Source organism: Magnolia sinica, chromosome 13 (genome assembly GCF_029962835.1).
Source record: "Magnolia sinica isolate HGM2019 chromosome 13, MsV1, whole genome shotgun sequence".
In the NCBI taxonomy this organism is placed as follows: Eukaryota; Viridiplantae; Streptophyta; class Magnoliopsida; order Magnoliales; family Magnoliaceae; genus Magnolia; species Magnolia sinica.
The window spans coordinates 112484-168420 of NC_080585.1; the positions used below are offsets into that span (position 1 = coordinate 112484).

The 55937-nt window shown below is 40.0% G+C and overlaps 2 protein-coding genes and 1 long non-coding RNA gene across 3 annotated transcripts; 1 reads left to right on the top strand and 2 right to left on the bottom strand.

Annotated features, from left to right (window-relative positions):
- Window positions 1–6445: 6445 nt before the first annotated feature.
- LOC131222285 (protein Iojap, chloroplastic) lies at window positions 6446–33406 on the bottom strand. The gene is made up of 5 exons (XM_058217300.1): window positions 33112–33406; window positions 26616–26742; window positions 21999–22137; window positions 21323–21411; window positions 6446–6899 (listed from the first exon to the last, which is right to left on the bottom strand). Exons 1-5 carry the CDS (start codon window positions 33292–33294, stop codon window positions 6778–6780), a joined length of 660 nt encoding a protein of 219 aa, XP_058073283.1. The 5' UTR covers window positions 33295–33406; the 3' UTR covers window positions 6446–6777.
- On the bottom strand, window positions 7735–21314 carry LOC131222286 (uncharacterized). Its single transcript, XR_009159983.1, has 2 exons — window positions 19605–21314; window positions 7735–9296 (listed from the first exon to the last, which is right to left on the bottom strand). It is a non-coding gene; the product is annotated as an uncharacterized LOC131222286 (long non-coding RNA).
- Window positions 33407–41741: 8335 nt separating the features above from the next.
- Window positions 41742–43206, top strand: LOC131222287 (probable galacturonosyltransferase-like 2). The gene has a single exon (XM_058217301.1). The coding sequence runs from the start codon at window positions 41758–41760 to the stop codon at window positions 43042–43044; it is 1287 nt and encodes a 428-aa protein (XP_058073284.1). The 5' UTR covers window positions 41742–41757; the 3' UTR covers window positions 43045–43206.
- Window positions 43207–55937: the final 12731 nt, after the last annotated feature.

Sequence of the window (55937 nt, forward strand, 5' to 3'; positions counted from 1 at the left end):
ACGTATGTTTTCGGTATACGATGCGGTTCATCCATTTTTTCATATCATTTTAGTACATTATCACGAAAATCAGATCCAATTACAGGTAAGTGTACTATACCAAGGGAAACATCGGTCTACCGTTAAAAAACTTCTCAAGGCACACCTTAATGTTTTGTAGTATTTATTTGCCATCTAATCTGTTGATAAGGTCACAGAAGCATATGGATGAAAGGAAAATAAAAAAAAAAAAAAAAAAACAAATATTAGCTTGATGCAAAACTTTTGTAGCTCATTTATGGTCAAACACCACTGTTTCCTATGGTATGGTTCACCTGATAATTGGATCTACTTCATTTTTGGGATATTCACCAAAATGATCTGAAAAAACAGATGAACAGCGTGGATACAGAATACATACATCGAGGTGGGCCCCACGGTAAGTGCCGCATCATATTAGGTGAGTCCGGGTCTCGCCTAATCCGCTCCCGCACACGGGGGCCCGCTTGTGGGGAGACATCCAGCTCGGAATGACCGTATCTGTAGCGTCAAGCAGAAAATCATCCCGGTGTGGATTGCGTTCCAGGCTGGAGGTGATCCGGACACTTCCTGCCGACACTTTGTTAATCTGTCCGTATAGAAGCTCCTGACGTGTGCAAATACCACGCTTTGTCAATTTGGGACGCGGATTGCGTACTACCCCCCGCCCGGACGGTAATCCGTCCGGGCAGGGCTCTGTGGGGCCCATCGTGATGTAAGTATTTTATCCACGCCGTTCAAACCTTTTTTCAGATAATTTTAATATGTGAACCAAAAACTGAGGCAGGTCCAAAGCTTAAGTGGACCACACCAAAGGAATCTACACTGATAATGACACCCACCGTTGAAACCTTTCTAAGGGCCAACGTGATGTTTTTTTACCATACAACCTATTCATAAGGTCATGTAGACGTAGATGAAGTGAAAACACAAATATCGGCTTCATCCGAAACTTCTCCGGCTCGAAAGAAGTTTTTAATGGTGGACATTCAATTCCCACTTTGTGGTCCACTTAAGCTTTGGACCTGGCTCATTTTCTAGTTCACAAATTAAATTTATCTGAAAAAAGTGTTGAACGGCGTGGATAAAACACTTACATCACGGTGGGCTCCACAGAGCCCTGCCCGGCGGGGGTAGGACGCAATCCGCGTCCGTCAATTTGATGGTTGCTCCATCACATTCGCCCTTACATCATACGTCCCTTGCATTAAGTCAGATTAAACACTCCAAATACGTCTTCATTCAATTATTGGTTTCTTTACATCTTAACCAGCTAAGTAATCAAATTAAGGTAAATTCTGGTTAATGATCTTTCTAATATGGGGATCAGCATATGGGGTGTTTAATTTCAGTTAATTGTGCCTGCGCGTCAAGCATTCCACTCTGACGTAACCCTTTTTTTTTTTTTTTTTTTTTACCGTAGAGATTATACGATAGATCATGGCAGTTCCACCTCTACAAAGTAGAGGAAGTAGGGTTCATCCATCTAGTCGGCCCAGGAATGGATGGCTGCTCTTTCGAACATTCAACTATTTACTAATCGCATATATATAATCCGTGGTTATCAAAGCGAAAGAAAAAAAAAAAAACAATTTCACGGTCAAATATTAAATGAATAAGATTAAAAGGTAAAAAAGAAATGATGGACAGTACTGGCTAATAAATTTTGCTTTCCAAATAAGAGCCATCTATGTGGATTGGCAGTATATGGATGGACCCGATTGATTGATTATCCTAACAGATGTACGGTGGAGAGGTACCTTAACATGTTTGCATATCTCAATAAAATAAAGGCAAAAATAAGGTAGGAATTTTTTATTTTACCGGTGGAAAGATAAACAACAATATTAAATTACCAGGAAAAGCGTATATGAGATGACCGGCTAGAAACTTCTTGAGGCCACCTTGGGCTTACACTGAACTTTGGATCTGCTTTATTTTATGGCGTGTATCCTAAAATGAACGGGAAAAACAGATGGATGGCAGCCCGGTCAACACCAAAATATAAAAACGTATTTGATGCATAACAGCAGGCATTTTAATGTCTAAATGTGATAACCATGGGCCGGTTTTGAGATATAGTTTTAAAGCACGAGGTTTTAGGTCCATAGGGGGAAATTCCTAGAATATAAAAAGTTGAAGGTACTTTTATATAAAACCAATAGTTGTGAGGAAATTTTGGGGGAAAATCTTTATAATAAAGTCGAAAATAGATTAGGATGATTTTACTTGGTGTTTTACCCGAATAATCCTCTCACTTGTCTGTTTTTTCAAAAGAATGCTTTCTGCTGGAAACGTGCTTCCAACCCTGCTAATGCTAACGAGGGTCAGATGACTTGTCTGCCCTTTTTTTGAGAAATGACATTGGAACAGAAAAACCATGTTTTAAAAATAATAATAATAATAATAATAATAATAACAACAACAACAACTAAGAGCTTAGCCAAGCACACATGGTTGTGCACTAAAGCTCGGGTATACACTTTACATGTGCTTGCATACATGTGTTGGCACATATGTGGCATGTACATGAACTCTATTGCACATGCATGCGTGTGACCTTACCAATGCTATAAAAAAAAAAAAAATTAAAAGGGGTTTTATGATACTCAGGATATGTACACGTGGCATATATTAATTTAAATAAATTTTGATTAATCTTTTGTTGCCAATTCACAATCCCAATGATAGATTGGTTGAACAATCGTAGCCTCTTATCTATGGATGTTTGCAATTTTTAAGTACCCGCATGTTAGCTGTCACACCTTTTCAAAATATCAAAGTTTCTCGCGTTAGACTAAGATGTGCCGATTGGATATCCTGTGATATGACATGGCCCAAGTTTCGTGGGGCCCATGTGATGTATGTGTTTTATCCGTATTGTTCATCCATTTCCCTGCTCATTTTAGGACATGATCCTAAAAATAATGCAGATCCAAAGCTCACATTATAGAAAACAGTGGGGATAGTATGCCTAGGTTGAAAACTTCATATGGCCCACCATGATATTTTATTTGCTATCCAACCTGTTCATAATGTCATGTAAACGAAGAGAAAACACAAATATAAGCTTGATTCAAAATGTCCATGCCTCCTAAATGTTTTCAATGGTCACAAAGACTTGGATAAAGTTTTTATCCAACCCATAACCCATTTATTGTGTACACGTGTCTAGCAGGCTCTTTATTTCTTCATCAGTCTCATTAATAGGTTGGGAGGAATGTTTTAATAAATATGAAAGCTAAATGGTTTTGAAAAACTGACATTAGTGAGAAATTTTCCAAGTAAAAATCTCATTTTACTTTACAAAGAAAAGATTAATAATAATAATAATAATAAAGGAAAAGTAGCCACGAGGTGATCATCACTTTCGGTAGCGTACAACAGTTACCTTTCTAACGAGTGCCGACAATCAAAGCCAAAAAGTGACCATCACCGCTGCTTTAACTCTCAACCCTGCGGATTACACTTTCTACTAGGATCCAAGCCGCTAGTCAGGTGGCCCTGTCATGTAGAATTGATGGGCAACACGTGTGCAAAAGAAATGCATGGTGAGACTTTGAGCAATTATGCACGTTCAATGTTCCCGTGGCTCACCACGCTACTACACCCACTTCATTTTTTATTCACAAGGAATCCACTCGGTAAGACCTACCCTACCTGATGATGAGGATTGAGGGGCTTCCAACTTGCAAGCGATTGCCCGTGGCATATTACATCCAAGTTTTCAAATTGGTGCTCCAGCCCCGAGAATCTTAGGTATGTCTCTGCTGTATGTAACGTCACTAAGGCAGGGATATTTTGGTGATTAAAAAATGTAACTATTGTTATTGGTGGAACAATTTAAATTTCACCTGTAACAGGCTGCTCTGATTTCACCGTAAGAAAGGGCCACTATGATGACCTTGTAAAATCTGATTCGAATATCTATTATGCCACCATGTTAGTACATTATAGTGAAAAAAAAAAACAACGAGAAGAGACAAACTTATAGCTTGAGCGGGCCACGAGGTGAAAATGGTCATCTACAATAAAATCATGAGCAACCCTCTCTCTCTCTCTCTCTCTCTCTCTCACCCTAACCTAAACTATAATTTCTCCCTTTTTTTCTTTTTTAATTGTCCTATCTTTTTCTTTCTCATTCTCTTTGTATACTTGCAAAGCAACACTTGCTCTAGTACTGTCTAAAACACAAGTAACGTTTAGCCAAATATACTCTAATAGTTAATTTACTCAAGGCAAAGAAGTTTTAATATTTAAAGTTCATACATAGACATTTTAAATAAAGGATAAGTATTTTAAAACTAAAAACTATAGCTGGCATTTTACTATACATTTCAAATTTCACCCACAAAAAGCCACCAAATAGTTCACATTTTTTTTTTATCATGAACAACATCTGACAAAATTTATCCACATAATAGGAACATGAAGATATATAAGATTTTATTTTTCCAAATGGCATTTTTGCCCTTCCAACTCTTTCATGCGAATCACACACCCTCTTTGCTCTTTTAGCATGTAGATTGCAACATGAAGTGTATTATTAGTAAGCTCTGTAATCCATCATTATGACCGGGTAGCATCCATTCTATGAATTTATCGCATCTGCTCATGTTAAGACGTTAGCCTAAAGAAAATTACATTAAAAATTCCAATGAGTCACGTGACAGAAAAGGGTGAGGATGTGTTGCTTATAACTGAAACCACTCTCTCTCTCTCTCTCTCTCTCTCTCTCTCTCTCTCTCTCTCATGTGTGTTTTGCTTGTGCCATACCCCCTAGTGTATATGATGACTCGAGCAGATCTTGAATACCAAGAAAATATTCAATTTAAAGGTTACATAGATGGCCTACAAAACAATGGTCAAAGAGACGTGCATGTTCAAAAGAAAAGGGTTAGATGATCAATGAGTTGAGATATTCCAATTTAATGGTCTGTTTAGATGCCACTTCAAAATGAGTTCATCTTATTTTAGTTAATCATATTAATTATTAGAGATCAACCGGCTATCACGATACATCTTTTATCCTTGCCAAAAAAGAAATCTACAATTAACTAAAATGAGTAAACCCATTTTTAAGTGGCACCCAAGTAGGCTGCAAAAGTTTTATCCCCGAGGCCCATAAATGGATGGATTGAATAATTTACCCAGATCGGATGACTATGGTTCCTGCAGAAATAAATACTAGCAGGCCTCTTTCTCATTTCATTGTAAAAGTAGTAAATGACGGGGTGAAAAGGGGCTCTAATGTATGGCACACATGACCCCCATGGTGCCGGCAGAGACCACTGCGAATGTGCCTAATACTTGTGCACATGAGCAAATGTGCACTGAGGTCCACGTCCATGTCACTCCAGCAGGTCCTTTACTCGTTCCTCCACGTAGATGATGACCGGCCACATGTCATGTGAAAAATGAGATTCACCCTGCTACTTACCAATGAATGTGCCCACACCTCACAACCACAGTGAAAATCTCAGAAAGGAAATTTCCTTGGAGATTTTCAAATTTTGAAGGTTTTTTTTTTTTTTTTTTGGGGGGTGGGGGGTGGGGGGGGTAGGTATTATTGGGAAAATCTTGTAAAAAATAAAATTATTAAAATTATTTTCTTCAAATTAATAAATACATTTAAATTGTATACATGTATTTGCATAACAAATTTCTTAGGTTTTTACTATTTTTCCGTTGATATAGCAAGAAAAACACCATATTTTAAATTCTGCAGATATTTTGAGGATGTGATAGGGAGATTTTCACAGCTAGGAATGTCCTCTCTTGGTTGGATTTGTTTTTGCAAAGTAAGGGCATTGATGGAGGAGGCATCATAGCCAAGAATGTTATATTGAGTGGTGCAAATCATCTAACCAAGTGCCCATTGTAGGTGCGCTAAGTGCAAGGGTGATGACTACCTGCCTCTGATATTCCATTCATGGTTGCCCACTAAAAATGATTTCATCTCATTTTAGTTACCAGTAATTATGTATGTATTAGAGATCATAGTTTTATGTAATTATGGGTTACCAAAAACTCTAATACAAACATTACTTTTAACTAAAATGAGGTGAACTCATTTTTAAGAGCACACCCAAACAGGGTCCTAAGGCTTGGTGGCAATCAACATATTGGCTCACCAAATCAACGGTCCTCACTGCCGAAATGCCAATAGCCAGAGATGCTACGGATCATGGCTTGTATATTTTCTCCTTTTTTTTTTGGAAACCCATTTTCTATTTTACAGAATATTATAGACAGAACCTTACCAGCACAACTTACTAGTGCAGACAGCAGTTTTTCACAACCTGAAATGTCATCTGAATGTTACAAAAGAAATGCTTCTCTGATTGGCTTTCCTTATAGCATTGATCTGAGAGAAAAAGCATCAGAAGACGATCAAAAGTGAGCAGAGAGGTTTTGCAACAGCATAAAAATGAAGAGTTCACCTTGCTTTTCTTCCTATTCACAACTGTCCAATGCAAGTAAATGGCCATTGGGAAAATTAACAAATAATAGGAAGCAAACTACATTCATTTGTGAGACCAAGAAGAATTACTCCCAATTAAAATTCCTCTCCTATCCTTGAAGTTTAGCTAAATCCATCTGCATAAGACCCATCAGGACTCCTCGGAAATGAGACTAAAGCAGTCTAGAGGAATGCAGCACAAATAAAGGAGGCTCAATGATGGAACTGCCCATTTTCAGTCAAGCGTCATCTGTATCTACCAGGAATTTCATGACTTGGAAGGCTGTGGACTCCTTTCAGCCGCGAAAGGATGATCGAGTGTCAAAGGGCAACTCGATGGGTGTTGCATTGCCATAGAATTCTTCCAAGTTATAGAATGCTCTTTGTTGGGGAAGAAATATGTGGACAACTACATCACCTGCAATGGCAGTCAAAAGGCTGTGCATTAGAACCAGGCAAATAATTTCCAAGCAAGAAACAGGGGCCAATTTAGGCAAGACTTGAAGTTGATTGGATATGACCAATGCATCAAGTAGCCAATGGAATCTCCATCCTTTGTAAAGGTCAACATGTTTGTACATATCAGAAAGAGAAATGTTCACAAACAATGATGTTAGTGAACTCAAACATGCAATGTTTTTATTTTCTATTAATGTTTCACTTCGGTGAAACATCTGAGCTGTGTGGTGGGACATTCCATGAAGATCACCAAGAGCAAAAATCCACTCATTAGGTGGGCCACACACCTATACCTACTCGACAATATCGGCCGATATATCCCACAATATATCTTGTATCCCACCTGTGCGATACAAAACACACAAGTAGTGGAATATATCCCACATGTTCGATTTGGTGAGCATTTTCAATTTTCGATCCTTTTTTTTCTTCTATAAATCATGTTAAATTAGTGTCAAATTGTTACAAATCTATGATTTTTCATGTTTTAGATTAGGAGCTTCAATTTCAAGATTTGGAGGAAATGAGCTGAGTTGCGGAAAATTGAAAAAAAAAAAATCAAAAGTTTCCAATTTCTTGTAAATTGATTGCAATCTTTGTATCCAAACATAAAATCAAACATGTATGTAACCTGATCTAGTAATTATTCATTTGCTTTCAAATGTATTGCTTGTGTTTCCACATGTCTTCTTACATTTATAAATTATATGAATAGACTTTGAATATACTTGCATCAATTCAGTTAGACAACGCATAGATTAGGATCCCATACAAAGAAAACCCATTATGTGCACTTGTTTTTTTGTAGTGTTTTGATTTACAAGTGTGTATTGATGTCTTTTTTAACAATCACTGAAGTTTCATTGAAAAATTTGACCAATTTCCCAATGTTTCCAACAACAACGATACATTACGCGATACAACCGATATATCCCATGCGATAATTGATACATGTTCATATCCAAGGGTGCGATACATAACGCAATACTGATATTTCGAACACTGGTTAGGACTTGAGGAGAATTTTTGCTTTTGTTACTTAAGGGTGTTTTTATCTTTTTCACTTACTTATTATTAATACAAATAAGAGGAGAGGGGATGTCTAGACATATAATCCTCTTTTCTTTTCTTTTCACAACTCTCTCTTCTCTCTTATCTTATTTCTTCTTCTTTCTTCTACTTCTAATTTACAAATCTACATGTTATCGGAGCAATTTTGTTTTCTATCTTTTCTATCTAATCCATCTTTCTCCCAAGTTGGAAGATGTTAACATTGGTCAGTGGTCAACAAATGTGGTTAAGAAAGCGATATAACAACAATCCAAAAACAACTAGATGTTGGATGATGAGGGATCCTTCCAGAATTACATGGTATCAAAGCGTGTTTATATATATATATATATATATATATATAGAGAGAGAGAGAGAGAGAGAGAGAGAATTACATGGTATCAAGCACCCACAAACTTCATGGCGTTAGAATTATTGGAGTCTGGTAATATTCATGGCGTTTTTTGATAAATCAAATGCCTTCGATTGTTTTAATGAGTAAATCACCTCATGAAGTTCTACTTCCAGATACCTCGTTGCTTTCTCTGTCTCCCAAAGTTTTTTAATGTATATGTTTTGTTCATTAATTGGGGTCGGGTCACGATAAATTCAGTCTTAGAGCCATTAAATGTATTTTCCTTGGGTATTCACGGGCACAGAGGTTATCGTTGTTACAGTTCTTTACTTTGAACACTGTGTCTGCAAATGTTACATTTTTTTTAGTCTACTCCGTTCTTCTCACAAGACAATAAATTTCTTAATGTGGAAGTTGTGCTTGTACCAATAATGGTTGAAGAAGACATAATCCAATCTCTTACCTTTGTGAACTCATCTATTCCCATTGCTTCTCATTAAAAGTTTACTCAGGACAAAAATAGACAAATAGTGTGATCTATTATGATGTGCCATCAACCATATTTTCTTCCGAGAGCCTAGTTGATGCAGGACATGAAATTAAATATGAAATGCAAGATTTCAAGCTTTAGATCATACCAATTTTAAACAATCACAAAATTCCACGTCCCACATACGATCAAACATTCAACAACGGGAATCTATAGGGGTCCAAGCCTACACACGTTAGGGCCGGATCAAATAAAAATTATAAACCAAACAATAACCAAAGGAGTGTAGATTCATCCATTCTTGCAAAGGATTGTTCCCCAATTCAAAAGATTCACCATGTTTCAATTTAAAGAAAGTCTAGGGTTTGCAAAAGTAGGAAAGAAGTTGGAATTTAGGATTATCTAGGGTTAGGGTTAGGGATGTAAGGCGAGAGAGGAGAGAATAGAGGAGAGAGAAGAACCTGAGATAGTTCACATGTGTGGACAGGCAAACAGCAGTCCGGCCCAAGCGCACGTGTGTGGGTTCCTATTCGCACGTGTGTGGAGCGCACGAAACTGGAAACGGCCACCTAGGGTGTGGTCGGCCAGGGGTAGCCCACTCACACTCCAAATCTTACGTCGATCTGTTGTCCGGTTTGTGCGTGGTGCTCCATCGAAGTTTCAGCTCCCCTGAAGGGTCAGAATCTGAAAATCTGTTGTAGAGGAGAACTTAGGTACAAAAAGGGGTGGATTTGAAGATGGGTTGGCTATGGGAGATGATGGACATGGAGTGTAGGAGGTGGGGACGATTTGGGATGGTTGTGACTTCGCACCACGGTAGTTAGCCCTTAGAAGAAGGGAGGGTTTCGCACCCAATTAGATTCTTCAACTCAGAGAACTAGGGAAGAAAAACGTAAAATTTTATTCATAAACTTCATTAAAAAAAACATATAGGGGGTTCCCTATTTATAAGAAAACCCTAAACCCCAAAAGTCACACCATGTGCGCACACTATTACTTGGAGACGAAGTAACAAAAATAACAACTAATCAACGCAATAAAAACCGTTCATGAAGTTTCTAATAACGATAATAACCAAAACTCAAAATCCTAGATCATCTAGGGTAGTGGGCCACGATCATGAGATCCAATAGTGGAATCTCTATGATGATCGGGTCCACTCCAATACTCCATAGCACAGCCCCCTAACTAAGAGGTCCTCCATGGAGGTCGTCGTCGATCCAGATCAATAGTGGGGCCTTCCTCCTCCTTGAATATGTGCGTAGAATGAGGGGCATGCGCGTGCGCATGATGTCCCCATCAAATCTCCCCGGCTACGAAGGTTTCACCACTAGCGAAATAAAACTTCTGAACTACTCCAATATGTCAGGATCAAGTCTCTGAAGCTCCTCAGTAAGCCACGTACTGTTTGAACCTGGGCGTGACTTCTACTTGACCAAGAACTTTTGAAATCCGTCGTCTGACGTCGATACTATCTGATGGTTCAGAATATCCTCTATCTCCTCTCTGGGTGTGGGAAGGGTAGGTATGGGAGGTAGAGGCTGGGAAGATAGGTCGGGAAGGGGCCATGAATCAAGGGAAAGGTCTAGGGAATCGGGATGGTTTGGTGAAAGGCTGGGCAATGTATCAGTGGTCCCCTGAAATGCGACTAGATCCTCCACATTGAATGTGAAACTAATTCCCAAGGAAGGTGGAAGATCTACCACATACGTATTGAGACCGTTTCGTTTTATTATTTTAAATGGTCCAGCACTACGCGCGTGTAATTTACGAACGACTCCCTGAGGGTACCACTCTAGCCTGACACGGACCATCACAAAGTCCCCTACATTGAATTCCTTGAATCGTTTATGTTGGTCTGCAGAAACTTTGTAATGTTCATTACTGGTATTAATCTTTCGCCTGATTTCTTGATGCAATGAATGAATGTGATGTGCAAAGGACTCTGCAGACTCTGATGGCCTATGGGACAGGGACATAGGGACAAGATCAATAGGCTTCCTAGGAACAACATCACGCCAAAGTGTGGCTTTGTATAATCCAAACTGAATAGGAACAACACAACGGTGTGAGACTGGAATGGAAGTTTCATCAACCCAAGACACTCTATAGGGTTGAGGATGGGCTTCAAGCTTCAAGCCCAAATGGCTCACAGTGCCAGTTGATGCCACGCTGGTATAACTACAACTATCCACGATCATCTTGCAGTTCTTATCACCACCTTTTGCGTGAGTATAGAAGATCATGTTGCGGCGCCAATCATCAGTATTCTTTGCTTGTGCAAAGGAGCAACGCACAACTGTAAGAGTCGCAGACTCTTACGATCCCTCTTCCTCATCACTAGGGGTTTCTGCTAGCTCATATTCTTCCTCCTCACCGTCACTTTTTAGGGGCATTACTTCTACATGCCCATCAATTGCCCTCTTTCGTGCTACACTGGTGAGCAAAGTAACCAGACCCCTGACATCTAAAACACCTATTCGCATTGCTTCTGCGCGAGCTAAACCCGACAACTTCTTTACCCTTATCATCCTTGGGCTTAGACTGAGAACTACTAAGAAGGTTGTACTGATATCCAGTGCTAGGTTTAGCCCCAGAAGGGTTGGCCTTAGCGCAAAATCACGAGACTCAAACCGCCTTCCCACAGATGCTTTAAGGTATTGTTCGACTTCCAACACTACTTGATACATCTGCTCAAGAGTGTCTATGTCCTTGGCGAGCAATTCTCTCCAAATGTCAGAACGGAGGCCCGTCTTGAATCGAGCAAGAGTGAGTACGGGATCCTCATCGACTTCACACTGGGTCAAATACTCTTCGAACTTCTCAATGTATTCAGCCACACTCATGGGACCTTGTCAAAGAAACTGTCATTCTTCAACCAACCTCAAGTAATAAGAGAAAGGAAGGTACTTTTCCTTAAGACTTTCTTTCATTTCTCCCTAATGGACTATTGGGGGCTCCCTCGATCTTTCTTTCTTTCGCTCAATAGTAGCCCAAAACCTCTTTGCTTGGCCCACAAGCTTCATTTTGCGAATTGGATCCAACGAGCATCCTACATGTCATACCACTCAAAATAGTGGTCCATATCCGCCAACCAGTGTAGAAAAGCTGGTCCAAGTGGTCATCAAACGTAGGGGCATTCTAACACCCTTGAGGAGTTGCACATCTGGGTCATAATGATCATGATGTCCCTCGCAGGGTGGGTGCACGGGTGCGCGCCCATGACCATTTCTTTGGCCACCTCCATTCCTTGCTCTATCCTCTTGACCACCTGCTTGCGATTGGGCATCTTCCTCAATGGTGGTCTCTAGTTGGGTAACACGTGTCAGATTTGCTCAATGACCCTCAATCAAGTGGTCTTTTTCTTATATAGAAATCATTTTCCCTAATTACAATATATCCCTTAATTACAGTATCCCCTAATTACAGCATAATATCTCCTAATTACTGCAGCATCTATATCCCCAAATTACAGCATATTATCTCCTAATTACAGCATCTATATCCCCTAATTACAGCAGCATCTATATCCCCTAATTACAGAATAATATCACCTAATTACAGCATCTATGTCCCCTAATTACAGCAACATCTATATCCCCTAATTATAGCATAATATCACCTAATTACAACATCTATATCCCCTAATTACAGCAGCATCTATATCGCCTAATTCAGGAAAGATATTTACAAATCTGTTTCCTAAATAACTGTACAATTTATTTATGGTAAATATGTTATCAATTCTACTAACATCCCCCCTCAAATTGAAGTTGGTCGATCAAGAAGCATCAATTTGCCAACAAGAAACTAATGACGTAGTCGTGTCATAGTTTTGGTGAAGACGTCCGCTATCTGAAGGTCGCTTGAGACATGTGGAAGAGAGATAACCTGAGTATCAACAGCTTCCCGAATAGAATGACAATCCACCTCGATATGTTTGGTACGCTCGTGATAGATGGGATTGGTAGCGATCTGAATAGCACTCGTATTATCAGCATGAAGAGGAGTGGGAGTACACTAAGGAAAACTTATTTTAGCAAGTAAGCCACGGAGCCACGTAATTTCCGAGCAGGCTGCCGACATGGCACGGTACTCGGACTCGGTCGAAGATTTGAAAACACGATCTTGTTTCTTACTCTTCCAAGAGATAAGTGAATTACCAAGAAACATACACCACCCGGTGACAGACCAGCGAGTATTAGGACATCCTGCCCAGTCAGCATCACTAAAAGCCACAAGGCGAAGAGGAGTACCAGTAGAGAAGAACAAGTCACGGTGAGAGGAACCCCGGAGATATCGAATAATCCGGCGGACCGCGGCAAGATGAAGGTGGCGAGGAGACTGCATAAATTGACTAACTTGCTGGACAGCAAAGGAGATGTCAGGCCGTGTAATAGTAAGATAATTGAGACTACCAACTAACTATCGAAACACCATGGAATCAGGAAGGAGATCCCCCTCCTCACATTGATACTTGACATTCACTTCCAAAGGGGTATCCACGAAAGAGGAGTCCTGCAAACCAGATAAAGAAATCAAGTCCTCTATGTATTTATGCTGATGCAGGAAACCCCAGAGGAATCGGACTGAACTTCCAAACCGATGAAATACCGGAGAGGACCAAGATCCTTCATATGGAATGAATCATGAACATGCTGCTTGAGTTGATCAATGAGGGCAGAATCAGTCCCAGTGATGACAATGTCATCAACATAAACCAGAAGAAGAACGATACCAACAGAAGTCGAACGAAGAAACAATGAAGAATCATATTGGCTTTGGATGAAAGAAAATCGAAGTAAGGTAGCCCGGAACTTATCAAACCAGGCCCGAGGAGCCTATTTCAAATCATACAGAGAGCGCTTCAGCTTATACACATTCGACGTCGACGACGAGCAAAGGCCAGGAGGTGTCATGTAAACATCTTCCTGTAAATCACCGTGAAGAAATGCGTTCTTCACATCCATCTGGCAAAGGGACCATCCCTGAGAGGTTGTAATGGCAATAATAGTACACACAGTTGTCATTTTAGCGACAGGAGCAAAGGTCTCCTCATATTCAACCCCATACTCCTGGCGGTTATCAAGGGCAACTAAACGAGCCTTATAACGGTCCACAGACCCATCGGGCCGAAGTTTCACAGAAAAAACTCACTTACACCCAATTAGCTTGACATGAGAAGGACAAGGGACCATGTCCCAAGTCTGATTTTCTTGAAGAGCTTGAAGTTCTTCCTGCATAGCATTTCTCCAACACTCATGTTTATCAGCTTGTGAGTAGGAATTAGGAATCAACACAGTTGATAAGGTAGCCGTGAAGGAGGTATGAGGGAAACCATACCTACCCGGTTGATGGGAAGTACGGCCAGATCATCGAGGAGGGTGCAAAACAGGATCAGGTGGCAGATCAGACTCAGGCAGGGTAGAGTTGGTCGACGGTGTTCATATACAAAACCAGGCTTGAAGCGTTCAGGAGGGCACATCAAATCATCAAAGTGAGGAAGAACAGAAACTGCAGGAGATCATGTAATAAAACTAGGAAAGAAATATTGATGCTCAAAGAAAACGACATTACAAGATATATGAAATTTATTGGAAGAAGCAACATATAGCACATAAATCCTTTTTGAGATAAGTTATATCCCATAAAGACACATTTCACAGATTGCGCAGAGAATTTGTGACGTTGATGCGGAGGTAGATGCACAAAACAAACACAACCAAAAGTGTGTAAGTCAAGAAAGCTAGGGTGTTGTTTATGCAGACGATAGAATGGAGAGTCGAAATTTAGCACTTTAGAAGGCAACCTATTAATCAAGTATACTGTTGTAGCTAAAGCTTCAACCCAAAATGTAGGAGGAACAGAAGATGCAAGTAACAAGGTCTTAGCAACATCTAACAAATGTTGATTTTTGCGGTCAGCCACGCCATTCTGTTAAGGCGTATAAGGACACGAGCGGTGAGAACTTATAGCGCAGAAAATATACCCAACTATGCCGACTATGGTCACTATGAATGTCACAAAATATTTATAATGAGCATGAGAAATGACAAGAGTAACGCCCCATACATCACTATGAACAAGGTCAAAGCAATTCTTTGCCCTACTCCCGGAAGAAGGGAAGGGAAGAATCTTACTTTTTCCAATTTTACACATAGAACAATCAAAAGATAAAGCATGAGACAAAGAAGAATCTTTTTTTCCCAACGAACCAAAATTCAGCAAATGAGATAAAACAACATTGTTTGGATGGCCTAAACGTTTGTGCCATACTTCATAATTATTGGAGATAGTAGTACAAGCCAAAGAAATGATACTAGGAATGGAAAAGTATAATGGAAACAGTCTCCCAACTTTAGGCCCATTCGCTATTGTCCTCCCCGACACCGGATCCTACACATGACAACTATCACGAGAAAACTAAACATTGTAATTATCATCTACTAATTGTCCAACCGAGATAAGATTCGTAGAATGCCCAGGTGATACAAAAATATTAGTAAGTGATGGTGCGATATCACCAACCCCAGTAATCGGTAAACGATGGCCATTAGCAACTTGAATATTAGAAAAACCAATGTACTTACGAACATTGCTAAGCATATCAGGAGAACTGGTCATGTGATTAGATGCAGCAGAGTCAACAAGCCAAGATTGAGAGGGTATAGTACGTATAGTACCCTTACCTTACAGCCCTAAAGCGGAAAATGCCGATACAATCATTTGCTGCACCATTTCTAGTGTAAGGGCAGGTGTAGCAGCAGTGGAAGATGACACTGGAGCGAGATTTTGAGTGCTGGTTACCCCATCCGAAGTGTAGCCAGTAGCAGTAGCATGATAAGCATTCACGGGTCAGTTTTGAGGACGTGTTGGGCATTCTTTGATGATATGCCCCTTCTGTTTACAATAGTTGCAGAACCTTTTAGCACAACGGCCAGCAATATGCCCATAATCTTTGCAACTGTAGCACTGAACTGTACGCATGTCTCGAACCCTCCCTTTGCCTTGAGCAGCATATGCGACCAGGGTGTCCCATATCGGTTACGTATTGGCCATAACGGCCGATATGTAACAGTAACGGTGGGGTCCGTTAAGCGATACGGGGGCGTAACGAGCGATGCCCCGATTTTGCTACCGTAATGGCCGTTACGAGCGAAACGGCCGTTACTGACCCGTTACGGCTGTTACGGGCCTTAAAAAATAGGGAAAAAAATACTTACCTTTTTTTTCTTTCTTTTCTTCTTCTTCTTCTTCTTCTTCTTCTTCTTCTTCTCGGGAAGTTGCGGCTGCGGCCCTGCTACGGCTTGCGACTGTCTCTCTTCTTCCTCCTCCTCCTCCTCTTCTTCTTCTTCTCTCTCTCTCTCTCTCTCTCTCTCTCTCTCTCTCTCTCTCTCTTCTTTCCCTCTTTTTGCTTTTCAGTTTCCCTCTCCCTTCCTTTTTTTTTCGGAGGTGTACCGTGCACCAGCTGGAGGTACGTGTCATGCTAAGACGAGCGCTGACAGTCCTCGAGCTCTGAGTTGTACGAACGGTTCAAAGGAGATCAAAGTTACGTGGGCTCCACAGTGATGTATTTATTATATCTACACCGTTCATCTATTTTCAGAGATCATTTTAGAGCACCACCAAATAAATGAATTATAGAGCACCACCAAATAAATGAATTATATCCAAAGATCGTCTAGACCACATCAAAAATAGCAGCGGATATAATGATTTTCACCGTTAAACAATTCGTAGGCCCCACTGTAATGTTTCTTTTCCATCCAATATGTTCAAGCCTTAAGAGGAGCTCGTCAAATGAATGGACGGTTTAGATATAACACATGTCAGCTTGATCTAAAACTTTTGTAGCCCCCAATAAAATTTAACGGTGAACTTTTAATTATTGTTGTTTCTTATGGTGCAATCCACCTAAGCTTTGGATGTGCCTCATTTTTGGGCTCATACCCTAAAATTATTTGGCAAAATGGATGGACAGTGTGGATATAACACATTCATCACGGGTGGGGCCCAAAAAACTTTGACACGTGTGCTACACTTCCCAATCCGAGTCCCGCCTAATTCGAGCCCTTAAAAATTTGTACATGAGACATATTAACTTAAAATTTACCAATTAAATTATGGACTACAATTGCTAACTCACAATGCTAAAATCAAATTGTTTGAATAGTTTTAATTGTTAATTTGTGGACTTTTATTTTTTAAAATAGGGCCTTTTGATTTTTTTCATGATTCACTATCCAATAAATGTCCACCAATTCATAAGTGGGATAATGGCAATAAATTGCATGAATTTGAGGCTAATTTGGGGCATAGATTGGTCCTCCAGGTCAGCCCCAAATTGGCAACGCCATCTACCTGAATTTAATTTCATTTTTTTAAAGAACTATTGGGAGAAATGATATCGAATTGTTAAGTATATAAATTAGATATTTAGAAAATTAAATATATGAATTTTGTAGTCAAATTCAGGTTACCTGGTTCAAAAATTAATCAGATAGTCCGATACAACTTCTCATCAAAGAGTGGACCGTTACACCACCATAAACATGTTCCAATTTATAAATGAATGCATATTTGGAATGCTTAGAATATTCCGAATTTAATCCATATTTTTTCATATTTTTTTGGCAAAAAAATAAATTGCACCGTTACGAGCCGTTACGCCCCCGTATCGCCATTACACCGCCGTATCCGTATCGGTTTCGAAGGGCACCGTTACGCCAACCGATACCGATACGGGATACCTTGCATGCGACAGCATTCTCTTGCAGAAGCAAAGATTAAGTAAGAAGACGGGGTTCCTCTCGAAGAAGTGCTCCAAAACACATGTCAAGAGATGGTGAAGGATCCCTGTGCATCAGGTTGGAGTGAATAGACTTGAATTCTGGCCTTAGTTTCATTAAAAACTAGTCTCTTTTGTCAACTTCATGGACTGCTTGAACAGCAGAGAGGGACTCGGCGGACACGTCGGCATACACAATGTCGGAAAACTCAGCCCAAAGATTCTGAAAACCACAGAAATATTCCTGAACAGAGTGTAACTTGGGAATAGGCAACAAGATCAGTTTCCAACTGAAATCGCCGGGCGGAATGATCGTGATGATAGACCTTTTTCAAGTAATCCCACATCGATTTAGCCATCTTGTGCGGCCTTAAATTGAGTATAAGCAGTGGATCAATAGACCCAAGAATCCAAGTCATCATGCGAGCATCTTTCACCTTCCCTTGAACCAACGTCGTAGGATCGGTAGGTGCTGGATCACTCCCATAAACATGACCCCACAACTCCTTTCCCATGACAAAAGGTTGAAACTGAAACTCCCAGGCAGCATAATTCTTCCTTGCAAACCGAGTTTGAAAGACTTTTGAGTTGGAGTTGTTAGCCATAACTAGAATCTCTTGAAATGCACTAAAAAAAACTACAAACCAAAACCCGCACCCAAGAAACCAGAAAACCAGAGCCTAGAACCACGAAAATTGGACCAAAGACAAGGTTGCAGAGAGTGGCTCTGATACCATGTCAGATTTGCTCAATGACCCTCAATCGAGTGGTCCTTTTCTTATATAGAAATCATTTTCCCTAATTACAATATATCCCTTAATTACAGTATCCCCTAATTACAGCATAATATTTCCTAATTACAGCAGCATCTATATTCCCTAATTACAGTATAATATCTCCTAATTACAGCATCTATATCCCCTAATTACAGCATAATATCTCCTAATTACAGCATCTATATCTCCTAATTACAGTAGCATCTATATCCCCTAATTACAACATAATATCACCTAATTACAGCATCTATATCCCCTAATTACAGCAGCATCTATATCGCCTAATTTAGGAAAGATATTTACAGATCTGTTTCCTAAATAACTGTACAATTTATTTATAGTAAGTATGTTATCAATCCTACTAACAACGCGCACATTAAGCTGATCCAAATGTTGATCAATACGTTATTCCAAGCGCTTACCCAAAGACTTAAACGGTTAGGTCGTTAACAGATTCTTGCAATTGCTCCATGTTCAGTGTAGGGTGCAAACCAAAACCATGACCAGTACGCATGGGCACACAACCACTCACTCAAAGATCCTCTAATGCAACTATATGCATTTAAATGGAACTAAATGATCCTATAGGACTCTATATGAGGGAAACTACACATCACTACTAAAATTCCAGCAACATAACTGCCTAATTAGCTTGTTAACAGAAAATTCAGCCATAAAAATTGGAGATTTTCTGACAACAGAAAATTCAGCAATTCATGTTGTGAATGATGGGTCCTAAACAGCCCTATATGATGAGATTTAATGCAAAATAAACGTGAGTAGACTAACCCTAAACATGCGATGCAATCCCCTATGAAAACCCTAAGCTCTGATACCAAATTTGATGCAAGACATGAAATTAAATATGACATGCAAGATTTCAAGCTTTAGATCATACCAATTTTAAACAATCACAAAATTCCACGTCCCACATACGATCAAACATTCAACAAGGGGAATCTACGGGGATCCAAGCCTACACATGTTAGGACTGAATCAAATAAAAATTATAAACCAAACAATGCCCAAAGGAGTGTAGATTCATCCACTCTTGCAAAGGATTGTTCCCCAATTCAAGAGATTCACCATGTTTCAATTCGGGGAAAGTCTAGGGTTTGCAAAAGTGAGAAAGAAGTTGGAATTTAGGATTATCTAGGGTATTAGGGATGTAAGGCAAGAGAGGAGAGAATAGAGGAGAGAAGAACCTAAGATAGTCCACACGTGTGGACAACAGTCCGGCCCAAACGCACGTGCATGAGTTCTTGTTCATACGTGTGTGGGGCCCACGAAACTGGAAACGGCCACCTAGGGTGTGGTCGGCCAGGGGTGGCCCACTCACACACCAAATCTTACATTGATCCGCTGTCCGGTTTGTGCATGGTGCTCCGCCGAAGTTTCAGCCCCCCTGGAGGGCCAAAATCTGAAAATCTGCTGTAGAGGAGAACTTGGGTACAAAAATGGGTGGATTTGAAGAAGGGATGGCTGTGGGAGATGATGGACGTGGAGTGTAGGAGGTGAGGACGATTTGGGATGGTTGTAGCTTCGCACCAAGGTAATTAGCCCTTCAAAGAAGGGAGGGTTTCGCACCCAATTAGATTCTTCAACTCAGAGAATTAGAGAAGAAAAACGCAGAATTTTATTCATAAACTTCATTTTAAAAAAACCTATAAGGGGTCGCCTATTTATAAGAAAACCCTAAACCCCAAAAGTCGCGCCATGTGCGCACACTATTACATAGAGGCGAAGTAACAAAAATAACAACTAATCAACGCAATCAAAATTGTTCATGAAGTTTCTAATAACGATAATAACCAAGACTCAAAATCGTAGATCATCTAGGGTAGTGGGCCACGATCATGAGATCCAATGGTGGAATCTCTATGATGATCGGGTGCACTCCAATGCTCCATAACACAGCCCCCTAACTAAGAGGTCCTCCATAAAGGTCGTCGTCGATCCAGATCGATAATGGGGCATTCCTCCTCCTTGAGTATGTGCGTAGAGTGGGGGGCGTGCGCGTGCGCATGATGTCCCCATCATTAGTGATCCAATGACTATTCCAGATAGTTCTGATGTTCCTATTGCCTTGAGAAAAGGTAAGCGTACATTTATCGATCATCCTATCTCCAAATGTCTCATTTCAATGCTTATCTCCCACTTTTTGCAAATTCATGCTATCATTGTCCTCTCATTCTATTCCCAAGTCATATTAGGAAGTAATGTTACATAAGGAGTGGAAGCAGGTAGTGGAAGACAAAAATACTGCTCTTTATCAAAATAACACTTAGGAGCTCACTAGTCTACCCGCTGGTAAACGTGTTGTTGGTCAGTAAGGGTGCTTTTGGATGCACTATCAAGTGGATCGCAGTAATTAGTCTAATCAAGTGTAAGTAACCAAATTGAGATTTTCGTAGTTTTCACATTGAGGATTTGACCTCCAAATCACGCTCACACATTACTTTCAAGTAGGAGTTCAAAAAAGTGTAACTACAATTGGAGGACCACTTCCTCCTTGCAAATAATAGGAAGCATTATTAATTGTTTCCATTGCCTCGGGGTCTGGAATGCATTTAGATGTTACTGAATTCCCATGGAGCGGAATGGCCATTTGTGCTTATTCTTCAATAAGAAGAAACTAGCTCACATGCCATTTTGGGATGGTTTGATGGATATAATCCATTCTACCCTATGCTGCTATGCATAATGCACTTTCTATATTTTCAAACATCACACCTTTTGAAATGCATGTGGCCGCTATGAATATTGGGTGGAACGACCATTTGAGCCTCTCTTTTTTTTTTCCAAATGTAGTCCAAACTCAGTTTCTACAATTTGATTCACTTGCATCCAAATGCAGCCTAAATTTTAAGGCACTAAATTAGCTGCATGGCAAAGATGAAGGGATTAAAATTAGAAGGCTTACCAAAGTCCAGTAAGGTCCATGAGTTGGGTTTGGTGTCTCCAGACGCAACTTTCCTGTACTGTTTCTCAGCTAAATCTCTTATTTTGGACCTGAATACCATGGAAAGAATATAAAAGAAAAAAATCCATATTATTCATTACCACTGCTTATAAGGGTACCCACTCAATATATTTTTTTGCTAAGATTTTTTTTTTTTTTTTTTGATGAGAATAAAGAGAAAACCAAGAAAGATCAGACAGATGCAAAAACATGTCTTTCTATGAGAACACAAACCTAGGACAAAACTAAAGATACCTTTCGGTACTGTCATCTTTCAAGGTTGATGGGATGTACTTGGTCTTTGTATCTGGATAACTTCAGGAATTACTTGAAGTCATCTAGATGAGGAGTTCAGGCAGAGTTGCATCTATTCTGGATGCAATTTCCAGAAAAAAGGCGCCCACGCCGACTGCTTTCCCATTTGGATATCCATCCAAATCACCATGGATCGCCAATCCAATGGTGCCTTGAGGTACATCCAAGCATTCCCTAAAAGATTCATCTAAAATGGATTGCGTTTTCTTGGTAGGGAAAAATCATCGTGCAATCTAAATTCCTTCAGGCACATCGTTCCATTTTTTAAAGTCTTCCTAAGCAAATGATCATATACGTTGGAAGTGAGAACTATAACACATACCCTATTGCATCAATTTGAGGGCGAGAAAAAGCTGTTACAATGATGAAAAAGCGAGTCCAGTATACAAGAGGCTTCACAAAGAGAACACGGATATCTGCAGCCTTCACCTCATTTGCAACCTTGGCAAGAGCAACAGCAACTGCATTGATGTCATTAAAGCATTAAATTTGATTCATTACAATCCATTAAAAAAAATCAAGCAATAAAATATATAAGTTAACAGAGAGACATTATTTCATACCAGATTGCATGGCCCAACTATTCTAAATGCTTATATGTGAATTAGTTACCAAGCACTCAACCTCTCTAGATGTGCAAACATGCAATGTATCAGGATTGTTCGCCTATTGTACTTTTGTTATAAATGCTGACCATTGGTTGGAAATTTCCCTAACCGTTCATCTGTAATCCTCAACTGATCTCTGATCAGTAGGGGCGACAGATGAAAGGTCTGGATCTCGTATGGCCCATCTGTTCTAAACACTTATATATACATTAGTTACCAAGCACTCAACCTCTCTAGATGTGGCACACATGCAATGATCAGGATTGGTTGTCTATTTTGATTTTGTTATAAATGTTGACCATTGGTTGGAAATTTCCCGAACTGGTTGTCTGTAATCCTCAACTCATCTCTGATCAGTAGGTAGGGCCGATAGATGAAAGGACTGGATCTCATACATACATGTGCGCTACATGCATGGATAATGAATGCCTGATCGCTAATTCAGATAAATATTGGTAGATTGGATATCCTCACTTTGTGGTATTATGAAACTACTGGTACACTCGCATGAGATTGAGGATTTTGCACCAAATGTGCCAACATGGCACATAAACATGATGTGAACTTCATCACTTGTGGTCCACCATGAACGTGACCTAGCCAAAATATACTTAGGCCACATGTATATTAAATATGGACTGTCAACTTATTTTTGCATGTGTGGGCCATGTAACTAGCAGACCAGCCTGGTTATTGGCCCAAGAAGTCTTCGACGGTGAGAGCAGTCCGACAAATGACCAATGGTTTGGATCTCACTCATGTAAGGTGCATTGCCACTAGTGAATGGTAAGTTAGAAGAAGAAGAAGAAGAAGAAGAAGACATTTGATGACATCTTCTGATGACTTTGAAAGATACAATGGCTCCACATTTTTCCATACACGCATGGCCCACTTGATGACGGAACTAGCCTTATTGTGCCCACTGGTGAAGGGCCTGCAACAAACATGATGGGATCAATGTTGTAGAATGAAGATCATTCTAAAACTGTTGTATGTGGGCCACACCATAGAAAACTGTGGAGAACCACCCAAAAACCTCCAAATGCATGTAATGGCCCACATGATGGTTGGAAAGGCCTGATGTATGGGGTGTCCCACTTCACTGGTAGGGAGACCCTATTGGACAAGTTATACGGCACACGCATACCATTTTATGTATAGGGGTATTTTTGTCATTTACGAAAATAACAAGGTTTTTGTTGTCACTAAACAAAGAGGGACATTTTTGTCATTTATGAAAAAAGCTCACTTAACGTAATGGAATTTGGGAAATTAGAAAGTAGTGCAATGAAAATAAATTTAATTAATGAGGAAGCCCAACGAAAAGCTCATCAATTAGGTATAGGGATATACATAGATGGTGACTACCATATTGATAATGTTATGTGATTGATAATAACATATTGTGCCGGCCTTGAATTTTATCTTATAAGACACCTTTATGAGGCAACAATATAGATATGTACTTTAATGTCTTCAGTGGAATTCTTCCAACTAATGCACAGTATCTTTCTTAAGTCCTAAGATGGAATCCAAGGACATTCTATCTAACATGGGATACCTTAGAGAGTTGAGATAAAGACAATCAATCCCATAATATATTCAAACTGCCGTTCATAAGGAATGGATAATAATAACAAATCCATACAACATGTCTAATAAACCAAAACAAATCTACTATGGTCATCGCCCCAAAAGCTAAGTCCTCAAGTGCTACTCTACTCCTATCATGCTTTGCCTATCATACCCATCTATTTATAGCTAATGCACGCTCGTCCTCTCCTCGTCTCTTCTGACCTTCTACATATTCTTACTCCTTTTGTTATCGTCCCTCTTATGCTTTTGAGAATTAGACTAGCCATTATAGGCGCCTTCTACTAAGTGTACTACATGCACATTTTGATGTCTCGAATTATTAACCTCGTAAAGGACCAATTGCATGTGTAACTTTTCCTCATTGTATTTGAGTTCCATCATATTGTAGTTGTCAATGAATCTGTCATACATAGGTGTCCATAATATAAGGATGACATTTATGAGGAACGTTTTTTTGTGTGGTTCCCGTCAAAAATTCTTGTGTGTCATACATAGCCCTTTTTAATCAAAGTTTCAAGTGGGGTTTAGCGCCCCCCCCCCCAAAAAAAAAAAAAAAACTCTAGTTTATTGGCAACCTCAAGCATTTTCATGGCATGCTTACTAGCTAAGGTGCCTTCCTCAAGTCTCAATGTATAGTTGTCTTTCGAGTCTCTAGACTCAAGCATTGGCATGGGCATCAAACATACCCTTTAGGCGCAGGTAGATATCTTTGGCCCTTAGCATGTTCCATATCTAGTGCCAGAGCACATCATCTATGAAGCGAATATATATACCTTGGCCGACCTTATTATCTCTTTTCCACTTAGTGTATTTGGAAATGATAGTTAGGGACTCATCATCAATTTCAAGGTGCTCCGTTGAGCTCTTCTTCTTGCCATATCCCTGCGAGCGAGTTAGCTTCTCTCATTCGATTATTGCCCCAGGATGTGGGCTTCTTTCTGTTACCCAGGTTGTGGGCGCTTTCCTTTTATTTTTCCTAGCTTTGGGTGTGGGCTCTTCTTCTTATTATTATTCTTCTTCTTTTCTTAGTTTAGCTCCTTTTTTAGTTATATTCCTTTTAGGTTTTGCCCTTGTTAAGTAATAAGAGAGTTATTTTTTACTTTCCATAATAATAATAATAAATCATGCTTAATCTGATTTTGGTTGGGTCCTTCAACTTGAAGCCTGTTAAAATCAAGTTAGGTTGGGCTAAATTGAATCTAGATCAGGTCTAGTTGGTTTTAATAATATAATTACATACATCAAAAATCCCAAAATTCTATAAATATGGCATATCAATTTTCTAGAGCTACTATGCATCTATGCCTGCCTGCACCTCATATTACTTTCTAGAGTTGAAACATGTGCATTAGTAACATAGCACTTGTGCGGTAAATCCAACTAAACATGTGCCTAGACATTATAATGCGGGGGCATTTTCACAACGGGCTCGAGTGGGGTTGCCTGTGTGAAGTGGGGGCACACTCGGGGTGGGCGGACCGTGTGAGGCGGGTGGCTCGTGTGAGGCGAGACCCATGTGAAGTAGGGCCTACAAGGGGGGTTCGGCCGAGGGCCTAACCTGGGCTTGAGATAAAGGGATTGATTCGCCACGCTCTATCAGTTCGAGCTTTTAGAGCAAGTGGTTAGTTGTCCTGCGTCACATTAGTTAAAAAAACCCACAACCGAAAGCAAATGATGCAGTTAGCAAGCACTTCAGCAGTAAATTCAACTACAATCAACATAAGTGCCTGGACATTAACAAGACAATGACAATAATTTTGGGAATTTGTAAAAATCTGAAGTCTATAGAATGCCGAAAAGTCTGAGCATGAAAATCATGGGTATTTTATTTTGGATCGATTACCCTATCAAGCATTCTCACAAAATGTTGATTCGCCAATTAACAATTTGGAAGAAGGGCCCATGTTTCTATTGACTAGAGAACCCAGCCACCCAGTACTACTGTCTCAGTTAACAATTTGCTACCTGATGGGGATAGAGGTACACATCTTAAGTTTGTGATAGGCTCAATTGGAACAGGTCAACTGCCTCTGGAGGCATGGCATTTTCATGCTTCCAGATTCTGTATCATATACATGGCACATGTCAGATGGTCCGAACCAGGGATCTGCTGGCTCTGCCACTGATTGGCCACTGACCAAAAATTAACCATCAAATGGATGGACCTTTTCTCACTGGATGGGAGCCATTGCTGGCTTTTGTCTTTCAGTTTTGGTTTCTATGCCACCAATTGAAGGGCAAGGATCATCCAAACATTGTGATTCTTGGACCAGGTCCCACTCACTAGTGGAAATACTGCATAAATGGTTTCAACCTCATCTATGTATGCCAAGTGTGAAGAAATGACATGGACGTATGATGATGCCATGCCTCCAGCAGCACTAGATCCACTTCCTGGATTACTCAGGTCAGTTTAGTGTTTCCTGAAGGGCCATATAACACATTGCCTGGGTGGATATGCACAGCTATTTGAGCAAGACATTTAATTTATCTTTCTTCATCATCATCCAAGCCTTACCCAACTAATAGGGGTCGGCTAGACGGCTACACAAATCCTGTTCCGCGATTCCACTCAATCAAAGGCCATAACTTTATCTTTCCTTTCCTTGTTATTTGTTATTATCTGTACAATATTTGTATAGCTTTAACTTATTCCAATTTAATGGATAGATAATATAACTTTAAATATCATCAAATAAATGCATCAATACTCTAGTAAGAGTGAGTGGGCTTACATGACAGGCTTTCTGCATCATCATCTGCCTCAGCACTGGGAGGCTTTTGATCACTTCTTCTGAACACCACCTTTCCGTACTTATCAAATAAGTCATCAAACATTTCATCCGTGTCTTGATTCACATTCTGCAACAAGCAGTATTCATTTCATCTTGCAAATATAGTGAAGAGTTGCCAACGTAACATCAAACAAAATGATAACATATGACAGACATACCTTACATAAGAGTACGTGCATGGAAAATAATGAGGAAAAAAAACTCAAAGGCAGTTTTTCTTAGAATAAAGCATTATTATCAGTGTGAATGTGAGGGTAAGAGCAGGATGCTAATGATGATATGAAAGGCCAGAAATGAAGGAACATGATAGCTACAATGTGCCACACGCAGAACCATCACCAGCAAAAAAGTGCAAAAAAAGGAAGAAGATGAAATGACAATGCCACCACAACACCAACACCCAGGCACATTATCACCACCACCGTGAACTACCAGCAAAAACAAACCACCATAAACACATGAACAACAGCACAGAATTGCCAGCTCCACTCTCTGACAAGATTAATAAACTAGAGATAAAGAACAAATTCATTCACAAAGAGAAGAGTTTGCTGTTGCCGACAACATAGTCTGAGGGGAATAAACCTTACCACTGACTCAAGCCGGCATAACAAATTACATCCAATCCATTCCAAAATTCCACATTCAGCAATATCTCAATTCCTCAAAGTTTACCGGACGCTTTTAAACGCATGGCCGGTCAAATCATTGATTTGGACCATCCATTAGGTTCACCCCTCTTTTCATGGGCAACATGAAGGATCCCACTGATCAGAGGATATGTTTTATTTTTTTTTACCCAATCAACACCATATAAAAATTAACAGTTTAGATCAAAGAAGGCCCGATTATCGATATGAATAGTCCATTTGTTAGAGTCCACTTAGAGAACATGTCCTGAATGAACCATTTTGATCCAATGACCATAACCAGCCCATTCATGGCTTGGAAAATCAATGGTTATAAAAAATAAAATAAAATAAAATAAAGCAAAAACAAAAGAGGCCCATGTCTTGAAGGTTCCAACAACAATAATCACCTAAGCCTTATCCCAGCTACTTGAGTCACTACATGAATCCTGTTACGTGATTCCACTCTATCAAGGGCCATATCCTCAATTAAGCCATGGGTCATCAAGTCTTTTCTTACTACCTTCACCCACGTCCTTTTGGCCATTCCCCTAGACCTTTTGTACCCTTCAAATTGAATCAACTCACTCCTTCTAACTGGTGCAAAAGGAAGAGAGGGGTGCATAGCGTAGCTTTCGCGCTACACAATGCATGAAAATAGAACAAGTCACATGTACCATAGCCAAATGCTACAAGCTACACTACATGCTACGTAACCTACACTACATGCTATATAGCTTTCACTATGGGCTAACTTAAATGTGTTTGATTAGGTATCTTAATTAATTTCTTATTAAAAAGCAACTATGGAGCTGACCCCAAGTAGTTAGGGGAAGGCTTTGATGATGATGATTTTTAAATTTTAAAATTTAAAAATAAAAAAAATAAAAAAAAACAATTATGGAAATAACGTTATTTCGGGAAACAACCTTTAGATATTTCTGAAGAGAGTTTTTTCACTAACAACCGAATGTTACCTGAAGGGGTGGAACACATGTCGTGTCTCAAAAATCAGAGTGGCACACTCATCAAGTTAGCCACACATTTGAGTTGAATCTGGACTATTGGACATTTTCTGACACCCCATTTTCCTTGTACAAGTTTGATCTGCCTGATCAACGGAACAAACAATTGGATGTTTGCACAGTACCCTGCCTGATGAATGGCCTAGATCTCTAACACGTGTGTTGTCTGCCTAATTTCTAATATGTGTTCCATTCCCATAGAAGTATACACTCATGGATATTGTCATTTGGAGATTCTTTATGCAAATCAATTGGTCACTACAAAAAATGGAAAGCTATTTGGTATTCTGGTAGCGCATGACGCTTGATATGCTGACATTCTGAAATGGTATATTAAATGTGGCATACACTTCAAGGCCCAAAAAAATGTGGCATACACTGGCTCAAAGTAATCCCTGTAAAATGTGGAACACAATTGCTAAGTAACAGTCCCAAAATCATATAGGTTAATCAACCTAACCTTTGATTTGTGGACACTTGTTTGTGGAAAGAGGACCACTTGATATTTTCATTTTAACCTTCCAATAAATGTCCTCAATCCGGTAACTAGATAATCAAATAACGTAATTTTTGGTTCATGATATATCTAAACTAGGACCCATAATTTGGATAGTTTAACTTGATTTAATTGCATGCCCCACATACAATGTAATGGGACCACAGGGAACAATGGGGAGGGAATACCAGCTGTAGGTTTGTAAGTGGGGCCCACCATGGCAAGTACATTCCACCTAACCCATTCATCATATGTGCCTCACCAAGATGAAGTGGAAGTCTGAAAATCAGCCTAAACCAAAACTCGTGTGGGCCACACTGCGTGAACCAAAAGTGTTGGTGTGATTTTACATTATTCCCCATGGCATGACCCACTAGAGTTTCGGATCAGTCTGATTTTTGGCATGTACAATGAACATGTGGGGGAACACTTATTGACAGGGATAAATGCGTATATTTCTCTATAGTACGATGCACTCGTAGAACCAGATGTGAAACAGATAGCATGGTGGGCCCTACAAAGCTTGGATGTTGTACCTCATAATTTTGTACCACAAATCAGTTGATTGACGGGTCGGTCCACTTATAACCTTCATCACCTTACCAAAAATGTTTATTAGGAATTCGTTTTTTAAAAAATGTTTATTAGGAATCAATTTTGCATAAGCAATTATTAAGAAAAAATTCCATGAAATTGTTTATTGAGATTCAAGTTTGCCCTTGTTTGAAGCAATGCCGAAGGGGACCTAAGAATGTTAACTTGCTCTCTGTGCAAATGAGCATTTTCCTTCCTCAAATCAATTCTGCCAAGGTCACACATTATTGACAATGGTATGATTCACCAAGGAAGGAATGTATGAACAGTACATTCTGATACATGTGCTCATATCCAAATGCATCGATGCTAGAAATGATGTTTGTTGACAGTGTTTTACATAGCTACACTATGTAGTGCGTAGCTTACGCTACGGTTTAGCCTTAACACTACATAGCTCATGGAAATAGCTTGAGTCGCATGTAGCCTATGCTACATGATTAATTTGCATACGCTACACACTATGTAACTCACATTACAAGTTATTATTCACTACAACATTAAATCAATTAATGTTTTCAACAATTTGTTACATTTTCTATTTTTAGTATAAGTAACAAACTAACAGTATCAAATCGGTTTTGTTGTTCTTTCTTTACCTTTATACTTCATCATTGCCCTTTCCTATTACTTTAGGTTGCATTTAGTTGCATGGATATTGTGAAATTTTGTTAACTTTCATTATTAATCAATCTAATTTGGTGCAAGACATCATGAAATTGGTACTACCAAACCTAGATTAAAAATCTAGAAGTAGCGTGAAGTTTGCGATGCATGCAATGTAGCTTATGCCTCACGCTTTAGAGGGGTAGATGTTATGCTACACGTTATTCGCTATTTAAAACACCGCTGGTCAGTGCACTATTCATTCTGTGATACAAGTGCTTGTATCATTATTGTCGTATTGCCAAATGAATTCCTCACATAATAGGAAACAGTGAAATATACTAAACCTTTAATAAAACAATGATCAAGAAATGAAAAGCCCGTTCAATTTTTCACCAAATTAGGGAACTTATGACTCTAAAGGGGTCGGATGCCTGTAAGTTGGGTTAGTGGGAAGTGACTTACCTATAACTCTCTTACAGGTGGTGTTCGGGTGTGGAATTTCACATGTGAGTGAGTTACAAACCTGTAAGTCAGGCAACTTACATAGGGGACAAGTGCGATTTCACTTACCTGTAAGTGAGTTACACCCCAATGGTTGAAATTTTTTTAATTGCTGCTACAAGGGGAGTCACAGTAAGGGTCAAATTCCCAAACCTATCCTTCGGAATCATCCATCTTTCCGACCAGCTTCTCCTTTCTCCATCTTTCTCGGCCATTTCCGGCGGAAGGTATGGTTCCTCATTTCTCTCTTCTTCTTTTTTATCAAAAAAAGAGGGAGTGAAGATCTTTAGTTTGAATCTCAACTGCGATTTCAACGGATTGGAATTCTCCCCCTTCTACAGAGGAATTGCAGAGAGAGAAAGCGAGAGAGAGAGAGAGAGAGAGAGAGAGAGAGAGGGATGATGGGGTTTTGACGAATATGACTCCATTGTGCATTTAATACAACACTCTGCCCCAAAAGTTTGTGTACATTGCCGTTCGGGGTTTTCGGTTTTTGTTCAAATGAGGTCCATTATTCGATGATCCATAGAGTTGAGTATATGGCCCTCATGCGGATAGCTTGTTGATTGAAATTCCCCCAGATTTAATGATCCTATCGGGATGCCTATAAGTTGGGTTAGTGGGAAGTGACTTACCTAGATGAATCTTTGAGGCGATTCTTAGGCTAAACCAATCATTAGGTGGGCCTCACATATTCAAAATACTGGCGATTAGTAGATGGGCCAGATTTAGTGGCCTAGCCATGCCTACGTGACTGTAGAAAGGAACAATCGCACACAAGCGTGCCATCTTGATACGTGTGTTGGGTGATACATTGCCTTTTCTTTGTTGAATGTGAACGATTGTTGTAGCCGTCTATATTTGACCACATATTTAGGGTATGCGATTCTTCCAACCTTAGAGGTTTTGGTTCAAAGGCCATCCTAAGCAGCACCCATAATCTTAACGGTCTAAATCATTGAACTATCGGTCCCACTTGTCTTCTACAAAACCCAAAACACGAACAACACTGTGCAACCTTTTGGCCCAAGCATTGTATAATTAGTCTAAAATTTGGTGACTCATCTTTCTCATCCAGTGAAACCATATGCATGTATCACCCAACACATGTGGCAAGATGGCATGCTTGTGTGCGATTGTTCCTTCCTACAGTCACGTAGGCATGACTAGGCCACTAAATCTGGCCCATCTACTAATCGCCAATATTTTGAATATGTGGGGCCCACCTAATGATTGGTTTAGCCTAAGAATCGCCTCAAAGATTCATCTAGATGGGCTCAACCCAATGGCCTATCTAATGCCAAGCTTTTTTTTTTATGTGATTTGAGTATTTTTGAGTGATTACATCATCTAAGCTCTGTTTGGTGTGAATATACAATTACTTACCTCGCTTGTAGGTTGCCCAAAAGAAAAAAAAAAAAAACTACTTAACTGCGAGTGACTTACAACCAGTGTTGCCAAAATCTTACGATTTACAATTTAAGTCAAATCTTAAGCAAAACGATTTGAATCCCACCTATGAGTCCCTTTTTATATGAATCCTACGATTTTATGATTTGAATCATACGATTTACAATTCAAATATCGATTTACAATTCAAATTATACTTGCTTTCTTCTAGTTTAAGATTCACTTGACTTTCATTTTATGTTTTTAAATTGGTGGGGGATTTAAGAATCATCTAGAAAAAAAACTTTTACAAAAAAAAAAAAAAAAAAAGAATCATTTAGAAACGGTAAATTATTTAATTTTATTCTTTATAAGATATTAAATGATATATTCTCTCTTCAATGTTAAATCGTAGAGCTTTTTTTCTTTTATGATTTCTTACTTCTTAATTGGTCGAAACACCAAATTGATGTATGACTTATCTAGAATATTTTTATGGATGGTTATGATCATATTGTGACTTATATGTACTGTGGAACAATGGTTAGAAATCAAAAAATCTTTTTTCGTTGGTCTATGGACCCAAATGCCGCTTTTCCAATGTCATTCTACATTCAAGAAAGGTAATAAGAACATAAATTATTAAAGGATCCTTGTATGTTTTTTAAGGAAATTTTCTTGAAAGACAAGATTAAATAAATAAATAAATAAATAAGATAAGATAAAAATCATTTAATTTTTAAGTAATACCATGTCATGATAGTGTTAAAGTTTTTAATTTTTTTCTGATTTACTTATATTTTTCATATTTTTAAGAAAATCATTATTAAAAAAAAATCTTACGATTTGTGATCCGATATGATTCAACCCCTATTACGATTTGTGATATGATAACGATTTTGACAACTTTTTTTACTTTGAAAGATTTTGACAACATTGCTTACAACTTACCTCCAAACAGGCAGCATGTTACAAGTTAAAAGCTTACAGGCATCTGAACGACCCCTAAGCAAATAAAAATCAGTTTGAGAAAGCTATTATCACAACATATCTCAATTATTATTTTCTTTCAAATTTGATAGTTGGGAGAAGGATTCTTCCAAGTTGAAACAAATATAACGAAGGGAAGGGAAGGAAATTCTAAAGCAGCTAAAAAATCAGAAGCCTCTAAAAGCGCAATTCACGGAACTTACGTTTTCTGGTCGTCTCTGAGAATGTAAGGCATGAAATGGAAAGCGCGTTGAGAAGAGGCGAATGTCCCTCCTCACCCCCTGATTTACCAACCGTTTGTTTGGATAGATTTGGAGAGGGGCAGCAGCATTAATCAGATTCGCCGAAGACGGAATTAGACAAAGGGGAGATGCTAATGAGCGCATGGTCGAGATAGAGAGGGCGGGGATTTTGGGCAACAACGAAGCGCCCCCTTCTCTCCAAATATCGGATAATGCTGGCACGGACAGACAGGGGAGTACGAAGTGGGAAGAGACGATATTTAGAGAATGTATTTTTACCAAAATGGCCCCAACGTATGGTCAAACTACATCTTTGGCCTCCCTTTGAAATTGTGTTTTTAATCCTCTGGAATGTGAATCAACTTTATTTCAAAAATGCCTATACATGGTATATTCACGGGGGTTTGAATTTAATTACTAAATCAACTTTAATATCTCCAATTAGTGAGATATATAATTTTTGACACTATGGTTGTGATAAGCCCGCTAAAATATATGTTTTGTCTAAAAGTGATGAAATTCCAAGTCTTAGATGGACGCAAGGACAACATCCGACTGACTAACCAACAATTTTTAATCGTTGATTGATATGAATGTTTAGACGGTCTTGACAATATTTGGAAAGCGTCTTGATCTACATGAACAATGTTTGGCGGTCCTGATCATCATTAGTGGGCCAGTGTGTTTGGTAGAATGATAGTGGTGCAGCATACATTTATACATCGCGAACTATTGCAAATGATTTTGGATGCTAATGCAGCTCTCACTGGTTACAAGACCTCAAAGAGGGGATTGGACACCCCTTGGATTTGAAACGTTTTTTGCTGCCAAACAACCGTGGGGATTTGAAACCCCCTCTAATCCTCTCCAATCCCCTCCAATTCAAGGTGCCAAACGACCCCTTACAGAATGAATTTTTACCAAAATGGCGCCAACGTATGGTCAAACTACATCTTTGGCCTCCCTTTGAAATTGTGTTTTTAATCCTCTGAGGCAATTCGAATTTTCAAGGGACGAAAACGGCCCTGCGTTTACCTGCGCGTTGGTCGGTACTCCATGGGCCCCGCCATGATGTCCGTGTTTCATTCATGCCGTCCATCTATTTTTAAAGATCATTTTATGATAGAGGCAAAAAATGAGGTATATCTCAATCTTAAGTGGACCACATTACAGGAAACAGTGTTCAATGAGTGTTGACCATTGAAAAATATTTTGGGGCCATAAAAGTTTTGGATCAAGCTGATTTTTGTTTTTTCCCTTCATCTGAGCCTATATGACCTAATCAACCCATTGGATGTCAAATAAACAGTACAATGGGCCTTAGGAGGATTTTAATGATGGATATCCAATCACTATTGTTTTCATGTGGTGTGGTCCACCTGAGATTTATATACTTCTCATTTTTGGGATCAAGCTATAAAATGATCGCTAGAAATGGATGAAGGGATAGGATGAAACACATACATCATGGTGATCCCGCGGAGCATTGACCACCAGCCACGGGCTGGTGTCAGGGGGAATAGCTAATCCGTTCCCTTTCACCCTGCTGATCCGTTTTGCAATATCATTTGAGTACATGCGAACAGAAATAAAGCAAATCCAAATCTCCTTCCGTCGGAACCTTCCTAGGTAACTTCGAACCACATAACATATCCCAACCCGTAACACATGGCAACCTCGACCCTCATAGCGTGACAACCTCGATCCCTAACACTAACACGTAACAACCTCAACCCTTAACATGTGACAGCCTCTGGACCCTTAACACATGACTTAACAATGGTGACCCTACTTGAATGGTCTTTGATCATCATTTGTGGGTCCACCATGAGGTATGTGTCAAATCCACTCTGTCCATTGAATTTAGAATTTGATGAAAGTCTATGGGATGGGATAAAGAATAAGCTAGATTCACAGATCACATGGACCACATTATAAGGAAACAGTTAGCAGTGAATGTTGACCATTATGGGTTGTTGATTATTTTGGGCCAGGAAGAGGTCTTATTAGCATGGAGTTGATACTTCTTCAAAGAAATGGTAGTCCACAAACAAAATCAAGGGATTAGATCTACCTTTCATTGGTCCCAATCATCATGCAACGCCGTGTCATGCTGTGACCTCCTTCACATGAAGCTTCTCCTGCGTGGAAATGGATTGCGTACCGTGCATTACCAAGTATACATAAGCGTGCTGAGTAAACTCCATGGGGCCTACCATGGCTGTATGCATCTTATCCACTCAGTACATATGTTTTCAAGTATCACTTTAGGGCATGATCACAAAATTGAATAATATGCAAAGGACCACACCACAAGAAACAGGGAAATAGTGATGTCCACTGTTGAAACCTTCCTACAGCCCGTAGTGATGTTTATATGTCATCTAACATATTTATAAAGGTCACGGAGACATGGATGAAGGGAAAACACAAATATTGGTTTAATCCAAAACTTCTATGGCTAAGGAAGAAATCTTTTTATCTTAAAGATCAATGGAAGAATGTTCCCCATGAGAGTCGTCAATTTGACGCTCTTAAGGGCATTGAACAATATGTACAATTTCATGCCATTTGTGTATGCCTTGGAAAATGCCTCCATTTTAGTTTGAGAAACTAGAGATGAATTCGATTTCCAGCGGAGTCGCTAGTTTGTTAGCACAATAATTTACATGCATTTTCTTTATTCAGGAGATTTCATAAGCATTTACAAACAAGTATATATAAGTACACAAAAAAGCAACATAAAAGAGGACATTTTATTCTAAAGATTTTAAGTTTTTTACATTCAAAGTTATGGTTTGGCACAAGCCTTTAACTACATCATGTAGAATACACTTGATTATAAAGTAAATAATTTATAACCACATTTCTAAATAATATCACCATGATTGTACAAAGAGAGCTTAAACATTTTCTAAAAGGGTTTTAAAGGAGGCTAGGGTTTTTTGCTATGGGATTTTGCATGTAAGTTGATGTCATCTCTCGTAATTTCGTTTTCATTGTAGATTGCTTGTTGCTTTAAGCCATGGTTTTTTCCCCGCAAAGGTTTACCACGTAAATCGCTGTGTTCTCTATACATGCTCAAAATTTCTATCTCTGTGCTTCTTTGATTCACTTCTGAATCACGTCTAGATAATGCTTTCGCACCCAACAAAAATTATGGTTCATAAATTAAAAATCAAATACCTATAAAAGAAATAGATAAAATAATTTATAATTGTTACAATTTTGCATTATAATTTTATTATTTTTTACTGAAATATTTTGGGTAAGCCAAACAACATTAGCAAACCTGTAATAGGAAAGCCAACACCCTTGGCTAAGAAGTAAGGTCATAGATAAAGTGACCAGGTTCAATGTAGAGGTCTGCAACCATTTATTAGCAACCATTTCAACTAAAAATCCATATTATTGAATCAGATGTTTGGATTAGACGGTTTAAGACTCAAGATTTTTGGGTTAGGCACAACAATGTGCATGTTGGGAACATAAAAAGCCCTAACACGAATTGTCAAGCGTGGAAGCAACCTTAGACGGAATCAAAGAATGCAAATGAGAAAAAAATTCAAGCAACCAAAGAGAAAATATACATTTTAGGTGAAAAAAACCCTACGAGAAAAAATCTATGAGACAAAGCGACAAATAATCTGCTATAATAAAAAAGTTATAAGAGATGGAATAACTTATATATTCGAAACCCTACATCTCCCTTCAAAACCCTCTCTCTGTGTTAAGCACCTGTTCCTTAAAAGAAAAAAAAAACCTTAATCCTATATTAAAAAGTCTTATATAGATTTTCGTATGTAATTAGAAACAAAAACCTGTACTTACACAAAACTTGTGCATTCCGTCAATCAACCCAACTGGGCCTTCAATCGACCAAGATATGTACAGGGACTATTAGTCAACCGAAACAAACATTAGTTTACCAAGAACATCACAGCGTGCTTTGGTTGACCCATGAATTCCTCAATCGACCCAACTGCACCTGTACCAGACTAAAGACACAATTAATAATCTTCACCATTGCTTTAATCCTCCATCTTCATACTCTAAGTTACTATCACCATCTCCACTCTCTTTCACAGTAGCACCATCATCGTCATTTTTCACGCACACTCCGTATTCATTCCTTATTAGCCAAGTCTAGAAAAGTCGAACAAAACTTGAACTTCTCTAAAGGAACCATCTTTATAAGCATGTTTGTCCGATTATGATTGGGACGAATCTTCTTAAGAGTAACACTGCATTCCTCTAGCATTTGCTGAATAAAATGATGATGCACATCAATTTATTTAGTCTGGAAGTGATATATTGAGTTTTTCACCAAATTGATAGAATTACTGTTGTCACAATGCATAATCACGCCTTTCTGCTGAAGCCCCAACTCATTTATCTTCCCTTTCAACTAAGCAACTTCCTTGAATGCTTTCGTCACTATTATATATTCTATTTCGGTTATGCAAAGCGCAAACACAGAGTCCGGCTTTAACATATAACTGATCGCTGCACTCGTTAACACAAATGAGTAACATTATTATACTTAGCTTGGTAAGTTGATACTGATGATATGCTTAGTTTTATGGATATTATGCCATTCATCTGCCCATATGTATCATCTGTATACTTATTATGAATGACGTTTGATCATAACATACGTCCTTTTGGCTTGAAATACTTAGGAGACCCGTACATGATAGGCTTGCCACGTATGATTCATGCAATACGAGCAGGTTTGATGTATGTCTTAGATAGTGTGATTCGTGCATTATGTACTATGTGTGACATATTACATTTACTCCCTAGCGACACTAAGAGGTGATCTTGTAACGTTGTTTTGGTTGGCATATGATTTTATGAACACTAGAAACTATCGAAGTTATAGGGCGTCACAGGCATTCATGGGTAAAAGTTCCTAAACCCCGTGATGCTAATAAGATACTCTAACGTCTAGACCAAGTGGATTTATAGGCGCACGATGGCTATATATCACTAGGTCGTATCTCTCACTTTGTCAAAGTCGGGGGGGGGGGGGGCTTACCCACCTGAAGAGGGCTATATGCTAGGCTGAGTTTAACTAGCTCCGAAAATTGGCTCCCTATTGATGGGCCAGGTGATTTCCTGCGTACCACTGATGAGGCGGATGTTGAAGTCTTTTGCACTTGTTTGGTCTTGCACGCGACGGGCGGTAGCTAGTGTTGGAAGTGTACTAAACCCCATAATGATCCAACTGTGAACTATTCTAAAATGTAGACTAGTGGAGGATTGACACGTTGCATTGCATTTTTAGCATGTAACATTTGGCCATGTAAGTCCTTTCATCACATAGCTTGGGTATGGGTAATAGCATTTGTGAACTTGTTAATTTAGCCCTCCATCATTTCCGTTTATTCTAATTTTGTATAGTTAGCACATGTATTGCGCACATACGCACGCACTCACTAAGCTTCGTAATAAGCTTATGCACATTGTTTACATACAAGTTATGCTACACCACATCACTATTGAGGCAAGTGCATGTACCTTATCTTTTTAACTTTTGTTATATAATGTATTTCTCTTTCAACACTATACTCGAACTGATATTATAGTGAAGATGTGATGAAGTTTTTAGTTTTGGTACACTTGTTATTATGCTTATGTAAAAAAAATAAAATCACTCTAAAAATTCTCTTTGCGGGATCCTAGGATTGAAAATTAGCACATGGGAGTTAGGAATCGAAAATAAAATTCTATGGAGGCTATTACCACTAAATTCGAAGCTCGAGATTTCTGTTATGCTGTTCACTAAATTTGGGCATAACATCCATGGTAATCATTATACAAGTTTCCCACGTGCACAGTGGGGACTACACGAACTTCCACCCACAATGTTTTCGTGGAGGCATTTTAAAGAACGGGCATCTAACTTGCGCTCGTCTAGTACGGGTCGCTTGATGCGTCACGTGAATGCATTGTATGATTGCTCAGCATAGTTCATCTCTCAGGTGCGATTGTGCACATACCATTGCCACAGTATTTTCTAGATTAATGGTGATCGTGCACCTGCAATTTGCGTCCCTTAATCTTGGCACACATAGCTTCTCTGTACAAGATCCGGACCGTTCAAATGTTGGAATCAACGATCCTAGGACTTTGTTCCATAGGCAGTTGTTTTATGATGTACGGAGATGGGGGGTAATTGTGGAGGAGAACATGATTGGGTGCTTATCAGGGATTCGGATTTGGCAGGGAACCCTCCGGTACTCAGGTGGCACTGGTCGGAAGCGGATTAGCTGGTGTACCACACGCCACCGATCTGGCTGGTGTGGGTACTTGTCGTGCAGAGACGAGGCTGCCGTTCCTCAAGCATCCGAGTTGTGCGGACGGTTCAAAGGAGATCAGAGTTGCGTGCCCCCCAAAATAATGTATTTATTATATCTACACTGTTCATCTATTTTTTGATATCATTTTAGATCATGACCTTAAAAATGATTCATATCTAAAGCTTAAGTGGACCACATCATGAATAAGAACGGACCATGATTCTTATGTTAAAACATTCGTGAGGCCCACATAATATTTATTTTACATCCAGTCTGTTCATAAGGTCACACAGCCGCTTTGGATGAAGAAGAAAAACAAATATCATATTAATCCAAAACTTCCGTGGATAAACATTCAAATCCCACTACTTTTTGTGTTAGGGTCCACTTAATTTTTGGAAGTCCTATTTTTTGACTTAAGGGGCGCCTTATGACGAACTCTCCAAGTGGAAGGACGGTTGGGATATAACACCTGCCGTATGATAAGAGCCACATAACTTAGTTACATGGGCCCACCAGCCGGATTGTTGATGCGTGGTACACCAGCTAATCCGCTTCTGTACTGGTCGGTGCCGGAAAAGTCCCTCAGGGCCTGTTGTGTGTGGTTTTTTCTATGCCGCCCATTCATTTCCTGACTTATTTTAGGGCCTGAGCTAAAAAATCAGGTAGATGCAAATCTCAAGTAAACCACTTCATGGGAAACAGTGGTAATTGAAAGCCCACCATTAAAAACTTCCTTAGCCCCAAAAGTTTTGGATCAAGTTATATGTGTTTCCCCTTCATCCAAGACCGTGTAACCTATCAACAGGATGGATGACAAATGAGTATTAAAGTAGACCCTAATCTTCCAATGGTGGGCATTCAATCACCACTGTCTATGTGGTGTGGGCCACCTTACATTCAGTTCTGCTTCATTTCTGGGCTCATGCTTAGAATGAGTTCTTAAAACGGATATAAATCATGGTGGCCCACAACACCGATCAGTACTGAAATCTCAAGGTCGTACGTATGTGTTTTATCTTCAATTTATTTATTTATTTTTTAAATCACATTAAGATAGGATCACAAAATTGGTGGCGGATTGCGTCCTACCCCAGCCCGTCTACAGCGTGGAAATGGGTAAGAGCTTTGAGTGGCCACTGTGACATATGTGTCTTATTCACACCGTCCATCCATTTTTTTCCTATCATTTTAGGGTATAGTTTAAAAAATAGGCATATCCAAGGTTCAAGTGGACCACACAATGGGGAGTAAATTCTTACCATTGAAAACTTTTTGGGGGCCACATAAGTTTTTGGAAGCTGATATTTGTGTTTTCTCTTCTTACATGTCTATGTAAATTTATCAGTAGGTTGGATGGCAAATAAATACCAAGTGGGCCGTAGAAAAGTTTCAACGGTGAGAATCATGATTGTCGATGCTTCTTGTGGTGTGATCCAGTTGGGCTTTGGATTTGCCTCATTTTTGGGTTTATAACCTAAAATGACATGAACAAATGGATGAACGGTGTGGATAAGACACATCTATAACGGTGGCCACTCAAAGCTCATGCTTGTTCCCAACTGGAGGCTGGAGGGGTAGGACGCGATCCGTTATGTATCTGACAAGGGATGAGGTCTATCACTTTTCTCTTATCATTTTAGGGTGTTAAGGCATACCTATTGAAAAATCTGTGTGCGCCCCACCATGATGTATGCTTTTTTTTGTTCATGCAGTTCGTCCATCTCCTAACTTATTTTAAGACGTGAGCTCAAAAATGAGACATAAATTTCAGGCGGACAACCACCATAGGAATTAGTGGTGATTGAACGTCCATCGTTAAGAACTTATTTGGCTCAAAAGTTTTGGATAAAATTGATAGTTGCATTTTACCTTTTCCCTTCATCCAGGCTTCCGTGACCTTACGGATAGATTGGGTGTTAAGTAAGAGCCCTAACAAGTTTTGAATGATAGGACGGTCCATCACTACTGTTTCTTATGATATGGTCCCACAGGGGAAAAAAAAAAAACATATACAGAGGGCATGGATACATGATATAAACATCAAGGCCGCACCGTCTTGGGTGAGGCCGCGGTCTCACCTAATCCGCTGCCTATGCAATCGGTCCGAGTTTGAATACAAAGTACATGGTACGGTACCTATAGTCGTACAATTTCAGGTCAAAGAGTCTCCATCTAGAAAGACAATTGACAGCTAAGCAACTGAGAATAAAAATCCCAACGCAACGCGTCCTTAGGAATAAGGATAGAAACGCGTTCAAATGACGTAGTCACGCGAACGAGATCCCTCTCCTTTCAACATATGTGTAGCTGCAAACTTCATAGGACTTGTCTTTGTTATCTGCATTCGACTCTTTCTTCGTTGTTTCCATATTCTTTCTTGACTGCATTAAATAAACAGAACCTCTTCCTTCACCATTTCCGTCTCAGCCATCTCAATTTTTATTTTTTATTTAAAAAAAAAACAGAGAAACTCATCTCTTCTCTCTCCCAAACACCACTCATGTTCTCCTCCAAAACCCATTTGCTCCAACTGCTTCTGTTGCTCTGTCTTGTAACCGAAAATGCAGGAGAAGCCGCGCAGAGGAAGAGAAGGGCGACCCAGTTCCTAGAAGCTCCTCTCTTCTATAACTCCCCCCAATGCCCACAGCTTTCCATTCAAGAAAACCGACATTGCAGCAAGGACATGGTTAACATAGCCATGACTCTCGATCAAGCTTATCTTCGAGGATCCATGGCTGCCATTCTCTCCATAATTCACCACTCCACCTGCCCCCAGAATCTCTACTTCCATTTCATCACTTCCCTCAGAAGCCAGCTAAACCAAACAACCGAGGAAAATGAAGAAGATGATGATCTCCAATCGACGATATCAAGCTCCTTCCCATATCTCTCCTTCAACATCTACACTTTTGACGAGAAGACTGTAAGCGGAAGAATCTCAACATCAGTGCGAGAAGCGCTCGACAGACCGTTGAATTATGCGCGTGCCTACCTCCCCGACCTCCTACCTCGATGTATCCGCAGAGTAATCTACTTAGACTCAGACGTAATACTGGTGGACGACATTGAGGAGCTATGGTTGACGGAATTCGAGGGAGAGTCGGTCATCGCAGCACCAGAACACTGCAATGCGAACATGTCAAGGTACTTCACAGGAGCATTTTGGTCGAACCCGGTCCTTTCAATGACATTCTCAAATAGGAGGAGGAAGGCGTGCTATTTTAACACAGGGGTAATGGTGGTGGATATGGAGAGATGGAGGGGGAGAGATTGCAAAAGGAAGGTAGAAGAGTGGATGGAGTTGCAGCAGAGGATGAGGATATATGAGCTGGGGTCGTTGCCGCCCTTCTTACTTGTGTTTGCAGGGGAGATAACGAGAGTGGAGGAGAGGTGGAATCAACATGGGTTGGGCGGAGATAACTACGAGGGGCATTGTCGTAAATTGCACCCGGGGAGGGTGAGCTTACTGCACTGGAGCGGGAGGGGGAAGCCATGGGTTCGCTTGGATGAGAATAGGTCGTGTGCTGTCGATGCTATGTGGGCGCCTTACGATATGTTGAGGAAGTCGGTCCAGCGTATCTATTAGATTAGATAAATGTGGGTTTTTTTTTTTTTCAAATGACTAGTCTTTTATTTATTTATTTATTTATTTAATAATTATAGTTGATAAAATTCTCTATGAAATGGAAAAAATAAAAAATAAAATTGTACAAACTTAAAACTAGTGTTTAATAATGTGGATGTGCTTGACTCACTTGAAATCTTTGTGAGTTTGGTGTGGTTAGTTTGCTAATTTTGGCTTCACATGATTATCGAAACGTAAAGGTAAGGCTGTACATGAGTCAAGCTAGCTCGAAAAGCTTACTCGACTCGGCTCGACTCGGCTCGGATTGACTTGGCTTGAAAGGCCGACTCAAGGCGAGTCAAGCTTGCTTATTAAAGCTCGAGTTGAGTTCAAGCCAAGTTCAACCATGGTATATTTCAACTCGACTCGACTCAAAGCTCGAGCTCAAGCTCGACTCAACTCGAGTAATATATTTTAATAATATATATTATATTAATATTAAATATATATAAAATATATATATTTAAGTTTAAAAAAAGAAGTTAAAACTTAAAAGTTTTTATTAAAAAACCCTACCCAACCCTACCCGTCTCCATTCCCTCTTTTTCTTTCCCTTATCCTAACGAGGTAAACTCGACTTGACTCGAACCACTAGCTCGACTCGAAAGCTTTGGCAAACAAGCCAAGCCTCAATGTTGAGCTCGAGCTTAAACTCGAGTATAGCATGGACGAGTCAAGCCGAGCTTGGCCCACCTTGACTCGACTCGGCTCGATGTACAACCCTATGGCTTAAGGCTTTGGTTTGGTGATCAAATCTATTTTATGATATTAAAATATCCACGCTCTTCTCTCAGTTTAGCGTGGTCCATCAGTATATGTGTAAGACCCGTATCCTATACTGTACCGTTCTGTAAGCTTTCGCGGTCCTTCCGATCGAATTCCGACAACCCGGGATCTGTTATCGGCAATTGCGCGCAATCTTGAGTCGTGTCCAATATATCTGAGTCGGCTCGATTCGAAACTTGTACCGTCATGACTGCATTGTCACCGCAGTTCCAATGTCGTGTCTCGCGCGCTAATGCGACGTTTAGATCACAAGTTGTGGCCAGCGCATTATAATGACTGTGGATTGCACATTGTGGGACCCACCTACCCCTATGGTACCATTCCCTAGGTGGGTGATGTCATGCCCTTAGACAAGTAATAATAGCTCCTCTTCTTAAGTTAACACCTCCCCTTACCTAGGCATTTATGATGGCCTTCCATTATTATGACAAGCCATGACTTCTTCCTCTCTCTTTCCTTCCTCATTTCCTCATCTCCCCTAGCAACTAAGAAGCCATGGACATCCCAACCCATCTTCATGGCCATCCCTCTTTCACCTTAGATCCCCTTCAATCCAACCATTAGAAGCCCATCTCCACCATTAAAAAGGATCCTAAAAGGCTCGAGGACCTGAGGGATTGATGAAGGAGTAGATCTAGAGGTGGGTGCTTCTCTCTCTCTCTCATTTTTTGTGTGGTGTGTGGCCCACTCGGATGGACTCCACCTTGATGTATGTCATATCCAAACCATCCAACTCATGTGGACCTTACCTTAGGGAGATAGGAAAACACAAACATAAGATTAACACAAATCAAGTGGGACACATACACGTGGGACCCACCTCAATGAAATGCATGCCCACGCCGTCCAGCGTCCCTGGACGCTGTACGTGTAGTGGAGTGTGACAGACAGTGGGTGTTATAACAAAAATAAAATAAAATAAAATATGTGCTTCTTTAAAGTGATCTTTGGGTGGGCTGCTCCTACAAGCCCCACCTTGATGCTTTGATCCAATCCACGTTGTCCATCCATTTCCCCAAATCACTTTAGGCGTTAAGCCGAAAAATGAAGCCAATCCGATTATCTGGCGGGCCATAGTATAGAAAATTGTGGTTCTTACTGTTAAAGTGTACTTTGAAGTTTTCTATACGCTAAAATTAAATACCTTGGATATTGGGCTCATTCAGCCCGTAGTTAGCCGTAGGATCTAATGGATGGAGTGGATCTGCCTGATGCGGGCCCCACCTAGGAAAAACCCCGAATAAACCCAAAACAAAAAAATTAAAATACATGTGATGCAGCAGGATGCTGCCATGGTGTGGATGGTCAGGGACGTGGGTCCCATGTGTAGACCCCACCGTGATGAGCGTTGAGCATCAATGCCGTGCATTTGGTGCCCCACCTTCTGGGACCGTGGGCCACTCCAAAATCAGCCGCATGTGGTGCTCAGGTGGCCCACGTCACAGGAAACAATGTGATTTAACGTCTGCCATTGAAACCCCATTGGTTTTCACGGAAGTCTTGGATCATTACGAAATTTGTTTTCCTCTCTATCTAGGTCTGTGTGACCTTATTTACAGATTGGATGGAAAATAAACCTGATGGTGGGGCCCACTCGGGACCCACTTGTAATGGGATTAGATTGGCAGGTGTACCAAACACTAACCTATAGCTGCTGTTGAAGCAGCAGGTTCCGTGGAGCCCATCTTGGTGACGTGTGCACCTCACGTGTGTGGACTCTACCATGATGCATGTGTTGCATATCAACCGGCCAACCAGATTGAGCTGGGACGGGCAGGAGCTTTGAGTAGCCACTGTGATTTTTCATCCAAACCGCTTATTCATCACGCTATCCTAGACACTTACACTTACACCCTCCCACACACACGTGTATATACACTTCTATGATATATTATTTTATAATATAATATTTATATTACACAATGAAATGGTGGCCCACGTGTGTGGGACCCACCTTATATATATATATATATATATATATATATATTATTTGCACCGTCCAGATGAATCTGGACGGTGAGTTTGGGCAGCCTTCTGCCATTGTATAATATAAAATATTATATTGTATAATATATATTATGTTAATAATACTATGTGCATGGCCCACATATGTGGGACCCACCTGATGTATAAACGGATTGACTGGTTTACCGTACACCAGCTATATAACTGCTGTGTGTAGCATGTGGGTCTGATCCACACCACCTATCCGTGTGGCCCACCTAAATGATGTATTGTATATCCTCATCGTCCAATCTTTGGACGGTTGCAAAAGGATCAGTTGGTGTACCTCACTCCATTTATATAGCTGCTGTATTAGCTGGGCTCGCCTAAACTGTCCGGGCACACCTTGAATTATGTGTTTTAGCTACGCCGTCCGGTTCATTGGATGTGCGACCCACAATGATGTATATATTGTAATTCCATACCATCCAGCCACGTGGACATGAGACCACCTTGATGAATGTGTTTTTACTCCACATTGTCCACTCCCAGATATGAGTCTCATTGTGATATATATATATGGCCCATTAGTGAGGCCCGATATGAAGTTTGTGTGGCCATTGGTGCGGCCCATTGATGCAGCCCATTTGTTGTGTATTAGGCTCATGTGATAGGGCCCACCTGCCTTGTATTTAAGGCCGATCTGATGGGGCCCTCATGCTTGAATCCGAGGCCCATGTGCAGGGCCCACCTATTGTAAGGCCGACGAGTGAGGCCCATTGTGATGTATTGGAGGTCCATGTGATGCGTCCCATGTGATATGACCCACATGATATGTATGCGGCTCATTGATAAGGCCCGTGGACGCGGTCCACTTAATGTATATGAGGTCCATTGGTGCGACCCGTGGCTGCGATCCGCTTGATGTATTTGATGGCCCATGGGTTGATGCCCAATGTGATGTATATAAGGGTCACGAGTGAGGCCCAATGAAACGTATGTGGGGCCTTTGAATGGGGCCGAATGTGATGTATATGAGGTCCATGTAATGCGGCCCACTTGTTGCATATGCGGCCCATTTATTGAGGCCCTTGTGTGAGGCCATGGGCCCACTATATGTTTGACTCTACGTGGGCCACTCCTTGAGAGCAATGTCGGTTAAATGGCTACATTGATGGGCAATGATGGTTTAATATCCACACTGTGACCTTGTATTAGGCCTTATTAGGCCCATTCTTACCGACTCCGATTGACGTGACCGATTTGTTGACTCTGATTATCGTTCGATCCCGATTGTCGTGACCGATCTTCCGATTATGATTATCGATCGATCTGATTGTCGTGTCCGATTTGTCGATTCTGATTATGATCGATCCGATTGTCGTGACCGATTTGCTGACTCTGATTATTGATCGATCCTGATTGTCGTGACCGATTTGTCGATTCTGATTATTGATCAATCCGATTATCGTGACCGATTTGGCATTCTGATTATCGATCGATCCGATTGTCGTGACCGATTTACCGATTCTGATTATCGATCGATCCCGATTGTCGTGACCGATTTGTCGATTCTGATTATCGATTGATCCCAATTGTCGTGACCGATTTGCCTATTCAGATTATCGATCGATCCGATTGTCGTGACCGATTTGTCGATTCTGATTATCGATCGATCCGATTGTTGTGACCGATTTGTCGATTCTGATTACTGATCGATCCGATTGTCGCGATCGATTTGCCGATTCTAATTATCGTTCGATCCGATTGTCGTGACCGATTTACTGATTCTGATTATTGATCGATCCCGATTGTCGTGATCGATTTGCCGATTTTGATTATCGATCGATCCGATTATCGTGACCGATTTGCCGATTCTGATTATCGATTGATCTGATTGTCGTGACCGATTTGCCGATTCTGATATCGATCAATCAGATTGTCGTGACCGATTTACCGATTCTGATTATCGATCGATTCCGATTGACGTGGCCGATTGACGTAACTGATTTGCCGATTCTGATTTATCGATCCATTCTGATTGTCGATTCCGATTGACGTAACCAATTTGTCGATTTTGATTATCGATCGATTCCGATTGTCGAGGCCAAGTATCGAGGCGGACTCCGATTATCAAGGCCAACTCCAATTGTCGAGTCCGAGTGTCGATTTCGATTGTCGAGGCCGATTTCAATTGTCGAGACCTATATGGTGTATATGCGACTCATAGTTGAGGCCTATTGTGATGTATGTTAAGCCCATGTGAAAGGTTCATCGTGATGTGTATTAAGCTCTTGAGTGAGGCCCTTGGTGTTGTATATTTGGCCCTTGTATGAGGTCATGGGTCCGCTATTTGTTAGGATCTATGAGGGTCATTCATCGGGGGCAATGTTGGTTAAATGTCCACATTGTCAAGGTCGATTGTCGATGCCGGTTATTGATATCGATTATAAGTATGTGACAGCATAGCATCATAATACATGCCCATATGCATCATCTGCATGTTTGTTTATTTGTTATGAAATGTGGTTGATTATTGCATATGTTATTGAGCGTGTTGTTATGAGACTCCCTGATAAGTGAAGGTTATCTCACACGAGCGCACGGTATGCGTAAGATTGATGCATGACTAGATTGTATGACTCATGCATCTTGTATTATGATTACTGTACGCCCTAGCGACATCAGGGCCGTAGCTTCCACAAGCATATCGTGGATGACCAGACGAGACATCGAAAATTTGTTCTAGCATCGGCCTGTCATAGATGGCCTTGGGTGAAAATTTCTAAATCCTCTTGGTACCAGAGGATGCTCCAACGTCGAGACCGAGTGGATACGTGAGCGCCCGAATGCCAAATACCAAGAGACCGCGTCTCTCACTATGTCGTGGTCGGTTGGGAGGGGGTGTGGCCTTACTCGTCCGAGAGCTGGGGGCATTGCTAGGCTGAGTTTGACCAACTCGTGAATGGGTCCGCTATCGACGTGCCGAATAGGTATTAGCAGACGGATAGTGAGGTTTCTTACACTCACTTGGACTGTGCGGCTGGAAGAACGGCAGTGCCATTTGGAGTGTATTAAACCCCGGTGATGATCCCAGAGATGAACAGTACTGATATGTGGACTTATTGAGCAGGAGTTGCATACTCATTCATTCATTCATTCACTATCCACTCGGGCTGGTGGTGCGCAACTATTTGTTACATGTACCTTCGTAATGGCCAGGATTTCGGTTGGGGCGCATGACTAACCTGAGATCATGAGTTTACCATATTGAGTCTGACTATCCAAATTTAGGTATGGGACTGGTTTGGATAGAAGTCCCTTGTAATGGACCCCATAGCCTACGATACTACGTACTATCATCCGGACTTCACACTCCAGCATGGTCATTCCAGTCACACCGCATATTGCATTACATTCGTGGCATATGACATTTTAGGTTATTGTGTTTCTGTGTTTATATGGTTTAGATATGGTTGACACTATTCGTGAACTCATCAGGATTTGCATATTACATCGCATCCTCGGCATCTAATATTTGGCTCTTTATGACTCCTCATTTGCATAGTTGTCCTATATTGCGTATTCTGATATTGATTGACTCATGGACTTGTCTGTATTTCCGCTTACTCTGTTATCGTATAATTTATGATCTTGTCAGTATTTCTACTTATTCTGATATTGTACGATTATGGATTACCAATATTTTCGGTATTGTATGATGATGGCATTGTATTGAATACTTGGTACTTACCTTGTGCACACACTTACACCACCTTCTAAGCTTTTTATAAGCTTATGCACGATAAATGCGTGCAGGTGATGTTAGGTTACAACAGTATTGAGCTTGGAGCGTGCAGCGGTCTTCTGGAGCTTGATTTTCGATTGATGTATTTTCCTTTCAACATTGTACCCAAATGATTATCTTAGTGGATATGTGATGATGATGTTGCCTTTGTGAATTGGGTAATCTTGTGGTTATGCTTATTACGAGCTAAATGTACAAAAAAAAAATCATCCTTGTAGGATCCCAGGATCGGAATATGGCGTATGGACGTTAGGAGCTGAGAATGGGGTACTATGGAGGTTGTCGGCACCGGATTCGGTGATTGGAATTCCTGTGAATCCGATTTTCGGGTTTGGGGCGTGACAATATGTTTTTATAACTGTACAACCAACCATGTCAAATTATTGATATAGTGCGGGTAGCATACATTTTCATGGCAAAGATGGACCAGCGAAGGTCCTATTAGAGGCAAAAATGATTTAGATTGTCAAAACCTTAAATCAATCATATCATGCAAACTGGGCTTAAATTAGTTGTATCTCATAAGCCAGAATGAATTTTTCGACATATTATGTATGATTTTGGGGCAAAATCTACTTAAGCCAACGAACCTTGCTATGTCAGGTTGCCAATGCCGGATTTGCGAGATTCCATCAAATCAATGGTCAAAAGTCTCATTTGGTTTCATTTTTATTAAAAATAATAAGTTTTAGTTCAAGTATAACTTTTGATCCTTTAAGTTGTAGAAGTCGTGCCCAATGTGAAAAGGACTAGGAAAAGTTAGGAGAATAACATGGTTGGGTTAAATTGAACACTTCCTATTTTTGGCCGAAAATTACGAAGTCTAATAAGAATAGTTGTTGTCTATAAATAGTAAGATTACTATTTACAGTAAGTCATGTTTTTATGGTGTTTGAGTTGGAGTCTTAAGTCTAAAACTTCGTCCTAGGTTTGAGTTCCTTATTTAAAGAGTTGTAATTTCATTAAAAAAAAAAATCATCAATCAAGTTATTTCAAATTTATTATGAATTATTCATGCTTTTATCTCTCGTAAATTTGAGGAAGCCCGCCCCAAGTCTCAAGCGACGCTCAACTGCCCATGATCGTTGTACGACATAACTCCGTTTTTCGTAGAGCATGTCTAGAGGCAAATCGAAGGGCTATACCAGATGAGTCAAGCTCCAGCGACAAGGACGCGGATGGCATTCTTGCTCGATGGCCGGAATATGGAGACGATCAACTAGATCATGTTGAAAGAGACTATGAAGGTAAGACCGAACTTCCTAGTTTTAATGGCTTATTGCATATAGAAGACTTCCTCAATTGATTAGTCCAAGTAAAGCAGTATTTTGATTATATGAACGTGCAAGAAGAAAAGAAAGTGAAGTTGATTGCATTCAAATTGAAATCTGGTACTTCTTTATGGTTGGAGCAATTACAGTTCTCATCTGCTCGACAGAACAAGGCGCCCATCCAATCATAACCGCGGATGAGACACATTCTTTTATTACGGTTCCTCCTCAGTGATTATGATCTTGTGGTGTTCTAACAATACCAAAATTGTCGCTAGGAAAATCGGACCGTCACAGATTACACCAAAGAGTTCCAATGATTGCAACACAGAAAGATTTGTCGGAGATCGAATCGCAGAAGGTAGTAAGGTTCATAGGCTGGTTTACAACTGACAATTCAGGACCGAGTTCAGAGGCACCCGGTCGAGATCGTGGATGAAGTAGTTCCGTTGGTGAGTAGGGCGGAAACAAAGCTTGTAAGGGTCCTTACTCGGCCTTATCCTTCAACTTGAACCCCTATGACGGGTCCCACGCAGGATTTGACGTTGACCAAAGTAAACAAACTAGTAGGAGGGCGTCCTCAACCTCTTACAACCACAAACTGTAACACGGGGAGTAGTCCATTTAAGCCTCAACATGCAACACCCACATATATAGCTCCTGAGTATCTATATTGTTGCCCATATCCCGACTGTGAATATCCCTACTCGTACGCGAAAGTGAACTACTAGCCGTAGTCGAAAAAATGATGTGACATAATTATTAGAGTCGCTAGTCGCATATCCACACGGTCCTTATCCATAACCATAGAGTGGCATAGAACCTAAGCAACCCTCTTATGTATGTGATCTGTATCCATATTTTGGCACTGAAGTCAAGCTACCTTCTTGTGAGTGTGATCCAAACCAAGTGCCACCCCACTTCTCACAAATGCCTTTATCCCTCATACATTTTGCCAATAGCTCCTCAAAATCTAAAAGCTTCTAGATATGTTTTTATTTTTTTTATTTTATTTATAAATGTAACCTCTAACACTCGTATGTCTTATTGTAGATAAGATGGGGCCGTGATTCTCCTGGATGAGAACCATAGTCAGGTTCCTATGTGGCATGATCTAAATCCCTCTCCTTAGTGAAAGGGCTAAATGCCTCTGAGTTTGACTCCCAGACTAAGCTGAGCTATCGCTGCCGCCATCGTTATTGTTACTGTCACTAGAGTCACCATCATAGCCATTATCCCCATCATTAGACCCGTCACCCGCATCACTCTCTGTCTCAATCTCAGTGTTGGATAAGGTCTCGCCACCACGTGTCCCATGTGATAATGACTTCCGTGGGCTGCCCTCTGAACTCCTCATCAATGGGTCGAAAGCTTTGTCAAGAGATCTAACCTACTCCACATGTGCATTAATATCAAGCCCCTGTGACACTACGTCTGCCGCCACATACAGCTTTGGTCGCCCATCATAAGTATCCAAGTCATCTGACGTAGCTCACTCGTAAAATGGGTCATTCTCATCCTCTCCTACACTTTTCTTCCTCCTTCCTGTGGAGCAACATCTCGTATAGCTTCATGTTGTAGTGAGAGTACACTAGCTTTTGAAGTCTCTTGTACCCCAATCTGTTGCACTTATTTGTGTGAATGAGGGAGAATATGTTCCAATTCTTTTCACAAAGTGAGGCGGACATTGTCTATCCGAGCACATGATAACCATTCATTGAAAACCTTGCAATTACTCTTGTACATGATCCACCATTTGCCTACAAAATAGATCATTTTCATTAGTTTCATATTCACTAAAATAATATGAAAACTAACTTAAAGTTCTAAGAAGAAACCACTGCAACAACTCACATGCCATCATTTTACTCCTCGACCTCACCGTGGCTTTGCACCTGAACATTCCAACAACATCGCAAAATCTAACAATCCGTTGATGGTATATAGCAATAACAGTAAGTATGGACTAGTTTAAATGAAGATAGAGAGAAGTTAAGTGTAGAGCATATTTACCTCGTTATTAAAAGTGTCTTTCTCCGAACAGTGCGGGAACAACTTATCATAAGAAGATAAACCCAAGTTATCCGTGTGAAATCATCAATAAATGTAATAAAATATGTATGTCCAAAAAAAGATGCAATAGGAGCAGGACCCCACACATCAGAGTGAACTAACTCAAATGGTGTGGGTTTCCTATAGGATAAGCTAAGAGGAAACACAACCCTAGCTGTGATCTTTGGAGAACTCACATGTTTCACAACTTAAAGATTTAGATACAAATATAGAAGGAAATAAAAGCTTTTACCTAAACAGGGATGAATGTCCTAAGTGGCAATGTCATTGGAACACCGACTTCTTATCTAAGGGCACAACACAAAATGTTATCACCGGTGCATCATTCAAAAAAATAAATTCTTCCACTTTCATGGCCCTCACCAATCTTCCACTTCATATGGAGGTCCTAAAACAAAGTGAAAGGGAAAGAATGTTACTGAACAATTCAAAGATTTGGTAAGATAACTGACATATAATAAATTAAGTGGGAAGTTGGGTACGTGTAGAACTGAGGACAAGTGCATAGTAGGAGAAACCTTAATGGAACTAGCACCACATATAGGAGTTTGATTTCCATCAGCAATAGTGAACGGAAACTGGGGAAGTACCTGCAGTGGGGGGGGGGGGGGGTGGGGGCGCTGAAATATGAGCGGTTCCTGTCGTGAACCTTAGAGTTGGAAGACCGAGGGGAGGAGCATTTGCCATTTAAGAGGGAGTTGGGTGACGGATAAGTTAAAATGAGCCTTTCTCGCCTATCCCCTTACTCTTCGGTATTTCTCTCTGTTTTTGGCGGGTTTTGGAATCATATCTTAACCGTCACAATTACGCGGATGAGGTTTTTTTTGCTGGCATACACATAATGTACGCTTGGAATTCATTTATTTTTTCATACGGGGAAATTCCTCAGTTATTCAAATTTTGCTATAGTTCTCCTAGTTGCCTCCCACAACAAATCTTTTAGGCTACTATGCAAAAATCACACTGGTCCAATGATCCAATCCATCCTTGATTTGTCTTTCTTTTTTGTAGCCATCCTTTTTTCCAAGCCATGGATGGGATGGCTAGGATTGCCTGACAAAGAGTGGCCCTTTACAATCATAAACAATTTGTGTTGTTCTCCAACAGAGAGATTGATCAATTATTCTGTTTCGCCTATTTTGTGTAAATGATCTGGACTGTACAAATTAAAAGCTAACGATCACATGGGTGCGATATTTGCATGTAGCCCATAAAATCTGTGTATATGTGACACGCTGGTGGGAAAGGAATGGATGAGATTGTTTCCTCTGGATGAGACTCCGCCATAGTAGAAACGGTGTCCCACGATTTGAACGGTCAGAATCTTCGTAAATGAGTGATACTTGTGAACTTTGGCTACAAATATATTTTGTAAGAAAAATGATAAAATAGCTGGCTGCTCATTAACTTAACATGCAACACCATCTTTCCTGCTAAAGTGTATCTTGAGCTACTCATGGAACCATGTAAAAGGTGGGTGTCACCGTAAAGATTAGCCATTGTGAAAATTCATACGGATCGACTGTTATGAAGGCCATGAATTTACACTAAGCGAGAATTTTATTTGTGGCCTGTCTGATGAGCGGGTCTGAATGAATTTTTCGTAAGGTAATTTTGATGGTAGGTCCAGCTATCTTGCCTCATAAGTGACAGGTTACATGGAAAGATGGGGCTGAATTCCATAGCCTGGTTAGTGTTTGGTCAGTTTGGCTCGCCATAAAACTAATATTCCGCGTATAGTGGGTCAACCACAGGGACTTTAAAAAGCGCTGTTTTTCAAGATGTTTGGAATGTGTTGTTGCTCAATTCGGATAAGGTCACATGTGTAGCGAATGCCTTAATTTCATGGGAATAAATTAAGTGTTGGGTATGCTAGATTTGTGTTTGACTTAATCCAAACTAAACGCTTGTAACCTTAGGTGTCGAATTAGCCTGTTTAAGACTAACGTGGGTTTAGAACCAGATTTATGAAGATTAATTTGACCATTCAGTCACCAATTGTTAAAGTGCTTCGGCGATATATGTAGATGGGGATTAATCCTTCTGAGGAAATTCTTTTTGCCTGAAGACTGACATTTTTTAAAAAGAAGTGATAACTTAAGGCCATATTTCCTCAACACAAGCAAGAAAGTTTAAAAACAAATAAACATATAAATAAAAACATGATTGCTGACATTATTTATCTAAATATGAATGCATTATAATTGGTAAAAAGAATAGTAGAAAAACAAAAGATATTATTGATGGCAGTCTATGCTGGCGAAACGATTGTGGTCTTGACAGTACTATGAACCTGGACAATTATAGTGTATGGTCAACAGGTTGTGACAGAAAAATTATTAAATAAGAATTCAGTAATTTGGGAATCCAACAATAAATTGTTGGTATTTATGCTAAACCTACCAACTTACTACAGTAGTGTGCTGGACAATAGTAGAAATTAAGTTAATAAAACTAAAAATAGGAGCTTTGAGCATGGTGCTTGATAGAGGTGGAGGATTTGAAAAATTAAACTTCAAGAGATATGCATTCATGAGAGATGAGAAATTGGATATGCAGCATAGCGTTGAAAGAATTGCGTGGGATTGTGTTGGCATGAGAACCTAAGCTATTATACGTGTGCTTGTTTTATAGTTTTTGGAGTGGTGCGCAAGATAACATACCTTACGTGAGAATCTTCTAATTATGTAGCAGCCGTGTCTTACTTAATGATGTGGTCATTGTGGTATCACGTTACTGAGAGAGAATACTTTTATCTACATGTAGCTTCCTGCTTTGCTTTTTTAGTCTCTTTTTATGTTTTAGATGTTTTTCAGAAGATTTTTTTTTTCTTTTTTTTTACTCCTAAAAGAGTCATCAAATGGCAATTCTTGCGAACGCCAGACGATGTTGGTTGAATGAGAACCCAACAATGATGCGTCTCTGGCAAAACTTCTCCTACACACTGCTAATCGAGGTTGTCATGAGATAAA

Excerpts from the sequence above, each read along its gene's own strand:
- LOC131222285 (XM_058217300.1), bottom strand. The coding sequence starts at position 33,294 with ATGCGCTCATTAGCATCTCCCCTTTGTCTAATTCCGTCTTCGGCGAAT. Across the intron at positions 26,743-33,111 it reads CTCAGAGACGACCAGAAAAC|AATGTGAATCAAGACACGGA; the intron begins GTAAGTTCCGTG and ends TGCTTGTTGCAG. Across the intron at positions 21,412-21,998 it reads CCTCAAATTGATGCAATAGG|GTCCAAAATAAGAGATTTAG; the intron begins GTATGTGTTATA and ends CATGGTATTCAG.
- LOC131222287 (XM_058217301.1), top strand. The coding sequence starts at position 41,758 with ATGTGTAGCTGCAAACTTCATAGGACTTGTCTTTGTTATCTGCATTCG.